Source organism: Choristoneura fumiferana, chromosome 17 (genome assembly GCF_025370935.1).
Source record: "Choristoneura fumiferana chromosome 17, NRCan_CFum_1, whole genome shotgun sequence".
Classification (NCBI taxonomy): domain Eukaryota; kingdom Metazoa; phylum Arthropoda; class Insecta; order Lepidoptera; family Tortricidae; genus Choristoneura; species Choristoneura fumiferana.
In genome coordinates, this window is record NC_133488.1 from 10970689 (window position 1) to 11037793 (window position 67105).

A 67105-nucleotide genomic window follows, 5' to 3' on the forward strand; every position below is an offset into this window, starting at 1 on the left:
CAAAAATTATCAAATTATGTCAATTGTCAAGATACATTTTAATGCTATAAAAATTTATAATAATTTCATTAAAACCTCCAGAGTAGTGGCTCGTAAATTCCATCAGTCGGTTGTTATTTTTATTATATTATCATTAAAAAAAATATATATAATACCTGTCATGTTTATCCTTGCTCTTGGACTTATCATTAGCAGAAGGTGCAGATATCTTCTTTTTGTCACCAAGTGGTGACCTGTCCCTGATCTTCTCCCTGTCAGGTTCCCGACGATCCTTCACTGGACTCTTTTGCGGCGACGTCCTTGATTGAATAGATTCCATTTTTAATTTTTAGTAACAATACTAACAATTGTGAACACAATTTGTGCTTCATGATCATGAATTTATTGTGTAAAGTGTAAAGAGCATGGTGGCCTACATTAAATGAGTGGTGGTTCATAATTATACATCATAATGGTAAGGGTGACAAGTGAGCAAGTCAGATTTTACAAGTATTCATACATATGGTTGTTACAACCAGACTGAATTCTCTCAGAATAATGGTAATGGTATTACATCTAGCTGAATCATATTTTAAGATTGGTTTTTGGTCTTTTTGAATTTTTTATTTCAACTCCAAATTTTGTTACTTTTGCGGTCATCCCATAAAACCCATATTGAAAATACAAACTGAAACATAGATGCACAGAAAAACCAGAAAAATAGACCAGCGCTAGGAATCTAACCCAGGTCCTCGACATTTTGTGCCACATGCTATACCGCTACACCACCACTGGACAGGGGTACAGAGACGAATATCTCCTATGCACCTCATATCTCAACATGTTTGTTTCTTATTTAGTCACTTAAGCAGTGACACTAGCGACATCTATGCTGTAGCCCTTGTCGAGAAACTTTCAGCATTCCATTGGAACATAATGCTCACCCGGACAAGAGAAAAATCAATCATATTTTTAAATTAGCCTGCTTCATGCCTTACCAACTGAGAGATGTGCCCATAATAATAATCCTTATAAAACTCACTGCTCTGTCCAGCTGAACAAATAAAGCTACTAATTCCATAGCTATGGAATAGTAGCTTTATTACAGTGAAAAACTTCATGAACTACTACTACTACTGTTGACATTGGCAAAAATCATAAGTAGATGTCTAAGGGAATATCTTGACATTAATGAGGACAACTTCTACTTACTTCTTCTTGGCCCTAGAGCGGTCATTGCTGCTGCTGCTGGAAGAGCTGGATGAAGAGGATGACCTTGAGGAACTACCCGAACTGCTGGATGATGAGCGTGAAGAGGAGCGGGATGAACTGCTACCCGAAGAACTGTAGATATAATAAGTGTAACAGAAAGCCTTCCTACTTGTAGAAAGATCAGTTAAACTAAGTCTAGAATTGTATTAAATCATCCATGTACTTTCTCAACTTCGTATTTACCTTGTATACTACAAATCAACATTGTATCATACTAACATAAAGATGATTCTAAAGTGAATGTGGCCCGATATGAGGTTCTCAAGCAAGTAAGTGTTCTAGTCATTTCTTCAATGACTCACGAGAGTAATTTAATAAAAAATAGTCTTTATTGATGTTGACATCCTGTTTTACTAGAGTTAAAATTGATATAACTTGGTTTGAACTTGAGTTACATAACTCGAGTTAACTGGATGAAACAGAGATTTTTCAAATGTTTTACGAATTTAAACTCAAACTCATTTATTTGCTTTGAAACCATACAAAATACTGAATCAAACCCTGTAAGGGCACTGCAATAATGCTATTATTAAATTAACCTTAATTTATTTATTCCCTCACATTCACACTAATAGTTAAAAAAACAAATGATATTTTTGTTTAAATTCTTTAATTTTTAATTTTTTATATTATATATTTATATTGTATTAGGAGAGTTATACTAACTAAAGTAAAAAAGAAAATTATTTAAACTCGAGTTAGTAACTCGAGTCAATCATCACTAATTTGTAAACAGCTATGAATGATATTCGATATGGAATAGCTGAAAAAAAAGGCCATGTTTACAGGAACTTCTCTAATGACGGCATAATTTTGTTGATGCATAACCTCAAAGTCAGTATTACGACAGTGGATGTCCAATGATATTAATATCCTGATTTTGAACGTAATTGTTGCCAAAAATACGTACCTGCCACTACTATCGCTGCTACTGGATCCAGATTCATTTTTCTTTTTCTTATCCTTAGGTTTCTTTTTCTCTTTATCCGATACGGCTGATGGAGATTTATTGCGAGCCCTAAAACAAACATCTTGATTATAACATTCACACAGTACACAGCAATTATTATTACTATAGTTTTAGAACACTTACATTATTTAAAACTCTGGTAATTACCAGTAAAATACCGCAAACAAAACCAATGCTTCTCGTCTCAAGTCAAGTCACAGAGTCGTCAAGTATCTATCCACCATTTTTTTTTATTATTACCGGTGGCGGGCAGAGTTGTTATTGGTCAAATTATTTGTAGTTTTTTTTTATGTTTTGCATTCTAGTCTATTTGCCACTTTCAACTTGTATTATTGTGTTGGCTAAACTGCCATGTCATAAGATTGCATACCTAATTCCAACTTTCAATTTCACGATGATACGATACGAGTGTAGGTCCTGAAAATCTCCTGGCTATCTTTTATATTTTTTTTAAATTTAGCAGAATTTGTGCTTATTAAAACAGATGAGACTAGAATTTACTTTTTTAGTTCCAACATACGAGGGGATAATTGATAGAAAATAATGTTATAGTTTTTAGGGTTTCCTAGTCAACTAGGAACCCTTATAGTTTCGCCATGTCTGTCCGTCTGTCTGTCTGTCCGCGGCTAAGCTCAGACACCGTTAGTACTAGAAAGCTGTAATTTGGCATGAATATACATATCAGATGTTATTATTAACCGTTACGAGTAGTTACGGCTAAGGTGACACAATCTATGTAATGAACTTAAAAAAATTCACAATCTATTTTCGTATAAACTTATATTACAACTAAGTAGGTCGTTTAAATTTATAGCAGCTAGATTATAAGTATAAGGAAGAAAGGCAACTAAGAATCGTGGATATTTATTTCAAAGCCAGCACTATTTTTCTAGTCACCAAAATACCTCATTTTAGATATGTCATAGCTAACATTAATCACTCGTTTAATACTAGCGCCAGTTGAGTGGCCGAAATGATTACCCATAGGCCCCATGTGGGGCTACACGGCCTATACATTAGTCCTACTGAGCAGCCCTTGTTGCATTACGACCTCCCGGCCACCTCTCCTTTATTCTACGACCTTTCATTCCTTCCTGCTTATAACGTCTTATTACTACGATCGACTCCCAATATTTTTATAGCGACATTTACCCACAACTTAATTCTGTACAAGGAATATGTAGTACTGTGGAACTTGAAAGGATGTTTGCAATCGCTTAGCTCGTCAAACCGGAGATTACTTCATATACTATACTCGTAGCTTCAGTCTAACATTATTTCAAATCTACGTGTTTATATTTTACTTGGTTCCTACTTTATTGTGTTGCCTTTGGCTGTTCAAAGTCAATGTTTTAATAGGTAAGATTTTGGTTTCGATGAAAACTGATTTTAATACCTAGTTATTTGTTATGCAAGCCTGGAAAGTACCTAACTGTTTTGCTGACATTGAAACCCGAGCAAGGCAAGGATTCTAGGATTGAACCACGAGTGAAACGAGTGATTCAAAAGAAGAATCCTGAGCGCTGTCGAGGGTTTCAAAGGCACGAGATGCTATAGTACATTGTGTCTTAAGGGCGGTAAATAAGGAATTACGAACGAGAGTCTATTAGAAGTCCGAAGTCGAAGACTGAGGGCTTTAATGAGTCGATGTTTGTAATTCTAGTACCGCCCATGCGACATACAATGTTTTTCATCACATTTGCAAGTAAAATTTTATATTTGTAAAAGAAAAAATATAATTCTTCCAAATATTGGCGATACCTTAGGCTGTGCTCTTGGCAGCGCCGCCCTCAACCTCCCTCGGCATGCGCCGCAACGTGCGTGTACATGTGGTTCATGTAGTCCTGCAGCAGCGCGCGCACGGGCACGCGGCACGGCGCAGCGCCATCAGTACGGGCCCTGCCTCATTTACCGACCTTGGGCTTCATGGCAAGAAAATGTGTACGCGCAATGACTCATTTACCGACCACGGGTTTCATGACAAGCACATTAAGGTCGAGGGTTTTATTTGGGGGGTTGCAACTAAGGTAGCCTGCATGTTACGACACTGTTTACGAGCAAGTGTGATGAAAAATAATTATAGACGCATTTGAAATAATTTCAGAAAACTGAAATGAGGGTTAATTTTTAACCCCCGACGCAAAAAGAGGGGTGTTATATGTTTGACCGCTATGTGTGTCTGTGTGTCTGTCTGTGGCACCGTAGCTCTTAAACAGGTGGACCGATTTGAATGCGGTTTTTTTATTTGAAAGCTGGTTTTCCAGCGATAGATCTTAGACATGTTTTATCAAAATCAAATCAGCCATTTCAAGATCATCAGCTCTTTTGTTCGCTGCGGTAGGAATCTTAGACGCATAATGGGTATTTACTGTACTTTCAAACATATTTGGGACCTAAAATTTGAAACACCCATGTATGCTATATCTATGCAAGGTTATGGAATTCTCGGCCTGATGCTGCAGCCAGGATATCCAGAACACTAATAGGTACACTCTTGATACAACTATAGCAGATGTATCGTGTTTGGGTTCGTTTTGATCAGTATTTGATTCTACATACAATGCAATGGTGGCAACACGATGAGCTGATGCTGCAGCCAGGATATCCAGCACGCTAAGTACACTCTATACAAAATAATAGCACATATGTCGTCTTTGGATTCGTTTTGATCAGTAATTGATTCGCCATACAATGCATGGTGGCAACACGACGAGCTGATGCTGCAGCCAGGATATCCAGCACACCAGTATACTCTTGAAAAAATAATAGCAGATATGTCGTGTTTGATTCCTTTGATCAGTATTTTATTCTACATACAATGCAATGATGGCAACACGATGAGCTGATGCTGCAGCCAAGATATCCAACACACTAGTACACTTTAAAAATAATAATATAACTACCAGTTTAAAAAACATGAAATAAAAAAACTTAAATTTAAAAAAGCCCGACACCAAAAAACGCCAGCAAAAATAAAATGAAACGCCCGATAAAAAACGGCGACAAAAAAACGCCGCCAAAAAAGAACTAAAAAGTAAAAAATAATTATGCACTGCCTAGCTGTTGCCCGCGACTTCATCTGAGAAGAATTCGTTTATCCCTTTCCCGCGGGGACTATGCTGATTTCCCGCAAAATTAGCCTAAGTTAATTTAGTATAAGTACCTAGTAATATTTTTTTTATCTAAGCGTCGTCGGTGTCGGGGGACCGCTAAGGTTTAAAAAATACAACATAATATGTACTTTAGTTTCCTGTTAACCTTCGCGGTCCCCCGACACCGACGACGCTTAGATAAAAAAAATATTAAGTACTAGGTAGGTACTTATACTAAATTAACTTAGGCTAATTTTGCGGGAAATCAGCATAGTCATGGCACCCTCAATTGTTTTCTTGCCCGCTCAGTAATAATAATGTATCCGCTTTTTCTTATCTCCCGCCTGTGTCGTACATTTAATGAGATATGTTCAGAACGTGACATATTTTCAATGACAATAAAAACATTTAAATCCACTGTGACGTTAGTTTTAGATACCTAGTTAGTTTATTTTAGCAATAATGTAGTATTAAACTTATTTTATCTTGCATGCTCCTTTAGCCATATTATGATTGTTGTGGACAGTTGTAGTTAAGTTACAAACATTGATTGTATAGTATAAATGTGTCAATTACAAATAAATAAATAAATAAATAAATAGTCCCCGCGGGAAAGGGATAAATAAACGAATTCTTCGCAGATGAAGTGCATAATTATTTTTTACTTTTTAGTTGTCTTTTTTGACGGCGTTTTTTTGTCGCCGTTTTTTTTTCGCGCTTTTTTTTATTTTTGCTGGCGTGTTTTGGTGTCGGGGGTTTTTTAAATTTTAAATTTAAGTTTTTTACTAAATAAATGTTTAGTAATAAGAATAAAATAACAGATTAAATTAACAGATTTAAAGATTACTTGAACAATGTAGGTATGACGAACTGTCTTTGTGAACACGTCAATATTCAACGCTTACTTCCTCAATCTCGTATCTATATCCGAATTGTATACTTACAACAAATCGACACTGTTGTACTACCTAACTTAAAGTTAACATAAAGATGATTCTAAAGTAATTTTATCTGGCCAGATAGGTACGAGGTTGTAAGCGGTCGATACGTATTTTCAAGGGGGCAGCCGTTCACGATAGCGTACGTTCGAATTTCAAAAACTCTTCCCAGCCAAGAGGAAAAAAAGCGACTTTCCACGCAGATTTCGAAGGATAAAGAAAGCTTTTTCGAGCTAGTGAGGTGAAATAGTACATTTACTGCAGAGGCCGGGAAAGAAAGGCTTGCAGGTATACGAGGCTGGCATGTTCTTTCACGCCGAAAAATCAATGTGTTATTCGTAAGACAACTAAAATTGTACCAGACTCAAATTAAAACTGCCATTATATAATTCCCATTATAATTGCCATTATATTATTTCATTCTAACATGATTTAAAACGTTAAAATAATCCCAATAAAATCAAATTGCTATAAAAAACATGTACATGTAAAGGACTGCAAAAATAAAAAATCACGTTTCTAAACGAAACTTTTGAAATGACAATGGAACTTATTTGCAAAATGGCTAAAGCCCAAGTCCAGTCAATCAAAAAAAAAAGACACTTGTCAATTTTCCTGCCAAAACTTTTTACTGTTTTTTTTATTGTGTTTGCTGTTCGGCTTTTAGGGCCATTATACACGAACTGCAGCCCATTTAATCAGCTACATTAATACTTTATTATGTAAATAAAATTGTAATTTGACGTAAAACGCGTCGGTAATATTTATATATAGAAAATTCATAGTCCTGTGAATTTATTCAGTAACTAATAAATGAACCATAGAAATTCAGATTGTTAATTTCAAGTCGTGTATAATGGCCTTTATCGTGGATATTTGACGTTTTGCATTGAAACAAAAGACTGTATGTTGTCTTACAGGCCTAGGCCTGCAATAGTATATTTTGAAGCCTGTTTTAAGGAACACAACATAAATATTACATAGCATGTTTGAGAAAAAGTTATTTACCCTTGTACAAATACTCGTAGGTTAGGTATAACAGGTAAAAATATCTAATAATGTTCACATGTAGGTAGTTTAAATTAGTTTTCGGGAAAAACGTACAACTAGCAAAGCGACAGTTAAGAATCAATAACACCTAACTATCACGCTAAAAGATGGTAGATTGGCGCACGCACGTATACCCGATTTATCCGATTGCCCAAAGGATACCTTATATATTTTTTCTTGAGAATGATTAAGAAAAGAATCTTAAAATAAATTTTAACTATTACCTATTCAAAGTGTGACCAATTTTCGACCAAAGTGCGCTATAAAATCTGATGGCTAAATGTCTTCGACTAAAGTAAAATTATCTCGGTTTAGCCATTGTGTAACGAAGAGTCAGTTCTGGTCCATTCTCGGAAAGCATCCACTCGAACAATAATGTTCTCTATTTTAATTACCAATTTTGTTTTTTGCCGACCGATATGAAAAATTCTGCTTGCTTTCTGAGTTTTCAGAGGCGGCATTACATAAAATGGTGAAGGGTGTGCGTTGCACAGAGGCGCAGCGGTGATAGGGGCGCCGGCCGCGGCACTTTCAATGAACCTGCGCCCGTCTTATGTATGACACCGTTGCACACGGGCGCTACAGGGGAAGAGACGCCTCTGCCAGTGTTTACTAGAATTTGGTTAAACATGCCTTATAAAAATACATAAATAAAAAAGCATTATAGAAATAGGTAAATAATCTTGAAGTCTTTTACTGAAAAAGTTAAAAAAAAAAAATAGAACTATTACTTATTTTATTATTATACATATAAACAGGGAAATATCATTGAAATATCATTGAAATGATCATATGTCCTTGATAATTGTTAGATATTTGCTGTGACTTATTTTTCAAAAGTGTTTTTTAATAAAAAGACACGTCAAGATCGCTAACATACTTTCTAATGCTAAAGAAATTAAGTATTATGTAGGTACGAGTAGCTAGATAGGTACAGCACTCAGCTAGTTTGCACCGCTCTTTGTCTATAAGTACGTTTAGTTTTGATGATACACATGATTTGATGAGAGACTAAAATATATTATTAAATATACCTAAAAAGATGAAAATAACAAATTAAAGTAAAAACATTTTTAAAAACGAGCTTTATGCTTTAAAGAAAGAAAATAGACATTAGGTACACAAAACCAATCAACTTATTACATTGTGTATGCCCAATTTATATTAAATAAAAGCTTGGCGCGAGATTTAGGTACTTGTGTACTTACCTATCAGATACTGTTGTATTTTTTTCGTAAACTTTCCACCAAATTTTTATATTTATATACCTAAACCATAAGGAAGCAATAAAACTGAGTTAGTTGCAGATAGTTCTGGAACAGAACTATTATACAAATTGTGTACTTAATATTAAGTTGGTTGGTTTGGTTTGGTTGGAATAGAAGCTGTTTTTACCCGACTGCCCGAAGGAGGGTTATGTTTTTCGAGCGTATGTACGTACTTACCTATGTATTTTAAAAATGTTGTTTTCCTATGTTTCTTTCACTGAGCAGTAACTAAATTGTTTACTACGTGTGTCTACGTAAATATACCACGATAGTTGGAATTGAAAACATGTCAGTTCACACGAACCGTATTACTTTCAGCTTTGTCCATCGATAGCGGGCCTTTGTGGATTTAGAGAGCTTATGGCCACGGGGGCTGCATTTAATTCCAGTTTTATCTTCGTAATAATAAATAATGTACCTACTTAGAACCATAAAAATGCTCCACCACGAAGTTAATTTTATAAACATGTACATTGTTACCATGGAAGCGTCAGTGATATTCCCGGAAGCGCAATCAACAGAGAGCGGTATTAATGTACATGGCATTTTTGACCTGTCATACTTCTCACTTGTCGACTCTACCTAAATTATGTCGATATAATAGACTTCTCTTCTTCTTTGTTTCTTTCTTTCTAAATTAGATTGTCGTAAACTTATCATGTTATGTAGAGCGTTCTTTTTCCGCATACAAATGGATATTTGACTGTCAAAGAAGTGGTTTAAAACCAGAACCTATGAAAAAAAACATCTATTTCTTTTATAGATACATTAATGGAACACTTGTTAACAAAAGAATTTCAACATGAAATTGAAAAAAAAACTGAACTGAAATAAAAAAATTAGAAATTGTTCATTGCATATATCAATTTCACATTTTCAACTAAGTACTCGAAAGTTAATTGGAAGATATCGTTCTTTAACTTAAGGCCACCTATTGTTTATCTCTACTTTTAATATTCTTTAGTACTTATGTTGTGTATCGATATATGTATGTATATGCGAAGTCGAAAAGTGAGAAGTCACTATGACAGGTCAAAAAATGCCATGAAAATTCCGCTCTCTGGTACATCAATTTTCAAGTTCCAAATTTATTTTTACTCTCGCCAACATTCATGTACCAATTCATATCTTCATTATTTCATTTCTACATAACTAATTCATATCTCGGAAACGGTTCCAACGATTTTGATGAAATTTAGTATGTAGAGGTTTTCGGAGACGAAAAATCGATTTAGCTTGATCTTATCTCCGAGAAATGCCTGTTATCGAGTTTTAAGTTTCTTTATTATTTTTTAAATTATTGCTTTTTAACCATTCAATTATAATTTCCCATGTCCTGTTTATATTACTTTCACATGTTTTTGCATTTTCACCAATAAAAATCATGGCAGTGTCATCAGCAAAACGAACCATAGGGAACTCAACTGCTTCCGGCAAATCATTTATAAATATATATGAGAAAAAGCAAAGGTCCTAAAACACTTCCCTGTGGTACGCCGTAGTAAATTGATCTCATTTCCGATGAATAAGCTATCTCAGTTTTAGTTTTGATACACAATTTATTTATTTGCGTTATTTGCTTACAATCACTTGACTGATTTAATTAAATTGTGCACATTACTTCGCACACCATACGCATCGCATACAACTTATCCAACAGTATATCGTGATCTACAAAGTCAAAAGCCTTCGTCATATCCATATATAACGCCGAAACTGGAACCCTTTTATAACACTTATTTGTATTAAATCAAATATAGCCATATTTATTGACTTACTTATAGGTTGCCTGGAAGAGATCGCTCTGAAGCGATAAGGCCGCCTAGTGCTTACCTCAGAAAGTCTCTGTGTATATACCTGTTTTTCTGTACTGCTTGCTATGTGTTGGTGTGCAATAAAGAGTTATGCTGACTGATAAAGTATTCAGTATTTTTCAGTATTTATTTATTTAATGCAACACCTTTTACAAAAAAATATAAAAAATGATGCCCTGTTGGGGCGTGGCAATTTTAAAATTAATTACATTAATTAAGTTATACATAACATATTAATTATGCTATTTTAACCTCATGTAATTTTTAGGAAGAGGTTTAAGGAACACTTATAAATTAACTTTATGTAAGGTATCTAAATAAACTACTTATACATTTATCTAGAAATAACATAAACTTAGAACTTTATGTGGTATCACAGAATGAATAGATAATAGGACAGGTAATACCTAGTGCAATGAGATCATCTTTAATTACAATAATAATAACAGTATAACTATTTTTCTTTATTCTTCTAAATTATTATTGTATTGTATTGAACTGTATCTTTGCGGAATCCTTTAGTGTGCAAATAGGTTATTAGTCTCAAAATGGCCATATATGGACTTATAAATAACTTTTTCGATCACCTTTGAGAAAATGGAAAGCAGCGCTATATGGGTCTATAGCTAGCCATGTCATCCCTATCACCTTTTTAAAATAAAAAAAACCTGACTGCCTTAAAAACTAAAATTAAGTCAAGTAGTCAATTTAAAGTTCAACAGTCGGGACCCATTCAAATCGTGACCAGCTCAAAAACTTTTATACTTCCGACTTAGCTTCCACTATCTTCATAAATACCTACCCGTCAATTTTCCACTTAGATAAAGAGGGTTTTTCACTGTTTGTTTAAATTTAGTAGTGCGCTAATTACATAAAATATACTAAGTCTGAGGTGTGAGCACCCAACAGAATGAACAAATCGTTGCAGTAAGTATTTAAAGCTGATTTGCAAGCCTGAAAGGTATTTTCAACTCGTAATGTAGTGTATCCTTTCGGATCATCAAGTTATACAAGTGGCAATTTTGTGACAACGTAATTATGTATACGTAATTATGTAACGTACCTATAGTATAGATAACTTAATACTACATAATTTTACAAACCAATTATTTAATGATGTGTACTATGACAGTCCGCCGCGGTGTCAACTTCTTATTTTTTCCATTTATTGAATTTATTTGCTATATATTTTTGTTACAGTTAGTCTTATATAAATTAACATTAATACATAACATTACAATAGTAACATTCTAGTTCGTTTAGAAAATCCTTATGCTTTTCGCTGGTTTCTCATTAAATGAGTATCTGTCTCATACATTAGCTCGTAATTTATCTCAACACATCCCACGTAGAGCGAGAGGCACCGACTCTGGATATTAAATTCGTAATAAAAGTACACCAAAAATAACGTGGGCGAATCTTTTTCACTTCTGAAAGATGTTTTCAGCGGCGATTGTTGTTCATTCCTATTTGACATGGGCATAAATTATTATAAGTTAACAGTGTGTGCAGTTATTAATTAATTTACTTAATAATTAATAGTAATAATTAATGATTTAGTTATTTTTTTTACCTGACTATTCGTGCCGCTTGATAAGATTCGCCATCATTTAACTACGAGATCTCTCCTAGATAACATAAAGATATATAGATAGGTACTTTGAATTAAGTAGGTTATCGATACAACTCATATAATACATAAATTACATACATGAAAAACATCGAGGTCGTGTGTAAGAAAAGAACTTACCTACCTAAAGTTATGGAAATAATATTTATAAACAAAACAAAAAAGAACAGAGAAGAAACGAAGACGTTAAAAGTGTAGGCATAGAGTGTAAAAGTGTAGACGCTAGTGTAGTGAGTCTTGAGGAGGTTTTTAAAAATAAGAGATTTTTACTTTTCTGACAATCAAAGGAAGAGAATTCTAGAGACGAATTGAAAGAGTTACCTAGGCACCTATGACATTCGATAAGCATTGTTTGTTATGGACAATTAAAATTACTATGATTAGATTAGGCTATTATGGTTGCCCGGGAATTATATCGATCCGGGATTTAACTGTACCGGGTGTGTAATTTTTGTCATAACAACGATTTGCGAATTTTTCATAATCAGAATTTCAATTAGTGAAAATATTCAGAACCAAAAACAATAATGCATAAAAATAAATTTCCGAAGATCTGAAATCATATTGATCAATTTGCATATTTGTCTTATGCATATTTTAATGAGTTAGTCATTTTATTACTTTGAATAACCGAATATTCAAAATAAAATTATTTCATATTGCAATTGTTGTCATGACTATAATTAATGTTAAGTATATTAAATATAATGACCCGGATAACTCACGTCTTAAATCGAGTTTAGCTCGACATGTTTCGGTCTAATCCGTAGCCCTTCATCTTCGGAGCAACGCGACTCAGCGGCTGCTGCTCGATTTAAGACGTGAGTTATCCGGGTCATTATATTTAATATGAGTGAGTCTCACGGTAGTTTCATGTTCAAAATGTTAAGTATATTATTTAAAGCCTATGATCCGATCCCGATCAATTAATATTATGATTTTGAACGTAGTGAAATGAAATTATGCTAAAAGTTTATATGACGATTGAACGGCACCCTTATATACCCACAACTCAGAAACAGACTAGGTTTACCTAGTTCAGATTTTCAGAATAAAAGAAGCGTATATATTGTAATTGGTTGCATCGCCCACAAAATGTCGTTTCGTAGGTAACCTGCAAATTCCCTATTCCTATAATAGGTATTGAATAGAAATGGCAAACAGCAAAGGTCAAGACAAAAAAGATTTATTGTACTGTACATAATTTATTTCTTGAAGCATGATCAGCTTTTGCGTGCAGCAAAACTACAGTACCCCTAGTTAAGTCCCTCCCTACATTACTTTACTAAATGCTCCTGCGCAGCCCATTGCCACAGAATATATAATAGTACTAACGTACAGAACGCCCCGCACCGATTCGAGTTACCCCACCCCTCAAGCGCAGCAGGGCTACTACGAAACTCGAAACTCGAAGTTCGTGTCGTGCGGTCCCTCTCGCTCTCGTATTAAATAGTATAAGTGTCAGAGTCCTCTTGTATTTGTTGTTATAGCGGCCACAGTAATACATAATCTGTGTAAATTTCAAGTGTCTAACTTTTACGGCTGAAGAGATAGAGCCCTGTGACAGACGGACGGACAGACAGACAGACAGACAGCGGAGTCTCAGTAATAGGGTCCCGTTGGCACCCTTTGGGTACGGAACCCTAAAAACACAGTACCTAAGTAGGTAGTGCGTTTGAGTAGTCTTTTAACCCATTCGCTTTTACAAAATACCTAAGGGTGCATCCATTAATAACGTTAGGCAATTTTGGCAATTTTTCGACCCACCACTTGATTTAGTTAGACCCGCTCCTCTAATCTCGCGTGAGATTTTTCAATACGCATATTTTTAATGTAAATAAGTTTAAAATCCTAAATTTAGCGCAGAAATATTTTTTACTTAATTTAACCCACCCATCTCACAACACAACTTGATATTTGCCGAGACCACCCTCTTCCCCACGTGAGATTGAGTGAGGTTTGGCTCGGCAATTAAGAGAAGTCTCTTCGTTCCATTTTCCATACAAACGTAGTCCAGGTCTCATTTGAAAACTAGGCAACAGAAATAAATAGATGAAATTTTGTAAGTATGGACTAGACGTAATTACTTATCTATGCCTGTGGTTTTTCAGTTTTTCATATAAATATGTAATATCAGAATTACAGGACCTCAAAAGTCGTCAAAAAAAAAGATGTCAACTTTGTACGAGAATTACAGACTAATAAAGCATTTTTACAAAAATCGAAAAACCACAGGCATAGAATAGTACATTGTGTCTTAAGGGCGGTAAATAAGGAATTACGAACGAGAGTCTATTAGAAGCCCGAAGTCGAAGACTGAGGGCTTTAATGAGTCGATGTTCGTAATTCTAGTACCGCCCGTGCGACATACAATGTTTTTCATCACATTTGCGAGTAAAATTTTATATTTCTAAAAGAAAAAATATAATTCTTCTAAATATTGGCGATATCATAGGCTGCGCTCTTGGCAGCGTCGCCCTCCCCCTCCCTCAGCATGTTGTGCCTGAGCCGCGTGTGCATGTGGTCCTGCTGCTACACCATGCGCTACAGCGCGCGGAGCACCATCAGTACGGGCACGGACTCATTTACCGACCTTAAGCTTCATGACATGAAAATTTGTACGCGCAATGACTCATTTACCGACCACGGGTTTCATGAGAAGCACATTAAGGTCGAGGGTTTTATTTGGGGGGTTGCAACCAAGGTAGCCTGCATGTTACGATGCTGTTTACGAGCAAGTGTGATGAAAAATATAATGAATATCTTGATTGTAAAATATCATTGATTTCTGTGCTTTACTTTTCGTATAATATGAGGACAACGAAACCCAAAATTCAACCGCCCAAATCTTACCCTAGCCTACAGCTACTCGTATCTCGATATAAATTACGGACGTCGTTGCGGAAGGCATGGGGGGGACGGCTGCGAGCGCTTATGTCACGAGCGATAAAGAAAGCAATATCCCAAACAAATACCTAACGCGGCCGCGCGGCCGGCAGGGAAACTTCTCTTAATGGTGCCCCCTAATAATGTAATCTTTATTTGGCATACAAGTCCTTTAAGAATGTGGGCAACACTGTCCTTTAGTTTTGTATTATGTCATATCTACAAAGCGCAATAGTTAATAAATCCGATAAAGTTCATTAAATGCTGTGGATATGAAAAACATGTCCCTAATTAACGAACGATACCCTACGGTTACCGTACGGCAAGCAACATGGTCCGTACCTACCGTTGTCGCTAGCGGTAGTTCGTCGAAATGGAAGTAAGATATAGTTATTTATTCTAGCCTTGATATTATGTCTGTTTGTCAAGACAAGCAGTTTTGTATGTACTTCCAGAAGCGGAAAAACGTTAAAGAGAAAAATAAATAAGTACCTATTTAGCTACCCGGAAAACCAATATCTGGTTGCTGCTAAGGGATATTGCTTTCACATAAGTGACTGCATTGTCACCTTTGGAACCATTTAATCTATCTTATTCGTATGACTTAACAAATATATACAATTAATAATAAACTATAGCTTTCATTTTGTATGAAATATTTGACTTAATAGTTAAACAGAATTTTTTGAATTCAGACAAATAAGTTTCAGCTTAATTCGTAATAAGGTCCTCGAAGCGGGTAACTAATAGAATAGGTATATATAAAAACAAAACATATAATATTCATTACGTATAATTTCACTTTCTATATTTTTTTAAGTATAACATACGTTTGCTATAATGCTTATAACGTATACTGATACAATATGTAATTTCATTATGTATAATGTGCTATGGACATAAATACATTGAGTTTAACGATTAAATTATATAATATTCGCAACCTCTAACAACCAAAACATATAATATTCATTTAATCTTACAACGGAAAACATAACGCTCAAAAATATAAATAAAAAATAGGTATTATTTCACTGTTACGCTTTCCTGGCTGCTATAAAAAAACCTAACATCGAAGGCTAAGGCGAGAGCTACGCTCCGCTTCGCTCCCGCCGTAGCCTTCTGAACCTAAACTATCCAAGTCGCTTCTGCGCCGAACCGTCTTGTTCGCTCGCTTCGCTCGCTCGCACAAATTTTGAAGTAAAACTGCAATACAAAAATGAAGTGATAAACACCTAATTTTCTGTTTTTAAAATTTAAATTTTATCAAGTATTTTAGAAACAAAGTATATCACTTGATATTATATTGTTTGGACTTACGTCTTGCACAAGAATCATAGCAAACATCATCATCACCGCGCTGCGTTGCCTTCCTTATTCTCTAGGCGTTAATTAAACCAGCATCGAAATGTCCTGTCATCGCCACTTACCCTACGACCTCTGTTACGTTCACATTGATTTTGAGTTTATTACAAGTATTTCGTTTTTCCTGGAGTTTTATTCTGCCACCGATATATCCTCGAAAGATATAACATGGTGGTCCACGAGGGGAACTAATCAGAAAAATCAGAATCCGCGAAAAGAAGCTAAAATCAGGAAGAAAAAAATCGACACAGAAAATCATTACCTACATCAAGAAATATTCATTAAGAGTTGGAGCCTTGCAGTGATAAAGTCACGGGACCCAGCCTCAAGCTTAAGGAAGAAAGGAACCAAATCGAGCAGTGCTACATCTAAAGTATCACATCGAGAAGCGGCACCGGCAACCAAAAGATAAGTGTCCATCCTTCATTCCAATTTTACCTGTTACATCCTAATACCTAGTAAATCCAGTCAAAAATATTCAATATCGTCATCCATTTGTACATAATAAAGTACTTTGTGCCGTTAGTGGCCGAAACATCCAGAATTTGCGAAATATTCTCGATTGCATCATTAGTAAAAACTACCCTAAACACAAAAAAACAGAGGTCAATTTTATTAATTATTAAATTCAAGCTATAATATAATCAGAATCACTAAACAATTACTATAAAATAAAGTACCTAACCGGTCGCGTCGGTCTGTCTGTCTGTCTTTCTATCTGTTTAACGCGATTAATACCGAACGGATTTAGTGCGGCTTTCGTACTTATTTTCATACTCATATTAATATTTACTCGTATTTTCTAGATCTAAATATATAGCATAAAACATTTTAATAAAAGATATAAATTAAGAACCGAGTAGTGAAAGCCGTGCGAAGCCGGGAGGAATCTCGAGTGAAACATAAAAATTAATCAATATATCTACAATTAAAATACAATACAATTATACAAATACCATTTATATATTAAAATAGGTAAAACTAGATTACGGAATAAAAAAGACAGACAGGACAGGCGGCCATAACCTTCCAGAACGATCTCTGCCAGGCAGCCTATTCTACCTATTCATGTAATAACATCTAATATATATAAATATTTTTTTTATTTTAGCAAGATTAGCAGTGCTCACCAAAGAGCTGCTTGTGTGGGAAATACTAGACTTGCCGCTGGGTTTCTTACACAATTATTGCATTTCGTATTCATACATAAGTTAGGTACCTAACCTACCTACGATATTTCATACTACAGGCTGTAGTCACCTGTAGTGGATAACCGTTTACTAATACAACACTCGCAATCCTATTTGCCCTAGTGTTCAGTTTTAAAGTTTATACTTAAATCATTCAAATCTCAAATTAAAATTTAATTTCAAATAAATCAATTGAAATCTAAAGTTAAATAAACCCGTCCGGTCAGTGCAACTAAATAATTCATTGTTTTTAACATAAGATTGCCGACTATTCCAGCCTCCGCCGCTTATCAATATCACCTGCGAACTGCGCGGGAGCCTGCGCTCGGGGTCATTGCCCGGCGATCAGCTGTGCGCGCGCCGATTTCCCGAACGGCAAGTGACACCGGAACGAGGAACGTGAGCCATTTTATTTCACTTATTACTTTGATAAACAGAAACTTGAATTTTGATTGTTAACTACCTATATTCTTCGTCGATTTATTACTGACCTACAATGTCGGTCGATGGGAGTAAGCGTTATAACGAGTTATTAATCAAAAGATCGTCCGCCAAAGGACAGATTACTAAATTTAAAAACTATTTAAAGGGTATTACTAGTGAAAGTGAATTGAATAACATTGAATTAACTGAATTAAATTTAAGATTAGCGAAATTCGAGGCACTGTCGGTCAGAGTCGACGACTTGCAGAGTGAAATAGAAGTTTTAAACCCGTCAAATATTGAGAACGAAATCGATGAACGCGATAAAATCGAAAAAGAAATTATAATGAGCATTGCCACTGCAAAAAACTTAATTGAAATTTTTCAAAAGCGAAGTGAATGTGAACAACGGCGTAATTCTATGCACAATACGTCATGTTGTATGGACGATTCGCATCTCCGGCAAGAAATTGGTTTAAAGTTACCTCAAATCCAAATTGCTAAATTTGACGGCTCTTATTTCCATTGGTTGGAGTTCCATGATACTTTCGATAATTTAATTCATAAAAACGAACGCATACCAGAAGTAAACAAGTTTCATTATTTGATATCATACCTACAAGGCGATGCCGCCCGAATTATTTCGAATTTAGAGGTGTCTGCTAAAAATTATGCTGAAGCTTGGAAATTATTATGTAATAGATATAACAATAAAAGAATGTTAATAAATCATCATTTAACGTCATTGTTAAACATCAAACAAATTACACGGGAGTCTGAACGGTCCTTAAGGTTCTTGGTTGACCATGTAACAAAAAATTTACGTGCTCTGGCTAGTCTAGGCCAACCAACGGATAAGTGGGACGTGCTTATAGTATTTATGTTATCTGCTAAGTTAGACAATAACACGCTATTAAAATGGGAGGAGCACCGCAATACGTTAGATGGGGACTTTTCTACCTTAGAACAATTTAATAAATTTTTAACTGACCGAGCTGATGTACTAGAGTCTTTAAATCGCAGCAACCGGTCGGACAATAATATTGCAAGACCAACCACGTCCTCAATGCCTCCTTTGCATTCAGCACGGCCTATACCAAACAATAACTACTATCACAACAATTCTAGGCAACCGCATAACAACTTGGTAAAATCATTTGCGAGCACGAATAATAATTATCATAAAAGGACAAGCGCATTAACGTGCATTATTTGTAACGAGCATCATAGAATTTATGATTGTCCAACCTTTAAGGCTAAAGGGGTTGATGAGAGAATGCTGGACGTGACTAAATTCAAATTATGTGTCAACTGCCTACGGCAGGGGCACGCCGCGAGCGCGTGCCGCATGGGGCCGTGCCGCGAGCGCGACTGCAACCAGCAGCACAATACTCTTCTGCACCGTCCAGCACACTCAACAAGCAACACGGCCAACGTCAACGAATCAGAAATTACTGTCAATTATGCAAAACAATATTCATCAAATCAAGTTCTATTATCAACTGCAGTGATAGAAGTGTCGAATCCACTTGGCCAGCAAAAGGTCAAGGTTCGCGCTCTGCTAGACTGTGGCAGCCAATCTACTTTCATCACTGAGTCCCTAAAGACCAGAATATCATTACGATCTTCACCCATTGACTCGCTAAAGGTCATAGGTATAGGAAATACAATAACAAATAATGTAAACGAAAACTGCAAGATAAAAATTAATTCAACAAATAGCGATTTTAGTACATTAGCAACATGTTTTGTGCTAAAGGAAGTGACGGGTCACTTACCAAAGACTCCTATAGATATCAGCTCTTTAAAATGGCCAGTTAATATTCGGCTGGCTGACCCAGGGTTCAACCAGCCCGGCCCTATTGATGTACTCATAGGAGCCGATCTATTTTGGAATATATTAGGCAATGAACAATACTCGTTGGGAATTAATGGTCCCAAACTAAGAAATTCGCATTTAGGCTGGATAATATCTGGTCCCATTTGTCCAATAATGTCAAATAAAGATATACATTGCAATCACGTTGTAACTTCAAGGTCAAATAATGAAAACATCGAAAATCTCATTACAAAATTTTGGGAATTAGAAGAAGTGCCAAAAGGTACTATGATGAACGATGGTGAAAGTCGGTGCGAAAGTAATTTTCGTGCAACTACGACCCGTACCACAGAGGGTAGGTTTTCTGTTAGGCTACCTTTAAAGGAGTCAGCTGATTGCTTAGGTGATACCTACAATCTTGCAAAGCAACGATTTATCAAGTTGGAAAAACGATTAAAACGAAATTCCACGCTTAAAGTACAATACACTAAATTTATTAATGAATATGCTGATTTGAAACATCTATCATTTTCCAATAGTAATCATAATTTTAACTTGAACCCGTGTTATTACTTATGTCATCATGCCGTCTTTAAACAAGAAAGTGAATCTACAAAGCTCCGCGTAGTATTCGACGGCTCGGCGCCCTCCACGTCAGGTTATTCTCTAAATGACATTCTACTGGTGGGCCCGAACGTTCAAGATTCACTCTTCTCCATTCTTATACGCGCCAGGCAGTACAAATACTTACTTACCGGAGATATAGAAAAAATGTATCGCCAGGTATTAGTCGACGAGGATGATAGGCATTTACAACTTATTCTGTGGCGGGAAAACGAGTCTCAGCCTATTCAAACATTGATACTGAATACATTAACCTACGGCACAGCGAGTGCCAGTTATTTAAGCACACGATGCCTATGGCAATTAGGTGAGGAACAAAATGACGAACTCATCAAAAACATAATACAAAAAGACTTTTATGTAGACGATTTAATTACTGGTTCTAATGATTTAAAGCAATTAATTCACATACGAAACTCAATATCAGAAGCTTTAAGCTCAGGTTGTTTCAATCTTAGAAAATATAAGAGTAACTGTCAATCAATTTTAGAAAATATTGAAAATAATAAGCAAGACAATTTTACGATCAGCGAATCATCTAGCACTCTTGGGCTGGGGTGGAACCCCTGTAGTGATACGCTACACTTTCCTATAAAGCATTGCACAATCCAAAATAAAGAGATAACGAAGAGAGTTATAATGTCTAATTCATTTAAAATATTTGATCCGCTAGGTATCCTAAGTCCAGTAGTAATTATACCTAAAATAATGCTGCAAAGGCTTTGGCAACAAAAGCTGGACTGGGACCAACCTGTTCCGGAAGGGATTAAGGCAGACTGGATCAAGTTTTGTGATAATTTGAAATATTTAACAAATTTACAAATACCAAGGTTAGTGCTGGGTGACTCACCTAAAACTATAGAGTTGCACTCATTTAGTGATGCTTCACAAATTGCATATGGTGCCTGCATTTATATGAGAACAATTAGTCACAATGATGAAGTTAAGGTTAAGTTGCTGTGCTCCAAATCTAAAGTGGCCCCGTTAAAACCAACCACTATTCCACGTTTGGAGTTGTGCGCAGCTTTGCTCGCTGCTAAACTTACTAAATCCGTACAAGAATCTTTGCGGTATCAGCCGGATAAAATAGTTCATTGGTGTGACTCAAGCGTAGTGCTCGCATGGATCAAGGGTGACGTTACAAGGCTTAAAATATTCGTGGCTAATCGGATTAGTGAAATAACAGAGTTAACCTCACCTTTGGCATGGCGATACGTACCTACTGATATGAACCCCGCAGATTTAATCTCCAAGGGTGTAGATGCCAAGCAGCTTCTGTCTAGGCCTCTATGGTGGGCTGGACCAATGTTTTTACTGAAAGGCGAAACTGTATGGCCAATCTTTAAGGACAATGATTTAGCAACTTTACCCGAATTAAAAGTGCACTCTGCAGCTATAATCGAACCGGTTATAGACTTTGACAGGTATTCGTCGTTTAGTAGACTTCAAAGAATATTTGCATATGTTAAAAGATTTACTTTCAATCTTAAAAACAAAAACAATAAACGCGTAGGTATTTTATCGACATATGAACTGTGTGATTCATTCCATGCACTGTGCATCATTGCCCAGAAGCAATCGTTTCAGATTGAATACGAATTGCTCTCAAAGGGAAAGCCCTTAAATAGTAAAAATAAAATCATATCGTTGTCTCCGTTCTTAGATAAGGAGAAGGTAATACGTGTAGGCGGGCGTTTAGACGCGTCAAGCTATTCGTATGAGAAGAAGCATCCAATTTTGCTTCATTCATCACATAGGTTAACAAAATTATTTTTTGCTCAGAAACACATTGAGTTTATGCATGCCGGCCCACAACTGTTGTTGGCAACAATAAGAGAAACAGTTTGGCCAATAAACGGGCGCCATCTTGCTCGACGAACTGTCAACAATTGTGTGCGATGTAGGCGTTTACGTGGTAAAACATTGCAACCCAAAATGGGAAATTTACCACCCCAGCGTGTAAACCCAGATTATCCGTTCTTGTCGGTTGGTTTAGATTTTGCCGGACCATTCTTCATAGTAAACCGTAAGGGACGTGGAAGTCGTTTGATTAAATGTTACTTATGTTTATTTGTATGCTTACGTTATAAATGCATTCATTTGGAGGCTGTCAGCGACCTAACCAAGGATGCTTTTATAATGTCGTTGAGGCGTTTTATCTCGCGCAGAGGCAAACCAATCGAAATACTATGCGACAATGGAACTAATTTCGTGGCCGCTGCGAAGGAGGTAGGATCGTTCATAAAACAGAGTCACTTACCTCTATCTGACTTTGCAAGTCAACAGTCAATCAAGTTTATGTTTATACCGGCTTACTCACCTCATTTCGGTGGCATTTGGGAAGCCGGCGTCAAATCGGCAAAACATCATTTAAAACGCGTTATTGGCCTTAGCCATCTCACATTTGAAGAAATTTCCACTTTGTTTGCACAAGTGGAGGCAATATTGAATAGTCGTCCCTTGTGCCCCCTATCGTCATGTCCTAATGACCTTTTATCCCTCTCTCCCGGACACTTTATCATCGGGAGGCCTCTAACTGCTCCACCGTCACCGAACCTCGAAGACTGCAGCGAAAACCAGCTAAAACGCTACGAACGAGTCGAGAAGATTAGACAACACTTTTGGCGGAGATGGCAGAGGGAATATATCTCTGAAATGCAGCAAAGGACAAAGTGGAAAACGAGCAGCGCAAAACTAAACATCGGGGATATGGTTCTTCTGGCCGAAGATAACGTTCCTCCTCTATCTTGGAGTCTCGGTCGCGTGCAGCGCCTCATCACTGGGACCGATGGAGTAGCCAGAGTGGCAGATGTGACCACTACTAAAGGTTGCGTGCGTCGCTCTCTCGTGCGCCTGTGCAAATTGCCTACAGCAGAGGAACTTCAGTGTTGAAAGCGATCTTTCAACGGCCGGGAGTATGTTTGGACTTACGTCTTGCACAAGAATCATAGCAAACATCATCATCACCGCGCTGCGTTGCCTTCCTTATTCTCTAGGCGTTAATTAAACTAGCATCGAAATGTCCTGTCATCGCCACTTACCCTACGACCTCTGTTACGTTCACATTGATTTTGAGTTTATTACAAGTATTTCGTTTTTCCTGGAGTTTTATTCTGCCACCGATATATCCTCGAAAGATATAACATATATCATATTAATGTTATATAAGAAGTTATGACGTATTATACTAAGCGGATTACCTCATGTATGTTATATAATATGAATTTAGACCATAAATATGTTATTTCTTATGAAAGTATATAAAACAACTTTTATACTAATCGAACGTTATACTTAATGAAATTATAGTGTTTAGTGTTATATACATAATGTAATTATACATAATGAACGTTTATAATATGAAATTATATGTAACGTGTTTATATAACTTGGGACGCACCCCCTCGAAGCATCTTTATTACCTAGAGTACCATATTATATTTGGCTAATTTTATTTAGAGACAACTAGTACAACTAAAGAGACAACAATCAATGTTAGCTAAATTATTAGCCACAATTTTTCAATAATATAATAAAACAACCTGCTTAAAGTCGGCTCAACATTTTTTTAAAATATTTTTTATAAACCTACACATAAATACACAACCTTTAACCCTAAACAAATACGTTTTCCCTTCCATCGTACGTAAAAAAAACCTAATTTAGCAACCATTTAATATTAAATGACGTTTCTAACGCGGTGTCTGTTATCTTAGTAGTCCTCCTTGCAGCCGCAGCTAGACGGAGACGCGGGCGTGCGCTCGTGTTATACTTAACGCTGCCCAACCCCGCGCCCTTATAAAGGCTTGAGCGATACACTTCGCCCTAAATAGTCCGAAGAGCTTACGCGCGTCGCTACTATCCACCGTACGTACAATATTGGCTAATTAACCTTAAAAAGTTGTCAAAGTTGCCTCTGTAGTTAATTGGATTTGGAATCGTTCAAATAATGAGTAATAGTGAGTACCTATTATTTATGTTTCTTTACTGTGCAGTTTTTCCGAAAGTTACGTGAAAGTGCGTAGGAAGTTAAAAAAATCTACGTAATGCTGTTGTTTGTTTAAAAAAACCCATTGCGCGAGTGTGTGCGGATTTTTGTCTTTAAATAAGGAATTGTTTTAAATTAATTAATACTTTTATGCAAATTATTTTATTTTACTAACGTTGTGTCAAGATTGTGTCGAGAGGATGTTTTATTGAAATACATAACGTTAAAAACAAAAAACGACGGTTACAAAAGTAATTCTTAATCGGAAAAGACTTTTTTTTTTATGAAAATCCCCCTACTAAAAGTAAGTAATTATTACAAATACAAAAAAACCGTCGAGGGCAGCCATTGCCATCTCTGTTTATTTCAATTATAGTCTGTTCAATATAGGAATTGACAGAAGGAAAATAGGCTCTTTAGAATGCACGCGTTAGGGAATCATTTAATAAATTCCATATTTTTAATTATACGGTCTAAACTTAATTCTAATGAAAATATCGCAAACGTCAATATTAGTTTCACTTATTCATTAACTAGCTTTTGCCCGCGACTCCGGTAACGTAGTATTCGTTTATTGCTATCCCGCGGGACATATGCAATTTTCCGGGATAAAAACTGTTCTATGTATGGGACTTGTGCTATATGTATACCAAATTTCTCCTAAATCGGTTCAGCGGTTAAGACTTGAAGAGGTAGGTAACAAACAAAGATACAGACTTAAAAAACTTTCGCAATTATAATTAATATGTATTAACGAGATTAATTTTGATGTTTTTCATATCATAATTTAAAAACAATAAAAATACTTTTCCTATTTAGTTAAAAACAGAAACGTCTTCCTATAAAATACCTAAAGAGGCAGTGGTGAAGAAACATAACGTTTATAATATTTTTAACTCAAAAAAGTTACTGTAAATTATTTATAGTTTTTAATCGCCAGTTTGGATCAATATGGGATGATCTTTAACCATATAAGAATAGTTAACTTTTCACAACTAAGCACTGCACCGAATTTGATGAAATTGGAATGGAAAAACCTTGAACTTCATAGCAGAAACTACAAGTAGAATATTTTTAAACAGGGAATGAGAGCGGTTGAGTCCTCGAAACAGTTATTAAATTATGTATAAATATAAATTGAATTAATATTATGTTGCAGATGTTTATGGTCGGTGGTGATCTCTTACCATCAAGAGACCCACTTGCTCGTTTGCCATCAACTCGAATAAAAAAAAATGTAGAGAATTACGTATTAATATTGTGTTATTTTTTAAGTATATTACGTATTAATCTACTTACAAAGTAAACAAAATTATGACTTCGTCTTATTACTGATTTTATTCATCATCATCATTATTACGACTTCACAAAAAATATTGAGAACCCTATCTTCTGTGACCTTCTAGAGTCCTATGTTATCCTGAATGGACTATAAAAGGTTAAGAAAAGCTACTATGATCTTAACTAAGTATCTTTGTCGAATAGTACCTGTCTACATTCCTAATACAATTTCCATTAATCCCAAATTCATACAACTGAAAAATATTAGTTTATTTCGAGGCAGGTAGTCCATGGCCATCTAAAGTATGTGTAGAAATATAATGCAAGTTACTAATGTAATAATAAATGATTAATTATATCATACAAAAATTATAATTAGGTATTTTAAGTGGTATTATCTATTTGCAAAAAAAAATCACAGTTCTACAGATTTAATGCAAAAAATTCAATCCAAAATAGACAGCAAGTAATTCCTAGTGATTAAAATATAATTGAAGCTCTGACTTAGTCCAAAAGCAATGTGGATATTGCTTATTACAATAAAACTAAATGTATTAAATTCTCGTTGATAAATTCATCTAGCTCGAATTCAGTTTCTAATATAAAGTTAAATGGTCAAACTATTGAATTTGTAAAATCAACAGTATTTTTAGGAATAACGCTCGATTCTAAACTACAGTGGGGACCTCACGTCACAGCAATCGCGGGTAGATTGAGCTCTGCTGCTTTTACAGTTTGGAAAATACGGCAGCTAACCGATGTGGCGACGGCACGGTTGGTGTATTTTGCTTACTTTAATAGCATTATTTCGTACGGCCTTATTTTATGGGGATCTGCTGCAGACATTGAGTCAATTTTTATCTTACAAAAGAGAGCAATTAGAGCAATTTATAATTTGAAGACGCGTGAATCTTTAAGATCTTTTTTTAAGGAAACAGATATCCTAACCCTGCCGTCGCTTTATGTTTTTGAAATAATCATGTATGTTAGGAAGAACATATGTGATTTTCCCACTAACGTCGATAAGCCAAAGGCTACTAGAAACACAGGGAAGCTTAAAGTTCCATCTTACAGACTGGCTAAAACCAAAAAGTCTTTTCTGGGAAATTGCATACGTTTTTATAATAAAATTCCAAAAAATATTATAAGTAAATGAAACGGATACAAAATTCAGATCTATTGTCAAGAAGACATTAATATCAAAGGCGTATTATAAAGTTAATGATTATATCATGGACAGGGATATTTGGAAATAATTCCGATCCGCATTAGCGATCCCTTCAAATAGCGAACCTACTGTGTTAAAAATAAAGTTGTGTTAAATACTTGTGATGTATACATATCATTTAATAATATTGTAAATTTGTTTTAAAAAAATATATATACCTCGTTGAGTTTCTTGCCGAATTCTTCTCAGCAGAGGTTTTTCCGAACCGGTGGTAGTTTTTTTTTTTTACATTCATAAGTGCTTGTTATAGCCTAAATTGAATAAAGATATTTTGACTTTGACTTTGAGTCCCCAGCCAGAGCCACTAGCATCAGAATATATTTCAAGTTTATGATAAAAGTTCTTATAATTATATTAACTTAATAAGCCAGAGATATGAAGTTATTAAAACGAAAAGAGAATGGGCAAATTTGTATGGGACTTGGTTTATGAGCGGCCAAAGATAATTTTATTATATGACGATGTGTCTTGCTTGTTAACGAAAACAGACAGTAATCTTTTAATGAGTGAAAATAAGAGAGAGGTAAGCCGTGGTGGCCTAGTGGTTTGACCCATCGCCTCTCAAGCAGAGGGTCGTGCGTGGGTTCAAACCCCGGATCGCACCTCTGAGTTTTATTTGAAGTTGAGTTACATTTGAAATTTACCACGAGCTTTGCGGTGAAGGAAAACATCGTGAGGAAACCTGCACAAACCTGCGAAGCAATTCAATGGTGTGTGTGAAGTTCCCAATCCGCACTGGGCCCGCGTGGGAACTATGGCCCAAGCCCTCTCAATCTGAGGGGAGGCCTGTGCCCTGCAGTGGGACGTATATAGGGTGGGATGATGATGAAGAGATATTACTTTCTGATTATGAGTGTGTAGCGCTTAGTTAACTGTTTTTTTTTAATTTTAACAATTCTATCAACTGACCAACATGCAAAGCGTAGGTTGAGGTCAATGACTAATATTTTATAAACTTAGCGGACGAAACAACATATTGAGTCATGTAATGATCAAACATATCGCGATACAGGTGGGCGCCAACTTGTACGTACCTAATTCATAAATTAAACTGTCAAAACAAATCTTAAAGTAAACCACCCAATCGTTCACTGAACTCTCTCCCCCCCACTGACTTTAAAGCTGCATTTACATTTATCTGTTGTGTTGTGTCGTGGTAACGCATCAGAATGGTATCGATTTCATACATTTTACATGGTTGCGTTCACATTATGTATGAAACCGATACCATCACTATTATATTCACCGATATTATCATTATTAAAAACAGTAAAAAAACGAACAGAGAACCTTAAGCTCTGTATTCAGGGCCAGTTAAAGTCGACCGCAGTAAATTTTTCTTTATATCTTACGCAACTTCAGATAAATTATTTTTATAATTTTGTTTTGTAAAGTTTTGGTTTGTTTAGTTATTTTGATTTGTTATAAAATAAATTCTATAAAGCAATTTTGTGCTGGTTTAAAGAGAGGTAGGAACGTCGAGATAGGTAAATAGTGTGCGATAAACTTCTGTTTCTAGTTCGTTGTATAAACTTCCTCTGCGTACTGTATTACCCGGACAAAATAGTTGAAAGCACAAGGATTGAGCTATCAACCCTTGGGGGCTAACTGAAGTTCGTTAATAAACATGAAGCTATAATAAACATCAAAACATGGGTTTGCATTTCTAATGAATTTTGAGTTTATTCTTGTAGCTATTTCTGATTATTAATTTCGTATGTACGAGTACTTACCTCCCTACCTATTTATAAAAATAATACGGGTTTTACGGGTTTATTTAGATGTATTTTACTTCAGAAAAGCATCTTCTTATTTGTAGTCGAATAGGAAAAACTTAAATAATTTACTTTAAAATAGATGATTTAAAAATGTAATCTAATATATAAAGGTCACAATGTTTGTAACCAAACTCCTCCGAAATGGATTCACCGATTTTTATGAATTTTATTGTGTATATTTGGTAGGTTTGAGAATAGGACCTACCGAACGTAAAACACTAAATTAACTAACCTAACCTAACCTAACCACTAACCTAGTTAAACTAAACTAAACTATTTATCATACTTCTACGCGGACGGAGTCGTGGGCAATAGCTAGTAAATATACTTATATAAATATAAGGTTCTAATTTGTTACTGAAATTTATCTGAAGCGAGATGTGGGTCCGTGTGTTATTCTGTAAAGAAAATAAGTAGCTTGTCATCCAGCTATCAATAAAGCATTAAATTCCGACTCATGTCGGGCTCAATTTTCGTGACCCACATAATAACGAGGAGCATCTATCATTCTATCATACCTATAATGATGTTTTTCTGTTCTTATAAAATTCGTAGTTACTTTATTATCTCTTAAATTGTTCTACTTTTTTTTCACTTGTAATTAGGCAGGGCATGTACATGGGCTTTCATTAAATACAATTTAATTTCGACCACGTATCTAATGCACTTTTCAAACAACTACCTACTACACGGCTACCAAAATAGTCCAAAGTGATTGTATGGGTAGCAGCGTCTGCAATAGCTCAGTTGGCGAATCAGCACGTAAAACCAAAGATGCAGGATCAAGTCCTGTCACATCATCATCATATCATCATCTGATCATATAGTCGCACGAACAGTTTCATACACGCACGCAACATCGCGCGAGCAACGGCAGTAGGACGGCGCCTTAGCAATTATTTTCCTTTACACATATTATTATGTAGGTATAAGGTCCCTTCCTCACACTTGTAGTAGTAGTAAGATGTTTGAGTAAAGAGTAATTTCACTTATTATAATAGCGTATGTTTTCGGTCAGGACAGTGTGATGCGCCAGCGACGATGAGTGCGCTGCTGATGCTGCTGGCCTTGGCGCTCGCCACGGCCGTCGCTGCGCCCGCTCAGTTCTACGAAGACTCATCGGTAGGGCAAGCAACTGTTCAGTACCTACTCATACTTAAATTTGAGATAAGTCAAAGACAAGGCCGGATTAACCATGTCACCCCTCTTCAATTGCTTAAAGAGCAGCATCCCTTTTCGTGTTTAATCAAATCTACTGACAGCATGTGTAGAGAAAAAGCAATAATATCTAAGTAAATATTGCCTTTGTTGGATCGGGCCCCTAGAGCCTAGACAGTTGCCTACTCTGTCTAACGCGTAATCCAGACCTGGTCAAAGGTTATCAATATTAAGAAATCGAATCAGAAATGAGGAAGTCGCAGAAGAAAGTAAGTGATTCGAAGAATAGCTAAACTTAAATCGCAGCTTATGGTTGAAGATTACGAAACTAATTCGTTCGCCGGTAAATTTAGTATATTAGAAAATATATTAGAATTGGGCTTGCTAAAAATATCCTGGATAGGCTTTTTCATTTTTAAAAATATATATTTTTTTTATTATTTATTTGAGTTGATATAAAAAACCAAAAAGACTCCAAAAAAAAACAATCCATTTCTAATTTATAAAGTGCCATAGGCTATATTTATTAACAGAAAAAATTAGGGTTCCGTACTAAAACTACAATACTGTAACTCACTGTAAAATCTAATCTTTCATCTTTCTACAGAAACTATTGATAAAAGAACAAAAAAATGTTTGACGATATTAAAGAATACATCAAGATCTACAAAAAACTTCGCGATACCATATGTCCAACTATTGTAGTTATGTCACTATAACTACTTTTTTACATTTTAAAAGTTGACAGAAATGACGACTAAAATCAGACCATTTTATCCATACCTTTGTATTATTCCTTATCCAAATAAATAATTTTATATTCATGTAGATTACTTTTTGAATTATTCAAATCGGACATTCCATTAAAATTTTTACCTATTTCTACTTTTTTTTACTTATTTTAGTGTGTTTTAATTATTAATTCTGAAATTCTAATAGCTGTATTTAGTTGTAGGTTTAAACATAATTTATTTAATTTTATAAATTTAGACGTAGCGGTAACATAATCATAATTGAACTATTGTTAATCTGTATTCACACTCGCAGACTACCAAGTTACAGGCTCAGCCTAGTTTAGAGTCTGAAGGAAAATTGAAATATTATGTATTAAGTATTTTTGCCAAATAAATAAAATAAAATAAATTAACAGATATTACGAAATTAAAAATATGAATCTAGCCAAAAAATGCATTTACTCTACGTTGACGCGCCCCGGCTTCGCGGTGTAGATTTTGGGAAATGGAGCTGAAAAACGTGTTTGAAGTGCCCTTGATTACAGACCTTTTTAGAGTTCTGTGCCCTAAGGGTAATAAAAAAACCAGCCAAGTGCGAGTCGGGTCGAGTAGGGTCCCGTACAAATTATATTTTATTTTTTATTTTTATTTTATGATGTAACTAAAAATGTATGCTTTTCGCTATTTTTCCTTTATTTGTGCTATAGCACGTTGCTTCGTACCAAATTTCAAGATTCTGAGTTCCCTGGGACCCTGTAGGTTTTGATTCACTTGCGAGTGTCGAAAATTAGCAGCAAACGGCTGAATCTTTTTATTGCGTTAAGGTGTTAAGGGACAGTAGACCTAAATAATTTGATATGAATTTCAGCTTGATATCCCCAAAAGCCGTGGTGGCCTAGTGGTTTGACCTATCGCCTCTCAAGCAGAGGGTGGTGGGTTTAAACCCCGGCTCGCACCTCTGAGTTTTTCGAAATTCATGTGCGGAGTTACATTTGAAATTTACCACGAGCTTTGCGGTGAAGGAAAACATCGTGAGGAAACCTGCACAAACCTGCGAAGCAATTCAATGGTGTGTGTGAAGTTCCCAATCCGCACTGGGCCCGCGTGGGAACTATGGCCCAAGCCCTCTTGTTCTGAGAGGAGGCCTGTGCCCAGCAGTGGGATGTATATAGGCTGAATGATGATGATGATGATAAGGGTTCCGTTTTTTCCTTTTAAGGTACGGGACCCTAAAAACAGGACCCTATTACTAAGACAAATGATTTATTTCTATTACCGCTATAACAAAAAATACTAAAAACAGAACAAAATAAATGTTTATGCTAATGTCTAATGTTGTATAGGTAGGTACGGAACCTTTCGTACGGGAGTCCGACTCGCACTTGGCCGTTTTTTCTTTACTTTGCCCGTGCGAAGCCGGGGCGGGTCGCTAGTACATTATAATTATATATAATTAGGTACCTAATCTGTGGCGTGTGCTTTGTGTGCTCCGAAGGCGAAGGCCCTTTCTCAGCATGTGCATTGTAAAATTATGTTGAACGTATTAACTCCAAAATATGAAGACTAGATTATGAAGGATATACGTTGTCAATCAACACATCACTCAGCTGACACGACTGCCCTGAGTTAAACGATAACATTTTCTGGGTTGAATACACCCGCCCTTTGAACTGTAATTTTTCTAGAAGCCAATGTTTTAAGACCCCGTTTTATTGGTGTTACGACCCTATCAAATCTTGAAACCCATTTTTCTAATTGTGATTAAAAAACAGCCAGAGAGGTTAGAAGGAAACCGTACAATTTTTGCGCTTGAAGAACTACCCCTACTATAATTTTTTGTGTGTTTCTACTTCTTGTAACTATAACAGCTAAGCGGATTAGGTTGCAATTTGCAATATGGTATGAAGATAGCAGGATCTTGAAAATAAGACGCAAGCTACTTTTTATTAAAATATTCATAGTTCATGCTTAATTCGCGGGTTTAGAAATTTTCACCATTTCGAGATTTAAATGCGACAAAAACTTTTTTGATAGATTTGTGATCTTTTCTATCATTAAGTATTTTTTGGAAAAATTGCAATTAACTATGTCAATTATTGTTATAGAGGTGCGAAATGTTTCCACAAACATAACAGGCGTGGCTCCATCTTGGATCAAAATAAACCTACCTATTACTGCTATTATTATTAATGTCAGTATTTTTATATTTGTACGGCTTCTACATCATTTCACTATACACGACGGCATATTTTTTAAATAAAAAACAGCGTAAAACACGATTTTCAGTAAGAAAAAAAGCTTCCGCAAAACCATCCAACGGCTCAACCTTAAAAAGAGGATGCAATTACAATTAGGCACGGTTCGGTCGCACGTGCAGCGTGCAATGACGGCCTCACGGTCCCACCGGAAGACCAGCGCCAGCTCTTGAGCCGGCATTATGCTGAGGTGGGTCCGTTTCGTGAACAGTAACACTGTTTTCTTTTTTTTCTCTTTCTTTTATGTAATTATTCTGTCACTGTTACGAATAAATGTATTTTCTTTCTTTCTTTCTTCTTTCAATTAAAATAACAAAATTAAACAGCTACATCAATAGGTAACTTAATTTCTCGATAAATTGGGTTAAAGGTCACTAGGCTATTCTTCGAATTCGTTCACGTCATCAATATAATTTGTACTTATGTTAGAACGACTACTTTCACAATGCGCAGAACTGTTAGTAATAGCACCATTATTTGTTTTATTGTCAGGAAATGATTTCTACTTTTCGCGATAAAATAAATTCTCAATATTTTGTTGCAAATGAGAAGTACAAATTATAATGTATGTGTTATGAATCAAGTGATTAATAAGGGCATTTTGAATAATGACAAGCTATACCGGGCAAAGTGATAATTATTAAGTATCTAAACTTAATTATTTATCACATTGTCCGGTCCGCTTATTATGAATACTAATAATATGCTACATGGCCGTTGGGCAATTTGATTACAACTGATTTTTGGTTAACTGATGTCTGATTCAACTTGATGTCTGCAAAATTGATGCGCAGCAATTCTACTTGATTTCTAACTCTGCACTCATAATTTATACCCGTCAGTTCCGCTTCGCGGTTTTTAGAAGAAAATTAAAGTGACAGAAAAACGGCCAGCATTAACTTATCTAAATGCATGCAACCTCGCCAAGACACTTAATTGGCATTGGCAAATTTTAGATTGGGCACAGTAAGTAAATAAGGTATTTAAAAGAACACACACAATCTCATTTTAAATATATTGTAACCGATTGTATTCTCGATTCTGAGCAAACGAGCAAACTACTTTTCAGTTTTTTTAATAGCATCTTGTATGCATACAAGTTACAAAAATCACACTCTGTTGTCTCCCCATTTATTAATTAAATATTTATGCCAACGTAAAGTGCTACAGTGGTGAGTAGGGCTTGCAATCCGGATAACCGGATATCCATATTATCCGGATATCCGCCCATTTTCAAATCCGGATAGGAAGCTCTTCATTATCCGGATAATTTGGATAATTCGAATATCTGATATTAAGCGCGCGCTCGCGCATTGTGAGAGGTTAGTGTAGTGTATGCATACACACAGATACATTTCTTTTTGCATTAGGAAGGTTTACATGCAATACTTATTAGTTAGGTTCATTCTTAACATCTTGTTTGGTAATGGTAGTGGCGATGATGAATTTTTGGTAAATGTGTATGCAAGTAATGTATATTTTATTAATATTATTATATTTTATGTATTTTTTCAATCTTCAATATATTTTTTACCTTACACTACACACTTCTGCTTTGATCCCCTTTTTTCTCGATTCTATGTTAATAACATCGTCAGGTCGAATAAGAAGGTAGAAGAAGAGATCGCCTTTTTAGCGATTAGACTCCTGTTTTCTCGTCTCCTACCCTACCTTTTATGTTCTGATTTCATTTTATAATGAATGTTTTTTGGTGTTCAATACAATACGCTTTGTATTGTATTGTGTTATTTATTCTTATAATAGAGCAAGAGCCCGCAAGAGCCGGACCTTCGTTATAGTATCGTTATAATCCTTCGTTATAGTCCGACTACAGGACCAGAGCACGAAGCCTATTCCTTTGCAGCGGGGAGTCAGACAAGGAGATGTGATCTCTCCGAAACTGTTCACCGCTGGATTGGAAGATGATTTTAAGGTTCTGGACTGGAAAGGACGAGGCATTAACAATAATGGGGAGTACTTCACTCACCTTCAATTCGCCGATGATATTGTAGTCATGGCTGAGACTATGGAGGACCTGAGTGCTATGCTCGCTGACCTCAGCAGAGTTATTTCCGACCGAGTTAGCTTAAAAATAAACATGGACAAGACGAAAGTCATGTCTAATGTTGTGCCAGCTCCCGTAATAGTCGGAGGCTCTGCGCTCGAAGTTGTTGACGACTATGTTTACCTGGGACAAACGATCCAGTTAGGTAGGTCTAACTTCGAGAAAGAGATCACTCGTCGAATCCGACTCGGCTGGGCAGCATTTGGGAAGCTTTGCAGTGTCTTTTCGGCCAAATTACCGCAGTGTTTGATTGAAGTCAAAAGTCTTTGACCAGTGTGTGTTGCCAGTGATGACATGCGGATCTGAGACGTGGGCGCCAACGATGGGCCTTATTAGGAAGCTCAAAGTCACTCAAAGGGCTATGGAGAGGTCTATGCTCGGGGTTTCTCTACGGTATAGAGTCAGAAATGATGATATCCGCAGTAGAACTAAGGTTACCGAAATAGCCCGAAGAATTGCGAAACTGAAGTGGCAGTGAGCGTGCTCGCAGGACTGATGGCCAGTGGGGTTAGAAGGTTCTCGAATGTCGTCCGCGGAGCGGGAGACGAGCAGTCGGTAGGCCTCCAATAAGATGAAGCGACGACCTGGTTAAGATCGCTGAATAGCGTTGGATGCGGAAAGCACAAGACTGGTCTGAGTGGAGAGCCTTGGGCGAGGCCTAAGTCCAGCAGTGGACGTCTTTCGGCTGACATGATGAATCGAATCTACTCTCGATTCTGAGTATTTCTGAGCAAAGTGCTAACCGGTTTTCAGTTACATTAAAAATTAACACCTTGCATTAAAAAAAACTTTCAGCCTTTAAAATATAACGAAGGTCTGGCTGTCGTGGGCTCTTGGTCCGTAAGGCAAAATAATAACAAGCAGGAGACAGAGAAGTTATAAAGTGTTTTTAAGTTATTTCACTCATTAAAGTGACAAAATAATGATTTTTACGTGCGTATAAGACAATCAGTGATTAAGTTAATTAACACGATTCGTCTGATGAAACAAATTTAAAATTGTTTTTAGCGTTTTTTTAAATATTTGGATAATTATTAAAATTATTCAAAATAACCGGATATCCGGATACTGAGATTTCAAATATCCGAAATATCCGGATAATAAAAAGTTACCGGATAGTGCAAGCCCTAGTGGTGAGCGCATCGAATGTCCGAGGGCGGGAGCGCCGACCAATTCTGGTCATCAAATTCCCAAGAATAAAAAAAAAAGAAAAAAAAGAAAGAAAACCACCTCATTTATCACCACCCCACACGCTACTTAGAAATTATGTGGCATTACCACAAAATCAATCGACGATTTAATTTTCTGGTTTACAGTAAGTATAAAATTGGTTGTGCTGTATAGGAAAGCAAAAATAACATGATACTAAACTTTGAAACAACTAAACGACAACAAAAAAGTAAAAATCAGGAAAAACATAAAATGCAAGGAATTTGCTTGCATTATTTTATTTATGTATAAACCCGGTCAATTGAACATAAAATACAAGCGCAATTAATTACAAACGATCTCATGTACAGTCAAGGGCAAAGATATCGACACGGCCAATGTTGCACAAATATGTATACACGGCCTTAATGTTAAGTGCATAGAGTCGCGTATACATATTTTTGCAACTTTGGCCGTGTCGATATCTTTGCCCTTGACGTACCACAAATCCCAGCAGTAAACTTGATATGCAAGGTGAGGCCCTGTAACAGGAGCAAAAAATTAAACCACAGCTTCCACTCTTTGTCTTGAGCTAATTTAGTTCAACTTTTGAAAATAACGTGTATTTATGAGTTTTAATATAGTTTAAAGTTTAATTGGACAAGCAATGTATTGCGAAATCCGTCATTTAGTTACGTGACAGGCGATGTCATTTAGGCTATTGGATGCCGTACATTGAAAATAACATTTAATTTGTTTGGAAAAACATGATGATAAAATTACTTAATTTTTGAATGTTGCAGAACTAAAGTAGTTCCAGTTGAGTAGCAGAACCTGGATTTATTTTTTTTGCTCCTGTTACAGGGCCCACCCTGTATATACGTCTAAAAAGGAGAGTACCTGGGCGACCGAGCTTTGCTCAGGATAAAATTCGTTAAAAAGCGTTTTCCCAAAGATAAGACCAAGCTAGATCGATTTGTCAAATTCAAATTAAAATCATTTATTCAGTAAATAGGCCGCAATGGGCTCCCTTAGTTACAAAACTAAACACTGTCATTATCCGATAACCCCGACATACCAAATTTCATCGAAATCGTTTGAGCCGTTTCAGAGATTCTGATTATATACATATAAGAACTAGCATTTGCCCGCGACTTCGTCCTCGTGGAATTAGGTAATCGCCCGCTGTTCCCTCGGGAACTGTGCATTTTCCGGGATAAAAAGTAGCCTATGTCACTCTCTGGCCCATAAACTATCTCTATGCGAAAAATCACGTCGATCCGTCGCTCCGTTTCGACGTGAAAGACAGACAAATATACAAACACACTTTCGCATTTATAATACTAGCTTACGCCCGTGGCTGCGCCCGCGTGGAATTCGGTTATCGCGCGCTATTCCCTCGGAAACGTGCATTTTTCCGGGATAAAAAGTAGCTTATGTTACTCTCGGGCCCATAAACTATCTCCATGCCGAAAAACACGTAATACGTCGCTCTGTTTCGACATGAAAGACGGACAAACATACAAACACACTTTCGCATTATAATATTACTAGCTTTTGCCCGCGGCTTCGCCCGCGTGGAATTCGGTTATCGCGCGCTGTTCCCTCGGGAACTGTGCATTTTCCGGGATAAAAAGTAGCCTTTGTCACTCTCTGGCCCATAAACTATCTCTATGCCAAATATCACGTCGATCCGTTGCTCCGTTTCGATGTGAAATACGGACAAACATACACACAAACATACGAACACACACACTTTCGCATTTATAATATTAGTATGTATGGATAGTATGGATTACTGTAGTACCTAACTGTCCTAATAATGGTAAAGCAAGTGGAAGGTCAAAGAGAGACAACTATACAACTTTGTAGGATTTCTGGGGGTAGGGTAACGGATAGTTACTTTACCAATTCTGTGCTTATACAAGTTATACAACAAACTGGGTTTTCCTAATTTCTGAATATATTTCGCAAAATAACCCCCGAATCTATTAACTACTGAAGTCATTAAGAAGGGATAATGGTTAAGCTTTAATTAAATAGGTCACATAATAATATACCACAGCATGAATAAATGGCCCTGTCTAATGCTTACCAGTTTGTCAATTTCATTATTGAACTACGTATAAACAATCGAGGGGTTATTTTGCTCAACCGCGACCTTATGATCAGGGCCGTCTTTCACCTATTAGAGGCCCTGGGCACAACATGCTGCATGCATTTGGTACGAGTAAGCCTGATTTTCAGGCGAGTGTTGAGTTGCTACTTATCGGTTATCGTTTGGTAATGGAGTAGGGACAAGGGGGCCCCAATCCACCGCGGGGCCTTGGGCACGTGCCCAGTATGCCCAGTGCGGGGAAGAGGGGCTTGCTTATGATAGGTGGGTGAATCAATTATTTCTTGTTGTTATTCTGTTCCGTCAGCGAGGGGACAAAAGTAGTACAGTTTAATAGAAGAAATATTGTGTCACATTATACTTAACATGCTTATTAGATGACCAATTATAGAAGGAGCTTAAAACTACCACAAAAATGCATATTTCGCAAATTTTAATTATATAAAGTTACGGTTTAAAGTGCGACTCAGGAAACCGTAACTATAACAACGAGTGACAAGAAAATTTTGATCGACCCGGCTACATACGTCTATGCCACAAATGTGTGTTCTTGCAGCTCCTCCATCTCCACACTGTAAGAACACACACAATCACACAAACCCAACTATCACCACCACCACACAACACTGACGCATTTCGAACTCAACCAGAGTTCATCCTCAAAGCAACACAAGCGTTCACCATGCTGCCACATTCACACACAAATTGAATTGCTTCCCAGGAGTTTGAAGGTTTTCACACACTGTTTTCTTTCATCGAGATAAGTTTAATTTGACGAATTAATTCCTCTAGAAAGAAGAAACTCTGACATCTACTTACTCTGCAAGTCCGGGTTCGAACCCACGTTTCTCTGTTTAATGGCCAAATGTCAGTAGGCTATCACGGCTTATTTGGATAATGATATCTGATGGAACTATCGTGCCCCCGCCAAAACGAAAAAAAAGAAAGCAGGGCACTACCTACCTTTTCTCGTACTAAATTACTTTATGATCAACGCAGGAGGTGGTAATCCCACAGAAGAGGGCGGCGTTGGTGCTGGACCGCATCCTGATCGCGTTGCAGAAGGCATTGCGTGAGGAACCTCGCGCGGAGACCGACGGCCCGCGGGCCCTCCCTCTGCGCTTGTCCTACCTCGACACTGCTGACATGGTGAGGCCAGGCCCTATACTACGAAGTGCAAAATTCGAACTTCGTATCTTGCCGTCGTGCTGACCCTTATATTTTTTAGTATGAGAGTGAGAGGGACGGTATGATACTTCGATTTTCGTAGTAGCCACCCAGTACACCACCGCTTATGAATGCCAAGGGCGGATCCAGCTTTATAGCCTGTCAAATTCTAGTTATTTTTTCGCAAATAAAAATTAACATTAATGAAATAACAAAATCAATAAGGAAAATTACTGCAACGTTTTGCCGTCCGAATGCAGCACCAGCAAAAACCGTAAACAGTTGTTTGAATTTTGTCTTTTAAATGTCCGTAGGATGCCATAATATCATATTATTTCAATAAAAATTTTGTAAATATAAATGTAGTTCTATCGTTACTATCATCGGTGTAAATATCATGTTATTTTGGAAGATTGGCATCATTCGTACACTTTTTACTTTGATTTTTCAAAAAATTATAAATAAAGATAGATTGCTCAGCATATGTCCCGCTTCTTATTCAAAATGTTTAAAGTCAATAACTTTTCAAATAAATGAATGAATTTAATTTTAGCAAAAGCTGTCAAATGTCCGAATCTACCCCACCAATGGGGTACGTACATTCATGCATAAATAGGGGAGCATTCAGGCTGTGTGGGGTAGCTTCATACGGCTTAAGTGAAAGAGCAAAATAATTGTAATAATCGTGTTTATTGGCCTTAAACATGCCAACGATAAACTAAATGACAAAACCTTGTCTCAACAAAAAATATACATCACTTAGAAAAAATAATAATAGACAAAATACAACATGTTGCAGACTAACTAAACTAATTAACTACAAATCAGTTATGAAGAGATCAATATTTTAGTAATAAATGCACATTCATAAAATAGTTTTTTGGTGCATTTGACATAAATTAAACATAAACCAAATCTTTATAATTAAGGCCGTCATGCAGGAAAAAGTAAATCTAGATTTAGTAGTTAATCCAGGCATAAGCTTGACAGTTCCACACAATTTCCCACTACTAAACAGAGCTTAACGCTAACTCGAGATTTATGTGTTTACTGCAAGTGGGCCTCATTAGGAAATGTGTACAAGTTAAAAGTATCTGACCTACTACGTCTATGACTATCCAATCCAGATATTTACGTTGCAATATCGTGAGCCCGTAATGCATTTTTGAACTTTTTTCATATATATTCGTTCTATTGTGACTCTTCTTCAGTAGAAAATATTTGGTAAATTGTGTATTTAGACTGATATGTACTGCGGTTCAGCCATCATCATCAGGATTATCTTTTATTTTCTTTATCCGACTCTACAAAGTAGAAACCTTAATATTATGTTTATCTGCTGCCTTTCTATAAGATAAGTTTCCTGCTAAAACATATTTTATCGCCGCAGACATATTTTTTCATTTATTATTGTTGTATTTCTTCTTATAATTCCGGACCATTTTTGCAAATTTTCTGAAATAAAGTCATTGATGTTATAGGGGGCACATTCAGACGCGTACGAATGTGCCCCTGAAGAAGGCGTACGAACTTGCCCCGAAGGTAAAAAAAAAAATTTTTACCGACACATAAATCATGCAGACTAAGCCACAAAATTGATACATTAAGTATTAAGATCTTGATTGTAGTCACTTATCATTAAGCAATAAATAATCCGTTATAATTTGACACTTTTCTAAAGCAAGGAACATCCGAGAACATCAACAAAATATTTACTTTGAGCATGCGAAAACACATTACACACCCGAAAAGCAACAAATACGCTATTCTGACAAGCTGTAGTAGTGACTGCATGAAGGATCCCCGTGTACGAATGGTGCCAATCTTCTCTACTATTAATATGTCATGATCCGAAGTGAATAATGTTTTTTTCTTTCTTTCTTTCATGGCCACAAACTATAAAGAGAACTGACGATGTCATGACGGTTTGTTTACGGTTTGTCATTGACATCTTAATATGTACCTTATATGACGGCACAGTCAGATGTCGATGCGGTTTGTGCTAGAGTCACCCCCTACCGCAGTCATAGATAAGAGTGTGTATACTGCGCAGTTTTTCGTAATATTTACAGGAAGGAACAGGAAGATATTAATTTTGTTATGCTTAAATGTTGGCAGAGCGCGCTTCAGCGGAGGGGGCAGGCCGGCGCTTCGGGCCGCGGCCGCGTGCTCCGATGTTACTTCAACGCAGTCACATGCTTCTAACATAAATCGGTGTATATAACCATTAACATAACTCTACGAGTATCTTACTTTGTTTCAACTCTCTAATAATAACCCAATTTCCTATTTGATACAACTGTCACGTTAATTCTATGTAAGACTATAAAATAAAATGTTTTCCTGTTTAATTGTCAGGCGTTTCTCTATGCTCGAGTTTAAAATGGTATGAATGCGTTGTGTTTAATAATTCAGTATGCAGCTCCAATGTGTCACGTCCACTTGTTTGCTTCTCAGGCAGGACAATGCGTTCGTTTGCATTCGGCGTGCATTAGTGGAAGGCTTAATTAAATCTCTTTCCTACAATTAGTGCATAGAATTAGCAGCCTATAATTTAGGTGTAAGCTGTATTTAAGCCTAAACGCTCAAAGGGATAATTGTACACCAAATAATTGTGGGCCATATTCAATCATGGTTCGATATTAACAGTAGAGTACACAATACGGGTGTGGCCTGTAATACGAGCAAATAGGTAATTAAAACAGATCGTACTAATTAAACTAAAACGGTGAAGGAAAACTTCGTGAGGAAACCTGCACAAACCTGCGAAGCAATTCAATGGTGCGTGTGAAGTTCCCAATCCGCACTGGGCCCGCGTGGGAACTATGGCCCAAGCCCTCTTGTTCTGAGAGGAGGTCTGTGCCCAGCAGTGGGACGTATATAGGCTGGGATGATGTACTAGTTAAACTGAACCACGTTAGTTCAGCGACTTTTAAAAATAATGAAGTCTTTAGATTTTCCCTTTTTCATACAAATTAAATACTGTTATCAATGTAAACATGTACAGTCACCACTAGTCACCACTAGTCACCAGCACAATAGGGAATGTCTGAAAAATTTAGAAACCCTTGAAACTTTTTATATCAATAGGAATAACCTTTCTACTCGTAATTAACAGAAAAATTATCAGGTTTTTAAGTAGCATCAATTAATTTAAAAAGATGAAAGATCTTTCTTTTCCGCCAAATTACGACAGTCCGGTCGGTTACGGGTTGTTCCATAGTCCAGAAGAAAAAACATGTGTATTTGACTTTAATAATAATAATAATAATTAAATTCATTTATTCCAGTAACATTACGACTCATTTTGTTAAACAATTTATCTCAAACTATGTTAGTAAAATATAACAATAAATAAAATAAAATAAAAAATAAATAAAAACAAAATAAAATTAAATTCATGAAAGTATTTAACCATCCCACTAGAGATGGCACAACAGCGTTTTATATACGGGCAGTCCCATCTGCTCGTGATCATGTTCAGGACGCTGTTGGCGCTGCCCCGCACCCTGCGCACCAGAGACGCACACCTCTTGCGCATGGTGGAGTAAAAACAGTCCACGCGCGCTTCAGCGAACATCCCGGATACGCTACAGAACCGTGGCAGCCCCAACAGTACCCTGAACGCATTATTATATCGAACACGGACTTTGCTTTGATTCGATCGGTGACACTCTTTACCGGGCCTAATAATTAATACTGACATGGAAATACCAACCCTGTTTTTCATGTACACGCCTATAGATACTGACATGAGCTTCTATGGGTGTGTAGATGAAAAACAGAGTCAGTATTAATTTATTGAATCAGGCGTTACTTTGCGGAGGTCCATATCAATGAACTAAAAGAATTCAACAACAACTCGCGGTGTCTAACAACTGGTAGCATGGTGTACGGTTGTGTCACTCTGAAGATGAGCTCTGGTTGAGTTCGAAACGCGTCAGTGTAGTGTGGTGGTGGTGATAGATGGGTTTGTGTGATTTGTGCGTGTTCTTACAGTGTGGAGGTGGAGGAACTGCATGAACACGCATATTTTGCATAAGCTTAGCTATCGTAAGGTCGCGGGTGAGCAAGGAAATTCTTTTAGTTCAGGGTCAGTATTTCCATTTCGGTATTATTCGAGCCGGTAAAGAGCGTCACTTGTCAAAACGATTGAGTCAAATACACATAAATTCTTATTTAATGTTTTTTATTCTGGACTATGGAACAACCCTTAACCGACCGGACTGTCGTAATGAGGGCTATCGTTTTTTGTCTTTCTAGATGGCGCCACTGTTGCGTGAGGTTTTTAAGTGTGGCTTTCAAAGTCTGTTATTACGGGCGTGAAAACAAAGTTTAGATTAAAATCATATTTAATACACCTTAAAACCATACCATAAAAACATCGAGCAACTACAGTGTTGCGTAGTCTCGTTTTGTTCGGAAAAAAAGGGATGACAAAAGTTTCCGAAAGACAAAACTGTCTCAAAACACACACATTCAATGCCCCGTAACGCATAATTGCCATAATTAATTTCAGGTAATGCTAAATATTAGAAGCCGTGGTGGCCTAGTGGGAAGCCGTGGTGGCCTAGTGGTTTCACCTATCGCCTCTCAAGCAGAGGGTCGTGGGTTCAAACCCCGGCTCGCACCTCTGAATTTTTCGAAATTCATGTGCGGAATTACATTTGAAATTTACCACGAGCTTTGCGGTGAAGGAAAACATCGTGAGGAAACCTGCACAAACCTGCGAAGCGATTCAATGGTGCGTGCGAAGTTCCCAATGCGCACTGGGCCCGCGTGGGAACTATGACCCAAGCCCTCTTGTTCTGAGAGGAGGCCTGTGCCCAGCAGTGGGACGTATATAGGCTGGGATGATGATGGAATGCTAAATATTTACAAAATTATTCTAATTATAAATAAACCCGCGTAGCTCACCCAAAAACTATGAGATTTGATTTTTCGGAGACCTCACGCTACACTAGCGCCTCTAACGGCGAATTCATACGCGATAGCCCTCATTGGGATGCACCAAAAAAAATAACCTATAGTTTTTATTTTATTTTTGGAAAGAATAGGATATTTTAAGATATCATTTTCATTGATTTTGAATTTGGATGAGTATTTATTTTTTTATAATTTTTGTACGAAATACGCTGGATGACGTCACAGTGAGACAGCCACGTTCCATTGCCTAGAAAAATTCAGGTCGTACATAACATAATCTGTGGCATTACAATTTGTCAATAATTCAAGCATGGCTTAGAGTCCTAAATGAACCATGACAAAATAGTTTTATTTATTTCTCTTCTTTTAGCTTCGATTATTGCTATGTTTGTTTAATGGAGTGATAGTAAATAGATATTTTTATTAAAATGTGACATTTAAATTCTTTTGTATTTACTTGTAACGACGTAATTTAATAATTTAATTTGTAAAAATACATTGGAAATACTCGTATACATTTCGGACTTTACGATAACTGACAACTGTTTAAAGCCGGGTGCGCATCATGTGATTAAAGTTCTACCTTTGTCGCTCTTTTTTATTATAAGCAGGACAGCAACATTTCAAACTGTCAATTTGCTTAAGAGTGTAGACCTGCTTTATAACTGCCTTTGTGACGGGACACTGCAGGGGTCAAATGAGGGTCATTACTTACATTTTGTTTATTTAATTCAGTTTTTATCACATTTTTGGAATCTTATTTCTGAAAACACTTTACAAAGCCTATTTCTCCAAATGGTTTTCGATTTATTATATTATTGTCAAAAATTGGGACATCCTAATTTGGCGGTAAAAAAAACTCTTTCATTTTTTAAAATTAATTGATGCCACTTAAAAATTTGATATTTTTTTTGTGTTAATTAGAAAGATTATTACTATCGTAAAAAAAGTTTCAAGCGTTTGTTAAAATTTTCATCCATTCCCCATTATCTGACACAACACAACAAAGCGTGCATACGAGTCTATCACTAGGGTCAGTAGGACGTGTCAGATATTTTTGCACCCTCCGCTGTGGCAGATATTAATGCAATAATATTTTGTGCATGGGTGTTCTTCATACAACCAAATAGAGACTGGCTAATGAAAGATGAAGCTGCAAAAATTAAAAAAAATTGCTGATGGTATCACCACAAAATAAGGAATAGTACAAGTACAGAAGCTTCTCTGTCGTACAAAAGTGACGTTTAGGCATAAGAATCGTGCCTACTTTATTATGCTTCTTTCTATCGCATCGCATGCCTATTGAAAAATAAGTAATTATTTAAAAAATGGAATAATTTTTAACTGTATTAAACATAACTTTCTAACAATAACTTGTAATAATTATGCACTTTATTAAAGAAAATTTAATTACTTATACAAACAATGTTAACCAAAATTAAAACAACATGCAAATCTTAATATTAATATCCACATGCTTCGTCAAATTATTAAAAAAAATATATAGAAATAACACATTGATACATCCGCAACAAGCCTCGTCAAACCTTATAAACTATACATATAAACAAAAAAACATAACAAATTTTAACATATACAATCCCCGCCCAGTGTCCTGCCCGACCCAAAGGTCCCCACTACACCCGCGGCGTTGCCCCGCTGAATAGCAATGGAGACCTGCTGTACTAACCAGGACCCTGAGCGGGGGTCGTTGCCCTTCTCCCTCAAACGTCGCCCCAAATGATATATTGAACATAAAAAGGTTAATACGAATATTTTTGAGAAAAAGTGAATCTTAACAACCCGTTTACCTTTACTTGCCCGAATTTCATTTGCCCGAATTTCACTTGCCATACCAACGTTTGCCATAAAATATATAGAACCGTGCTGTTTTCAGGATTTTTTTAAATGTCATCATATATAATGCAGTAGGTTAGGTAAGGTTAGTTTAATATCCACTATGAAGAAATTACTATTTCAGAAATAAATTACTTTATGGCAAATGAAAATTCTAGAAAACGATACATTCGGGTATATGAAATTCGGGCAAACGATAGAGAACCGTCGTGGGAATCTACAAAGGATGTCATCGTGATTTGTTACAAAATGTAATACTAGCCCAACAATATCTACAATTATTATTATTGTATTATTATAGCTTTTCTCCACACTAGTCTATCTACAATAACAAAGGTATATTATTTTAGGTCATATTGTGATGAAGTTTGTTAGAAAAGTTCTAAAGCGTCTAGTATTATTAAAATATTTAATGGTTTAGGGTAATGAAGTTATAGGTTTCGTTATTAAAAAAATGCATATAATATAAGTAATATACAAATTAAAATTATTATTCTAAATCCTGAAATGAAGAACAACAATACCTATACCGTATAGGTACTTATTGTTGTTCTTCATTTCAGGATGCTTTACGTATTCGTCACTGAAATATATAGTGAGCCGGGGCTATTGTAGCCTGGGGGGGATATTGTATCTGAGCCGCCTGATGGCGTCCTTACGACGCCATGTTCTTCTCGGCCATTTTGCGTTGTGTTCGCCAGAAGACTGTCTTCACACAACACACATGAACATGGCGAACATGGCGTCGTAAGGATGCGATCAGACGGCTCAGATACAATATCCCCCAGCTACAATAGCCCCGGGTCACTTGCCAATAATGTTTTAATTCCCCTTGGTCGCCATAGAGATCTTAGTAGGATAGCTAAGCAGAAAATTATTTCTTCATCATTTAAGTAAGTATTTACTTTTAAGCTGTGTTTCCACCAATAATGTGAGAAAATATGTTTTTCATTAACCAATAGATACGCTTCATTTACACATCCTCGCACAGCGCATCTCTGGTGGAAACAGCTAAGCGGAGCGAGGCGAGGTAAATGAAGAGTTTCTATTGTTTAATGAAAACATATTCCTCGCAACACATCTTCGCACAACTCTGGTGGAAACGCTGCTTTACACAGTGTAACTAGATTTTTTTGTTTAATTATCACCGTACCCTATCAAAAACAGCTTAGGGACCGAAAATTCACACAAAAATCAGAATGTATAAACTAAATTTATTTCGTGAGAAACGTATGCGGAAATTCTTTTTCATATTTCCTGCCAGAATCATAATGTTATTCCTCAAAACGACACCTGGCGGCCAACGCCAGATACTACATACGACGAAGCTTGGATTTGTAAAGGCTTCCGCGAGATAATGTGCAGATCGTTCTGTGACTCCAGGTAACACACGGCTTACTTGACAGGATCCTAGATGGCGCTAGGATGTATTCACTTTTAAATTTTTGTAAGTCAGTTCAGTTGTTAACTGCACTGACTTTAATATTTTACGCCAATTAGTTAAAAAAAAATCTAGGGCATCTGATACGACATGACAGTTACATAAAAACTATTTTGGAAGGGCGAATAGAAGGGTCATTTATAGATCAAGCCAAGGAAAAAGTCAATGTCATGTCGTATCAGGAGCTGAAAACGCTGGGAGAGAACCGAAAAGAGTGGCGACTACTCCACCGACAAGAGCTAAGCTCTTAAATTAATGATGATGAGTTAAAAAAAATACTCATTGTGATGATAATGATGACTTAAAAATATAATAACCGGCGATTTATGTTCATTTTTTTTTACTTAAATGCTCATAGACTGACTGACAGGTTTTCACTCATCGACGATTACTTAGTCGATTACAATAACAAAGTTCCCGCTGAGGTTAACATTTTCGTAGGCCGGCTTAGGCTTAGGCAGAAACTTAGGTTGTTACGTCTATACTTATCTAAACTGCGCTTTATACTAAGTATATACGTTATTGCTACATGAAACTCTTATTTGAAACAAATAGTAAGGATAAAAAGAAGAGGGGTCCAACAGCCAAATGTTTATATATTCCAGTATAGCTAGTTTGAGTAACTTTACAGTGAGTCCCTAACCAATTACGTAAGTGACTTCTATAATATTACTAAGGAATTTAACATAAAATTTATAGTTTTATTCGATTTCTCCGGCCTGTTAGAGAGCGGAAGTTAAGTCGCAATATTTTAATCAAGTTAACCTTAAACTTGGAAAAGTTGGTCGTAATAATGCTTAAATGGATGACTCAACTTTTATTTATAATTCCGCACAACTTTTTAACCGTGTTATCACAAAAACTTAGACAATTATTGAACATGTATTTAATAACATACATTTTGCCAGTAGGAAACTATAATTTTAGGCTGTCTATGATGAGTTTAACTTTGTCGCAAGGCCAATACAATCTAAATAAATGAAAACAGGTGGAAACTGGAGAATAATTACGTGAACTAGCGACCCACCCCGGCTTCGCACGGGCAAAGTAAAAAAAAAACGGCCACGTGCGAGTCGGACTCTCGTACGAAGGGTTCCGTACCTATACAACATTAGACATTAGCATAAAACGGCAAAAAACACGTTTGCTATATGGGAGCCCACCTTAAATGTTTGTTTTATTTAAATTTACTTGTTTATTTTTAAAGTACATTTATACAAATAAATAGGTACCTACCTTTTGCCGTTATTATATCGAGCAAAAAAATCACGTTTGTTTTGTTTTATGGGAGCTCCCCTTAAACATTTAATTTGTTCTATTTTTAGTATTTGTTGTTATAGCGGCAATAGAAATACATCATCTGTGAAAGTTTCAACTGTCTAGCTATCACGATTCATGAGATACTGCCTAGTGATAGACAGACAGACGGACAGTGGAGTCTTAGTAATAGGGTCCCGTTTTTATTAGCCTTTGGGCACTGAACTCTATAAAGGTCTCTAATCAAGGGCACTTCACACACATCTTTCAGCTCAATTTCCCAAAAACTACCAATACATGTATTGTGGCCGGGGCGCGTCAACGTAGAGTAACTGCATTTTTTGGTTAGATTGATATTTTTAATTTCGTAATATCTTTTGAATGGAATGTCCGATTTGAATAATTCAAAAAGTTATCTACAGGTAATAAGACCGTCTTGAATATAGAATTATTTATTTAGATAAGGATTAACACAAAGGTATGGATAACACGGTCTGATAGTCGTCATTTGCGTTGGCATATTTTTAGACCTTGCCAAGGCATTTGACACCGTTTCCATTCCCCTACTGCTGAAAAAACTCGAGCTACTCGGAATAAGAGGGGGTGTACTGAACTGGTTCAAAACCTATCTCCAGGGACGTAGACAGAGAGTTCGAGTGGGTGATCAGTTTAGCGAGATATTCAACGTAGATTTCGGAGTGCCACAGGGAAGCGTATTAGGACCAACCCTTTTTTTAGTTTACATAGACGGGCTTTGCAATCTCGACCTGTGCCATGCTACAACTATATCTTTCGCGGATGACACAGCAATTTTGGTACGGGGAAGGGATTGGAGTGAAGTGCAGAGACTCGCTGAAATAAATATTGGGAGGGTAGTTGATTGGCTTGACAAAAACTTATTAACTTTAAATGTGACCAAAACTAAATATTTGTGCTTTTCCATTAACACAAAGGGTCAGCCTGACAGCGACTTTTGTATTGGAATTGGCTCTGGGAGCGACCATTCTCTGGACCCCAGTGCAAGCTGTAAAGACGTCCTCAAACGCAGTAACGAAATTAAATATCTAGGCGTCATACTTGATGTCCACCTTAGCTGGCGACAGCACATTGAATCTCTCAAGTCCCGTGTTCGTAAACTGATGTTTGTTTTTCGCTCTCTAAGGGAAGTCGACTACTCTGAGCTGTTGAGGCAAGTGTACTTCGCGCTCTGTGAATCAGTTTTGGGGTATTGCAATTCGGTCTGGGGCGGAGCAGCCAGGAGCCACCTCATCAGCTTGGAGAGAGCTCAAAGATCCCTTCTGAAAGTTCATCATCATCATCCCAGCCTATATACGTCCCACTGCTGGGCACAGGCCTCCTCTCAGAACAAGAGGGCTTGGGCCATAGTTCCCACGCGGGCCCAGTGCGGATTGGGAACTTCACACGCACCATTGAATTTCTTCGCAGGTTTGTGCAGGTTTCCTCACGATGTTTTCCTTCACCGCAAAGCTCGTGGTAAATTTCAAATGTAATTCCGCACATGAATTTCGAAAAACTCAGAGGTGCGAGCCGGGATTTGAACCCACGACCCTCTGTTTGAGAGGCGATAGGTCAAACCACTAGGCCACCACGGCCTGTTGCTTTCCGAAAACCTATTCGGTACAGTACCAAAGCTTTATACGAAACCGCAAATGTGCTAACGGTTCGCCAGTTATTTATTAGGAAGATTTTGCTGGAGTACTGCAAAAAGCACGACAAAAACTTTGACGATGACACAAGACGACGAATACGTTGGAGAATCCCTAAGTGTAACACTAAATTTGCTAGGCGTTTTCATCCTTTTATCTCACCACTCATCATGAAAACTTTCTGTAAAACCTACCATGCGAAAATATCTCCCCACAAACAACTTTTAACGACTATCATGAGACCGAAACGCTTCTAACTGTAGTACAATAATACAAGTTCCACAGACTTTTATCCGATACAAGCAACTTATTACACCAAATATTTATTAATATTTACACACACACACACACACACACACACACACACACACACACACACACACACACACACACACACACACACACATACACACACACACACACACACACACACACACACACATATTTATATATAGGAAGTCATTATAAAACCACATTTAAATAGCAAATGTACCTAATATTATAATAATCTTAGTTAGGTTATAGTATATAAGCAGTAGCAGGAAGTAATGCGTAGTAGTAGTATATATTAACCGGTCTTATTTCCTACCTGGATCCTGTAACACAGGGACTCCTAGCTCAGGATCCAGAGCCGTAGCTCTTGTTTATAAGTTTTTTATGCAATAAATTATTTTCATTTTCATTTTCATTTTCATTTCTGTCAACTTTTAAAATGTAAATAAGTAGCTATAGTGACAACTACAATAGTTGGAAATATGGTATCGCTAAGTTTTTTGTAGATCTTGATTCTTCTTTAAAATCGTAAATATTTTTTTTTGTTCTATAATCAATAGTTTCTACAGCACATGCGATGAAAGATGTTTTATGGCAACTTTTTTTTTACACTGAGTTACATTATTGTAGTTTTAGTACGGAACTCTAATTTTTTCTGTTAATAAATATGGGTATGGCCGCCAACCTTGCTAATTTTAAACTGGTCAAGTCTGATGTTTGTGAGTGTGGTTTGGGTTTCCTCATCTCACTAAATTTAATTTATCATGTGCACCTATGTAAAATATCTTTATTTCTTTCGCTTTAATCCCATGTAATCTTCTCCTGTTGAATTCGTATTTTTTATTGATTTCGTTTCCTTACCTTAACGCGTCTGTGGCGGATGCATAAACCGCACGAGCCAGAAAAAAAAGGCTATGTCACTTTGGAATACTTTAGCATTCTAATAGTGAAAGAATTTTTAAAATCGGTCCAGTAGTTTTTGAGTTCATTCGTAACAAAAAAAAAAACAAGAAATAGCCTATGGCACTTTGGAATACTTTAGCATTCTAATAGTGAAAGAATTTTTAAAATCGGTCCAGTAGTTTTTGAGTTCATTCATAACAAAAAAAAAACAAGAAATAGCCTATGGCACTTTGGAATACTTTAGAATTCTAATAGTGAAAGAATTTTTAAAATCGGTCCAGTAGTTTTTTAGTTAATTCATAACAAACATAAAAAAAAATAGCCTGTGGCACTTTGGAATGCTTTAGAATTCTAACAGTGAAAGAATTTTTAAAATCGGTCCAGTAGTTTTTGAGTTTATTCGTAACAAACATCCAAAAATCCAAAGTTTTCCTCTTTATAATATTAGTATAGGTTTAAATTAAAACGGTCTAAAATGAGGTGTCTAATTAGAAATTAATTTTGAGATTAAATTTTGTAGCCAAAACACGCAGCACACTTTGCTGACGCAAATCGAGACTATAATTACGCCCAGAATGTATTTCCGTCCGCTGTTCCTTTTTATTTCCGAACCCATTTACAAAATTCCGCGAAAATGACGTGGGCAGTTGTGATTGCTATATATTACATTATTGTGCTTTTCAGAACGTTACATTTAGGGAGCAATGGATCCAACGTTGATGTCATATATAATCTAAAACGAACACACACAACCAATGTAAAACCCTTAGTCCCGAAAATCTTCTTGAAACTTTGAAAAAAAACATGATTTTAGTCATCATCATCATCCCAGCCTATATAAATCCCACTGCTGGGCACAGGCCTCCTCTCAGAATGAGGAGCTTTATTTAGCAGCCTAACTTATAAAATATACCTACTTTGGAAAATTCCGCACAAAATACAAAATCCTTAGAAAAATATTACTGGATTTTTTCGTAACGACCACGGAACCTGTACGTGTCCTGTACATGTACGATACACTCTTGGTCGGTTTTAAATATACGTTTACTGGCATATCCCGCGACTCTGTCTACAAAGAATTCATATAACAAACAAAGTAATTTTGTATTTATACACGTACAAGCCCTCTTGTTCTGAGAGGAGGCCTGTGCCCAGCAGTGGGACGTATATGGCTGGGAGATGACACGTACAATTGTCCAACAACAACTATCCTATGTCCTTCTCAGAATTTCACTATCTCCATATCAAACTTCATCAGGACTCTACTCGACTCAATTCAGGAGGATTCAAGGAGTTGAGTACTTTAGGCGTAAAAGCGTGACAAATAAACATACACTTTCGCATTTATAATATACCATAGTAAGGGCATCTTATAGCTCTACATATTCCTTCAGACAGGATATCGCTTTCCACAGATGATTTGTACAAAGGCTTGTAAAAATACTGTGTTGTGAATGGTGTGAAAAGGCCTGTCGCCCCGTCCTGCAAATTCATTTGAATGGTTCCCTTCCCACCGGGCGACAGTTTCATTATGCAAGCGAACAATGATACACTCTTATTCGGTTAAGATGAGGTATTAGAGTTTGTCAATTTTCCTTTTTATACCGGGGCTCCGCAACTGGAGCAAGAAATTTAATTTTAGTTTCTACTGCTCAATGGTAATTACCTATTATTTAATTACTTTTGAAAATAATGGAGTCTTTAGATTTTCCCTTTTTCATACGAATAAAATTGTATTATCAACGTACACTAAGCAGCTGAAGCTTATGAGCACTTGTGCTGCTGCTGCACACTGCTCTACTACCTTGGCAGTAGAGCAGTGTGTCATTTTGAGCACCGAAAATGCTCATCCACTTCTGCTGCTAACTGTACACCATCCTATAGCCCAACTGACGTCGCCTGCCACACCACAAACATCAGAAATTTTACTCTGATTCGCTTCTTTGAAAAAAAAAACACTAATTAAAACACTTATTATTTTTAAGTCGCTGAACTAATATCTTTCAGTTCAACCAGATAATCTGTTTTAATTATTTGCTCCTGTTAGAGACCCCACCCTGTACTTACATAATTTGCTTACAATTATGTTAATAAAGTACATAAGTTATGTTAATAAGTTAATAAAGTATACGAATGAAAATGTATACTACTTAATCTAATTTATAAATAATCGTTTTTTAGCTTGAGCTCGTATATTTGTTTCATTGTTTCAAATTGCTTCAAATGACGACCAGATGGCCTAGTGGTTAGAGAACCTGACTACGAAGCTTGTGGTCTCGTGTTCGATTCCCGTGTCGGGGCAGATATTTGTATGAAAAATACGAATGTGTTCTCGGGTCTTGGGTGTTTAATATGTATTTAAGTAGGTATCTATCTATATAATTATATTTATCCGTTGCTTAGTTAGTACCTACCCATAACTCAAGCTTTGCTAAGCTTACTTTGGGACTAGGTCAGTTGGTGTGAATTGTCCCGTGATATTAATTTATTTAAATCTTGCAATAAGTTTTTTTAACTAGATAGTTAATCAATTCTTATGTAACTTTGTACATACCTACATTGAATTTCACAGTTTCACATTTTTTACACTTTTGAATGTTTAGCATATGGGTAGCAATGATGATAGGCGGAGCTAGCGTCAAAGATATTATCGTCTTATCACAAAAAACGAGCAAAACGTTATGATCACAGTTTCCGCACAAATGAAGAAAAAAAAACAGAGCAGAGATTATACATATTGAAAATAATAAATAGTTTGAACTTATCATTAGTTGCAGTAACTGTGTTAAATCTGTTTTCCGAATAAAATTTGTTTTTAGGGTTCCGTAGTCAACTAGGAACCCTTATAGTTTCGCCATGTCTGTCCGTCTGTCTGTCCGCGGGTAAGCTCAGAGACCGTTAGTACTAGAAAGCTGTAATTTGACATGAATATACATATCAGTCACGCCGACAAAGTGGTACAATAAAAAAAAGTATAAAAACATTTTTTAGGGTACCTCGCATAGACGTAAAGTGGGGGTGTTTTTTTTTTCTTAACTAACCCTATATTTTGGGGTATCGTTAAATAGGTCTTTTAAAACCATTGGGGGGTTGCTAAGACCATTTTTCTATTCAGTGATCTGTTTGCGAAATATTCAACTTTAAAGTGAAAATTTTCATTGAAATCGTGCGTCCATCCCCCTCTAAAATATAAACTGTTGTGTGGGAAATTTTGAAAAAAATCAGAATGGTAGTAAATATATCAAATTTACAAGGAAAGTTATAGCGGCTAAGATTGCTTGAGAATTTATTAGTAGTTAAGAGTAATAGGCAGCCTATGGCATAAAATATACCTAAACTTGGAAGATTCCTGAAGATATCCTTAGAGAAATATTATTTGATTTTTCGTAATGGCTACGGAACCCTATCCTGGGCATGTACGACACGTTCTTGGCCGGTTTTTTTATTTAAATAACCTATCGAGCTTCTTCACATTGTTGATGTAGAATTCTCTAGCAACGCATTATATAAACTGCGAATATTTATATGATCAATGATTTAAATCTACTAAAAAATCTATTTTCTATTTTCTTTCTTTTTATGACTGTTACTAAAGTACACTCGAGTTTTTAAACTTCTAAGCAAACATTTGATCAAAAATATGTGAATACGACTCTATTGTTAACGGCGTAGAAGCGTGTTCAGATATTTTTGATCAAATTTTTGCTCAGTAGTTTACGAACTTTACTGTACCTAACCGTTGAATCGCAGTAGCGATCAGAATACGGTCGCTACTGGAACTGGCAAGATTTTCCCCGTTTTATTAGCAGCGAATCACTACGCTGTTGTCCAATAGGTACCCTGTACTGACAGTTTCACGTCTCAATGATCTGTTAGCTTTGTTTAATACAATGAACCTTTTCTACCACTATTTGTGCAGCGAATTTGTTTTTTTTTTTATTTGTATTTTGTATAAATTCATGAATTATCTATAAAGTAAAATTCTATGGTTCCGTACCTCAAAAGGAAAAACAGAACCATTATAAGATCACTTTGTTGTCCGTCTGTCCGTCCGTCAAGACCCTTTTTCTCGGAATCGCGTTCTCAGGAATATTCTCGCTCCCGAGGTGAAAAGTTGTGTGTCACACGAGATCAAAGTTTTTTTTTGCATCTCGTGTGCTGGAATCCCTCGATGCTCTCAGGATTATAACCTAAAATCACTCGCTACGTTCGTTAATATTTAGAATCCTTCGCTTCCTTGGGATTCAAAATCAACTCTCACAGGAAAAACTTTTCTCTCTTGTTGCACAAAAAACTATTAGTTTTACACCTAAATACGGGACAAATAATACCTGCAAACTACACAGGACCAACTATTATCTAACTTTGCGATTCAAATTTAATTAAAGAGTAACTGCAAGCGCTTGCACCTCGCAGAAAGACTCAAATTGGGACATAATTTCAAGGTCTTCTGTTCAACTTCTTGCCGATAATTAAGTAGTTCCCTTTTGTGATCAACGCTAAACGTTTTTTAATAATATGTTTTGGTTTACTTAAAAATTGCATAAAGTAGATAGAAAAATTAAATATTCAAATTGCACGTAAAATATAACCAGTAGGATATACAACATCAAAAAAAAATTGAGTAGTATTCAAAAAAAGCAAATTTATCTAGCTAGATAGACGTTATCCCTTAAAGTGTTAACTTCTTAATTACGTAAATTTATTGACACCTGTTACAAGAAAATATATATTTTGTCAGTGTCTGGCAGTCAAATTAAAAAAAAAACCGGCTCAGAGCGTGTCGGACACACCCGAAATAGGGTTCCGTAGACTTTACGACAAAATAAAGTAATATTTTTCTAAGGATTTTGTATTTTGTACGGAATACCTATTCCAAGTTCAGGTATATTTTTTATACCTTAGGATGCTATTTTACTCGTAAACTACTAATATTTTTTATGAAAACTTAACCGTTATATTTTTCCTTGTAAGTTTGATGCTTACTACCATCCTGATTTTTTTCAAATTTTTCCACCCACCGGTGTAGATTTTAGAGGACGGGGGGGGGGGGGGTTACATTTTTTTTATTGTACTATTTTGTCGGCATAGTTTACATAGGGTAAAGGCACCAGAAGTCAGCCTTTTAACGGAAATTTCAAGTTTGAACCTTTGTTATTTCTACAGGGTAGGGCAGATAATAAAATGTACTACTCAGTTTGGTTCATTATTTACTCTTGTTTTAATACAAACAATGAAATAACAAAAAAACTTCTTTGATAATTTTATATTTAATTTTAAACACAAAATAGCACTTTTTCCCAGTAATCAGCCACTAAAATCTAATAATCGGCCTCTGTGTACCCAGTAATCAGCCTAGCCAGTTATTAATTAAAAAGAGATCAAAATCAACAATAATCATATGATAATCAACAAAGTAAACAAGTACCTAATTTGGTACTTCTTCAAATAAACGGAATATAATATACGTACCTAGCAAGGAACGGCTGAACACTGGCGCCGCAAAAACCTAGTAGTCAGCCTTATAAAAACATATTTCGAAATACGGCCGACTACTGGGTTTTTCTCAAAATTATGTAGGGAACGTTAAATTCCATTTGTATATTTAAATTTAACGGTTTTTATGGGCTGCTCTTGTTAAGATATGAAAGGCACCAGTGACCAGCCAGGATCCTGTAGTCAGCCTTTTGCGTCTTAAATTACTCATAAATAGCGGTATTTTTCGAATTAACCAATCACGAGTGGTTGAAAAGATGCTTTGATTCCTCATTCGTCAGTGCATATCGTGATTGGTGCAGTAAGCGGGCAACGGGTAGAATTAAACTCGTTTAAACAAGTGCTGTCAGTCGACGTGAGTTTTGGTGCCATGTCCGCCATTTTTTCAACAGCAAATAGTGTTTTCGTAAAAGGTAAGAAAAGTTATGTTATTATGTTAAAAGTGACTACTTTTCTGCTTGTGTGTGTTAATTACTAGTTTATCTATTAAATTTCATCAATATTTAGCTAAATTATCTCTGATTTACGTAAAAATTTAGGGGGCTGGATACTGGATACTATTTTTTTTATACGACATCCAATTCTCAGCCTGCTGGGGCTGACTTCTGGGTAAAACACATATTTCTCATATCTTAACAAGAGCAGCCCATAAAAACCGTTAAATTTAAATATACAAATGGAATTTAACGTTCCCTACATAATTTTGAGAAAAACCCAGTAGTCGGCCGTATTTCGAAATATGTTTTTATAAGGCTGACTACTAGGTTTTTGCGGCGCCAGTGTTCAGCCGTTCCTTGCTAGGTACGTATATTATATTCCGTTTATTTGAAGAAGTACCAAATTAGGTACTTGTTTACTTTGTTGATTATCATATGATTATTGTTGATTTTGATCTCTTTTTAATTAATAACTGGCTAGGCTGATTACTGGGTACACAGAGGCCGATTATTAGATTTTAGTGGCTGATTACTGGGAAAAAAGTGCTATTTTGTGTTTAAAATTAAATATAAAATTATCAAAGAAGTTTTTTTTGTTATTTCATTGTTTGTATTAAAACAAGAGTAAATAATGAACCAAACTGAGTAGTACATTTTATTATCTGTCCTACCCTGTAGAAATAACAAAGGTTCAAACTTGAAATTTCCGTTAAAAGGCTGACTTCTGGTGCCTTTACCCTATATGTGAAGCAATTATGACTTCGTGTATCGTAGGTTAATAAAAGCATTTTGGATTGTTTCCGGTCACGCACTCTTAATGACAGTCGAAGCTAAAAGATTAAACGCATTACAACTTTTACGTACGCAATCAACTAAAGACATGGTTAATTCGGCAGTAAATGAAAGAGTAAGGCACGTGCTGGCTGTCCACAAAGGGTCTTCGCCTCCCGAAACTAAACAAATTATACTGTACCGTGGATTACAATTATCTTTCACCCGACAAATTATGTGACAAGCCATAATAGCGGTCAAACTATACCTAATGTGGGTTTTCTTATTTAATTTATTTCTTACTTAAATTATAATCATGAACATGACCAGTTTCTACTATTTAAATGTCTTTTTTGTACATGTATCTAAAACTTTGATACATGTTAATTATATCCCTTTTTCAGTTCACCTTTGTACTTACATATATATCTCAATTTTTGTCAATTGTGTATGTATAGTTATACAAAATTTGTCTTGAAATTTATTCAAACGGTCTACATAAACATTGGGATTTGTCCAAATATTATGTATCTTTCGTCAGGACTTCTCCAACTACTCAACTAAGTAGTCTGAATTTTTTCAATAAATTAAACCTAAATATTTAGTTTTTATGCAACAAATGACTATTGAATAACATGGTAACATACTTAGTTACATCCCCGCACACGCTGTTACCTGTTTAATACCACATTTCCAGACTTTTTTGTCTATTTTGGCTTTTGCCAGACTTCTTCACCAAGTTGAGGTAACCTATAATGGTTGTACCTTTACAGAACGTATATATGGATATGTAACTACCTCCATCAGAAGTAAAAGGTGCAAATAAAGACTTGTACAACCTAACAAGTATTAATAACCGACGGATTCAATCACGCGCGATGAAGGTGACGTCATCCGATCGCTGCGCTGATTGAGTTGGCGATACCCTCATGCATGGCTTCGCACGAGGCTTGAAGTTACCATCAATTTAGTTTTAAGGGACAGGGCAGCAAATAAAATAAATAATAAGTTTGTGGTAAAAAAAACATTTTTAAAGCTTTTTTGCTGACTGTACTTTCTGTCGACTTTACTTGCATTGCCACCCAAACTGCATTTGCATTGCAAATTATAAGGCAATGCCATTATCCGTTGAAGAGTTCCGTCCTGCGAACACGATCCTGGCCGGACTACCAGGATGTCACTACCAGATTATTGTATTGTCACGCAATTTACGTAAATATGTATGCCAAATTTCAAGTCAACCCGACTACTGGAAGTTGGTTGAATTTAACTTGCAAGATTTGACTACAGACAGACAGACAGACAACGGGACAGGTGAAACTGAATAAAACCTTGTAAAAAGCAAAAAACAGACACCGAAGGAATGTTTTATTTATAGCCGTAGTCAAGTCTTTTGCACTACAAATGAGACAATGGTTGTCTGTTTTTTTACAATTTAAATAGTCAAGTTAAATAAGTAAATAAATAAATAAATAAAACGTTACTGGAGTGAAACAGTTCACGAAAGGGGTATACTTATGCACCAGTGTCGCTTGATTCCTTTTAAAGTACCTAACCCTGACTGACACGCTGTGTGCTGCGATCCCATGCGCGACATCACCCTGTCGCAACACTGATTGCACCGGCGATACCTCATAGCAGCGCATGAGGCCTGGGGCGACCTACAAGACTGCTTTTCAAGGACAAGGGCCGCAAACAGGACACTTGCAAGTATAAAAATGTAAAAGAAGCAACTATATAAAAATGTAACCTTGAGGCCATACGTTAAAACATGCACAAGTGTGCGTTGGCGTGCCTACAGTAAAAAGCGCGCTCTCACATTTTTTTTACATGACTTCGTCGAATTTTTTTTTTTTTACATGTAAATAACACATCTCCTATGTACGATTTTATAGTACATATAAAGCTATCAAAGTAGGTAGCTCGAAGTTTATCATAGCTGTCCTGTTTAATATATTCAATACCCTATTATATTAACTTAATCTCAGGAAATTTCGGTTTATAAAATTGAGCTCTGCAAAATCTATGACATATTATTGGATTAATTCACATCAAATACCCTGTATGATATGTTTAACTTTTATAATATGAAAGCAACTTTTGTTAGCGTGTAGCGTTGTCGCCTCAATGGGAAAGATGCTCTGCTTGTTACATACCTACTTACCTTTAGCACGGCTGCCTTGCCTTATCCGTCTGGCATTGAAAAGTTATATAAATGTAAAGTTATTATGGGATTCCAGCTACGCCGGTTTTTTGAGCTAAATATGATTGATTAAATACTGTTGAGTTAGAACAGATCTTGTAAAAAAGATCTTGGTTAACTGGAAAGATTCTTGTAAAGGATAAGTTCGCCCTTTTTGTTATACTTGGTTTTGTTTATCGTTACGTGATTTATGTGTACAAAATGTTTCGTTAAGTATATACCTTAGTTACACATTGAACTACTAGTTCATTGAATTACTAGTTATAAATTGAACTTTAAACTACATAAATGTTAAAAATAAATATGTAATTTTCTCTTAGCCTTTTTGGTCGAGTACTGCCTTTTCGCAACGTAACGTTTGGAAACTGTTTCATTTCGCAACTTTATTTCGCAAACTCTAAAACTGTAAATATTTCAGGATTTATTTCAGTGCCATCGTGCAGAACCCTTTAGGTTAGGTTAGGTTAGTTTTATAAAAATCCTGAAATATTTACAATTTCAGAAATATTAAACAGTTGGGAAATGAAAAGTTGCGAAATGAAACAGGTTGCCAATCGTTATTCACCGAAACATTAGTAAACCCTTTTTGGTAAGATGGGTCAAATACCAGTAGAACTATCTGATCCTTAAAATTTTATATATTTTTTTATTTTTTATCTATCAAAGCGATGTCATTATGAAAGGGTTCAAAGTATATTGCAAATCCAATTTTTCATCTCTCCTGTTCGGAAAGTTTAATTTTCATGGGTAGATAGCCGGGTAGAAAACTGCGTTTTCATCTCTAGGGTGGAAAGTATTTTTTTTTTAATTTTTCGATTAGCCACGGAGTCGAAGATAATTGAGTTAGATCAATGACACTTTTTTTTCACGTTTCGGCATGGCCATCTAGATGCACGTCGTGACCAAGGAGTTTAAATACAACACTGGAGGTTGAAAGCCGAACATCCGTTTGAAACAAGAAATTTAATCTTTATTACGTCACAAACATACTCCATAATATCTTTCTTTAGTTAAGTTAAGAAAGAGATGGAAGTCATTCGTGAAATATGAAAGAAAGAGATGGAATATATAATTAAGTAATAAAGGTCAAACTTCTTCGTTCGACGTTCAACCTCCAGTTTTGTATATAAGCTCCTTGGTCGTGACCAACTCGATTTTAACTTCAATTTTTTTTTTTTTTTTTTTGTATTTTACTTTCCTCACGGTCGAAATGAAAAGTAGAGTGTCTAACTCGGGTGAAATTACCCATTCCCAACTCACTTCGTTCGAGTGCCAGAAATATCTCTGGTGAAATGGGTCACTTTCTACCCTTGGTTATCAATTTACTATTTTTCCATTCTGAACATATGTACGACATACGAGTTATGTAAATATGAATTTTCCGATAATTGTCGGACAGCCCTTGGGGCCTATGGTGTGTTAACTTATATTACCTCGCGGTTTCGGAGGATCAATTCGACATTCGACCTTCATTTGTTAATTACCTTTAATTCCCTATGTACATAGCCTTGTTAACATTTAATGGCAGTTTTGCATAACGTAAACAAGCTTGTTTGGACTGTGGATATTTGAGAGAAACAGCACGACCAGAAATGTTTATTTTATGGAATAAGCTATTTAGGGAGACCTTCTAGCGAGTGCAAGCTGCGAGCTATTTTGAACGGAATGAGGGAAAAAACCAGTTAAACCTCAAAATTGTAGAAAATAATTTATTATAAGTAGTCCATTCAAGATAACATTGGACTTTAGAAGGTCACAGAAGAAGGGGTTCGAAACATTTTTTGTGAAGTCGTAATAATGATGATGATGATTAATAAAAGATGAAGAATGATAAAAGCAAGATGAAGTCATAATTTTGTTTATTTTGTAAGAGATTAATTCGTAATATTCTTACAAAATAACACAATATTTATACGTAATTTGCTACATAATATTAATTCTATTCATATTTATACAATTTTACTAACTGTGTTTTTTGGACTAACCCGCTGTCATTCCCTGTTTAAAAATATTATACTCAAAGACTACAGTATATTGATTATACTCGTAGTTCCTGCAATGAAGTTCAAGCTTTTTCCATTCCAAATTTCATCAAATTTGGTGCAATGCTTTAGTTGCGAGAAGAACTATTTGCATATGATTAGAGGTCATCACATTTAGAACCAAACTGGCGATTAAAAACTATAAATAATGTACAGAATATTTCTTGTAAACGTTGTAACAATATTGTAAACGTTCCGTTTCTTGCAGAATGTTGTTTACCTTTGCCTCTTTAGGTATATAGGAAGACGTTTCTGTTTTTAACGAAATAATCATCAAACCAAAAAACAATTCGGGCCCTAAATGTTTGATTACAAGAGGCATAAATCTAATGTAAAATATGGCAGATCTTTTAAAAGTAGAAGGTAAGTATCTCGTAGCGCTCTCGTAGAGGTATCAATGTCGTAGCACGCTCGTAGCAATATAATACCGACTCGTAGCATTCGTAGCACAGCGTTAATATACACAAGTACGAGTATGGTAATTAAAAAAACTGAACAAGTAATTTTGTCTTTGTTATCGATGTATTTTATTAAGCGACTTCAAAAAAAGGAGGAGGTTCTATTGAAGTTGAAACTGTAGGTTTTTTTCAATTCAATTAAATTCAATACATTTATTGCACGGTCATGAGTTTCACATAGACGATAATCTAATCTTAACTGCCACTAAGAAAGTAGGTTGGATAAGATTCAACAGCAAAGATCATTTGTGAAGCAATATTATCCGGGCTGCTATAAAAAAAAAACCTAACATTCTGAACCTAACCTATCCAAGTCACTTTTGCCTCGAACCGTCTTGCTCGCTCGCTTCGCTCGCTCGCACATATCAAACTTTTTTTACTTTCGGTATTCTGAATTTCGATTTGTTAAGTGTCGATATTTCGACTGTAGGTAATATAATATGATTTTTCGGTATTATAATACATACCCCATTTTCGGGATTTTGTACTTTCGGTCATTTAAAAATAGATATTTCGACCTTCGGTGTATCGGTTGTCGGTATTTTGTACATTCGGTATTCTGAATTTCGATGTGTTATGCGTCGACATTTCAACTGTAGATAATATGATTTGTCGGTCTTATAATACATACCCCTATTAGAATGCTAAAGATTCCAAAGTGCCATAAGCTATTTTTTTCTGGCTCGCGCAGTTTGCGCATCCGCCACAGACGCGGAAAGGTAAGGAAACGAAATCAATAGAAAATACGGGGATTTTGGAATACGGAATACGGAATTCAACAGGAGAAGACTACATGGGATTAAAGCGAAAGAAATAAAGATATTTTACATAGGTACACATGATAAATTAAATTTTTATTATTCATAAATATGTTCAACACGTTATTTATATTTATATAGTTGTTATTAGCGGCTAAAAGGACAGAGATGGACGTAGGTAATGGGACTTTGTAGGAAGGATATAAGCTGTTCATAAAGGAAGGAGTTGTCATGGATAGGACATGAGAGAAATATATGATTAGTGTTTGCAATCCCCTAGCCACACTCACAAGCATTAAATTCGACCAGTTTAAATTTAGCAAGATTGGCGGCCATAGGTTATATTTATTGACAGAAAAAATTAGGGTTCCCTACTAAAACTACAATAATGTAATTCAAAGTGTAAAAAAAAGTTAACATAAAACATCTTTCATCGCATGCGCTGTAGAAACTATTGATTATAGGACAAAAATGTTTTACGATATTAAAGAATTCATCAAGATCTACAAGAAACTTCGCGATACTATCAACTTTTTTACATTTTAAAAGTTGACAGAAATGATGACTAAAATCAGACCATTTTATCCATACCTTTGTATTTATCCTTATCCAAATATTTTTTTTATATTCAAGACGGTTTCAATACCTGTAGATTACTTTTGAATTATTCAAATCAGACATTCAATGCAAAAGATATTACGAAAGTAAAAAGATCAATCTAACCAAAAATGCATTTACTCTATGTTGACGCGCCCCGGCTTCGTGCGTGTCGGGTGTAGTTTTTGGGAAATTGAGCTGAAAAAGGTGTGTGAGGTGCCCTTGATTAGAGACCTTTTTAGGGTTCTGTGCCCAAAGGGTAATAAAAACGGGACCCTATGACTAAGACTCCACTGTCCGTCTGTCTGTCTGTCACTAGGCAGTATCTCATGAATCGTGATAGCTAGACAGTTGAAACTTTCACAGATGATGTATTTCTATTGCCGCTATAACAACAAATACTAAAAACAGAACAAAATAAATGTTTAAGGTGGGCTCCCACGTGTTTTATTTTGCTCGATATTAATAACAGCAACCAGTACCTATTTATTTGTATAAATGTACTTAAAAATAAATAATTAAATTAAAATAAAATAAATATTTAAGGTAGGCCCTCATACGGCAAACGTGTTTTTTTTGCCGTTTTATGCTAATGTCTAATGTTGTATAGGTACGGAACCCTTTGTACGAGAGTCCGACTCGCACTTGGCCTTTTTTCTTTTTAGTTTGCCCGGGCGAGGCCGGGGGCGGGTCGCCCCGGCCCATAATTATAAATTCATAATTATAAATCATAATTATAAATTTAGTTCACAGTACATCATGCGTACAACATTCATTTAATAATTTAATACAATACAATACAATAATAATAACATTACGATTAATAATAGTTCGGAGTAATAATAACAAAAAACATTAAAATGTATGTCAAATGTAATAATGTACCAAATAATAACAACGTATAACTATGCAATCTAATGAATTACGAGTAATAATAGTTTAATCACTTATAAGTCTGATTTAAAAAACAGTATCAAAATTAATGTGACATCCAATAATAATTAATATCAAGTTAATTCAAATGTCATCTTTACCAGTTAATTAATAAATTATCCCTACTATTTATTACATGGATTTTTGCTGTATCCCAAAATTCAATATTTATTCATATTTATATTATTTTGAGGACAAAAATTCAGACACATTTCTCTTCCAACCAGTTATAAAGTTTTCGTTTAAAAGACACAAGAGGTAGTTTTTTTTTATTTGGATTGGCAATTGTAGCGCGAACCTTATTTTGATTTCAGAACGCAACCTGTGCCTTCTCGCTCGCTCGGCATCTCTCTCTCTCTCGGCTAGCAACTCCGATCGGTCGCACGCGCGCGCCTCGCGAGCCGTAATTTTGCGTACAATTTATTCTTGTGAACCCAAATATTTAACTAAGAAGACATTTACTTATATATGCGAAAAGATAAGAAGACGTTTCCTTTTGTCCTCCATCGACAATGGCGCCCAACTAGAAGCCAAGAAAATTTCACACGAAATCGACACGACGCCATCTTCCTCTAGCGAGTTCTCGGAATATTAATTTTGCGCTCATACATATTACGCTATTCGAGAAAAACGCTGACAAAGATTTAGGACATATAATATCGTAACCATATATTGATCTTTGTCTTGGTCTTGGATTTCTTACTGTAAATAAAAAAATAACCATATAAAACTTAACTATAAACTAAGTACCTAACTTAAAAACTTAATAAATACCTACCTACTAAATTAAATCTAAAGAAGGCCCCCGTGGCATGGTGGTGGTGATGGTGGCTGGCAGCATTCCCTTTTCAAATGGCTATGGCGATTCGTTGAGAGAGATAGCTGCCAGCCCTTTGGTCTCCAGCTTCTTTAATTAAATTTTGTGCGCCGGGACCCCAAGGACTGTAAATTTGTTTATATTATTCTTTACAAAAAAGCTAAGTTCATTGATATATAAGGCAGGGAACGCGTTAGTATTTTGTTGTCTCGATATAGTTAGAGGTCGACATGTCTCAGTTCTTTTTAGACCGTATACATCACGTAGGCATTTTTTTTTAGCCTCAATATTTCGTCCTTGTTACCAACATTACAACATTTTCATGTATATTAACCGATTACTCCGTCAATTGTGGACAGATTTTCAAAATTCTTTTTTTGTTCTAAAGAACATATTTTCGAGGTTGCCTCATCACCACCAAGTCAGGATCTGATGATGGGATGGGAAATCGAGGGCAACCTTCAAATTTTATAAGCATACGTAGTGATTTTGGCATTTTTAACACCAATTCAAGCATTTACATTCAGAAAGTACTTATCATTTGGTGAACTGGACCTGATGAAGAAGACCACAGATGGCCAATGGAACTCGTCAAAGCTAAGTATAAGTAATACTCGCGCGGCTACCTACATGTGATCTCGTTTAAAATAAATAAGCGACTACGAAGAAGCTTTAAGATTAATGATTATTTTGAACTGATCTGATGCTGAAGCTGGAAGGTAGTCACCAGAACTCTGTTATAAAACAATGTAACTAAGCCGTGTTAATGGGATCTTTGTGAGATGCACTTAGGCTACTAATCACTAAAAAGAGAGTAAAACCGCCAGGAAAAATTTTATTTAACAAATAATTTAACAGACTACAATAAACCATAAAATGCCTCAGTACGAGCCAGCAGGAGTGGGCCTGGGAGGAGTCGTCTACCTCACCTACATACCAGGTATGTATTGGGCTTCTATCAGTCCTGCTGATTTGTGCTGAGGCGCTGACTTTAAAGTACCTACTTATTAGAAAAATATTTTTATGGTTT

The 67105-nt window shown here is 36.0% G+C and overlaps 3 protein-coding genes across 6 annotated transcripts in view; 2 read left to right on the forward strand and 1 right to left on the reverse strand.

Annotated features, from left to right (window-relative positions):
- The window catches only part of LOC141437423 (uncharacterized), a 4905-nt gene extending 2450 nt beyond the window's left edge, over nt 1–2455 (reverse strand). Inside the window, exons 1-4 of the mRNA XM_074100778.1 lie at nt 2345–2455; nt 2162–2269; nt 1192–1323; nt 156–299 (exon numbers count right to left, since the gene is read on the reverse strand). Coding sequence (XP_073956879.1) covers nt 156–299; nt 1192–1323; nt 2162–2269; nt 2345–2346 — 386 coding nt within the window. The 5' untranslated portion in view covers nt 2347–2455. The remainder of the gene's footprint in view (nt 1–155; nt 300–1191; nt 1324–2161; nt 2270–2344) is intronic.
- A 16698-nt stretch (nt 2456–19153) lies between these two features.
- On the forward strand, nt 19154–23421 carry LOC141437184 (uncharacterized). Its single transcript, XM_074100443.1, has one exon. It carries the CDS (start codon nt 19154–19156, stop codon nt 23210–23212), a length of 4059 nt encoding a protein of 1352 aa, XP_073956544.1. The 3' UTR covers nt 23213–23421.
- A 693-nt stretch (nt 23422–24114) lies between these two features.
- Nucleotides 24115–41590, forward strand: LOC141436866 (uncharacterized). Of its 4 annotated transcripts, none has more exons than XM_074099953.1 (4): nt 24115–24187; nt 29619–29717; nt 39072–39221; nt 41358–41590. In XM_074099953.1, exons 2-4 carry the CDS (start codon nt 29637–29639, stop codon nt 41442–41444), a joined length of 318 nt encoding a protein of 105 aa, XP_073956054.1. In that variant the 5' UTR covers nt 24115–24187; nt 29619–29636; the 3' UTR covers nt 41445–41590. The 4 variants fall into 4 exon arrangements, with proteins under 4 accessions (XP_073956054.1, XP_073956055.1, XP_073956053.1 ...); XM_074099954.1 differs by having other exon boundaries at nt 24139–24187; nt 29614–29717; XM_074099952.1 differs by having other exon boundaries at nt 24163–24279; nt 29614–29717.
- The last annotated feature ends 25515 nt before the right edge of the window (nt 41591–67105 follow it).

Coding starts and splice junctions, on each gene's coding strand:
- LOC141437184 (XM_074100443.1), top strand. CDS start 19,154: ATGCTGGACGTGACTAAATTCAAATTATGTGTCAACTGCCTACGGCAG.
- LOC141436866 (XM_074099952.1), top strand. Junction 29,718..39,071: donor AGTTCTACGAAGACTCATCG/GTAGGGCAAGCA, acceptor TGATCAACGCAG/GAGGTGGTAATCCCACAGAA. Junction 39,222..41,357: donor ACCTCGACACTGCTGACATG/GTGAGGCCAGGC, acceptor AAATGTTGGCAG/AGCGCGCTTCAGCGGAGGGG.